We start from the raw sequence: 60,948 nt of genomic DNA on the forward strand, positions 1-60,948 counted from the left end.
CTTTCATCCCAAGGAATCCCTAAGGAGAGCCAAGAAGTAGTCTCAGCTTTATAGGAATTTAAATAAGGCAGGAGACCAAATCACTCTCTCAACTTAGCCCCTACTGCTTGGATCACAAGGCTTGAGTTACTTCTCTTTCTCCATCAGTTAAGTTCTCTCAAACTCCCAAACTCTGGCTTGTACTATTATAAGAGTAACCCCAGTTTGTTTAGAGAACAGATTGTTCCACCATAGCCCCCTCCAGCTAGAAAGTTCTCATATCCAGAGGCCCCATCCATTCCAACCCAAAGTGTTCAGGCAGCACATACTTCTATAATATACTTGTAAAGTATATAATTTGATGTTGTTTTCATATGTCTCATTGCACAGATACACTCCTCGTGGGTCCAGGATGCGTTTTCCCAGGTCCAGACTTTGGTCGTTTGAGGACAGTTTTCCCCTTGTTCCCTGTAGCCATATGGTGCTTCTATTGCAATTCAAAAGCACTTTGTCCTCAACTTCATCCACGAGATTCTGGGAGAGGCTCACTAAGGAAAAAAATACCGTGACTAGAGTCAGCACTTTGGTCTAAACTAGACTCCTAGTTCTGCTGAGGCTCATACTTAAGAAGGACTCCTTTCCAAGTCTAGGACAGTTTAAGGCTTCCAGCAAAAGAGAGAGAAGTCACAAGAGAAAGGCTTCGGGATGCTCCCCCATGAACTGCAGGGGTCAGGAAAGGCACAAGGATGCAGTTCAAGCAGAGGGCAGGCCCTGATGGATACAGAGCAAAAGAGGAACTGTAGAGTTGGGTTGATCTAAGAACCATCCTGGAAATGTGTTCAGACCACTGATTAGAAATAAGAGGGGAGCATAGGCTGCTGAAGCATCCAAGAGATGTGGAAAGGCAAAATGTTCCTCACTTGGAGGTGTCCACATTTTTTTCTCCAGGAAAACTAATTCTACTTCCCAGCTACCTACAACACTTTCACTTCAGCTTCTCTCCCTCCTCTTTCCTCCCCCTTTGCCTCACTCCAACAACTACCAAGAGAATGGAACTCTCACTGACTAAAGCTTTTCCCAGGGCCAATAACGATTGGGGGTAGGAGAAAAGCTAGTATGACTTACCAGCCCACCGGTCCAGAAGGGGATCCAGGGCAAATTCCATGTAAAGATTTTTAGTTGTGCTACACTTGCTTAAAAGAAGGGGTCAAAAAACTTTTTTTTATCAAATCCATTCTTGGGGATCCACACAAGTCAAGTCTTGTGGAGAGTTTAAGGGCTGGAAGTATGCACAGCACCTTTCTAAATCTACTGAATTGCTTTGACTGAGAACACCACCAAAACCCAGAGGAAAAGTGGAATCTACATTCTCCCTGAGCTTTACACTCTGTTACCAATTTGGATATAAGAACATCCTCTAGAAAATCCCAATGCCTCTGAAGCAGGTCAGGAATATATGTGTGTGTACTCTGGGAGAAACATGTACATCGGATACTTCACATCCTACACTCATATCTTATTTGGAATCTGTTTCCAGTGAAAATGCTGGATGTCCCAAAACAGCTGATTCCTAGGATAACCATTCATCCCAGTCTGCCTGAGATCAAGGAGGTTCCTGGACTATCAGTTTTAAAACCAGGCAAACAGGGATGAGTTGGTCATTCTCCTACCCCAAATCTGCCTTCCCTCATGCTCAACCTAAAGTTAGCTCTTCTCTTAAAGCAGCAAGACACCCAAGGCCAAGATGCACCTCTAACTAGAGCTGGTCAAGCCAAAAGCCTGTTTCTCAGACACTGCCCTACATTCCATCCTGCCCTCCTTGACAACCCTGCCTAGTGAATTAAAGCTAGCACTGAGAAGAACTTTCAAGTTGTCCTCGCTGCAGGTGGTAATGTCCCTCTCAGGTCCCTTCTCCTAGATGCTCCCGCCCACCTGGAGAAGCCTTACCTTGGGAGAGAAGGGCAGCCAATATCAGGCCAGCCAGAAACCTGCTGTGTTCCATCTTCCAACAGAATTCATTCAGTAGATAGACCCAGGTCACAGATCTATCAGCTAGGATGAGAGCTGCCCTCCGCCAGCAGACTCACTGGTACCGGAAAAAGTAGAGGGTGGGGGAGGAACTAGAATAAGCCTATTTCTCTGTTCTCTGCTATTGATGATAGGAGACTGTCAGAGTAAGGGTTAGCTGGGGGTGGGGTAGGAAGGAAGCAGGTGCAAATTTCTCTCTCTGAGCTGAAAGCTTAGGGGTGGAGTGAAAGGGAAAGCAGAGACTATAGAAAAGATTGCCTGGACTCCTAAGAAGTAAAAGGAGATTTAGGATGACCTTTCCTGAGTCACTGATGAAAAATATGAACTTCAGAGTTCCTATGAACAACATAAGTACATTTACTTGCCACCTAAAACTGCCACCTGTCAAAACTTAAGAAAAACTGTGACCCTCATCCCATACCAGCTAAGTTCCTCCCACTCCTGATCTTTCTTGGGATCTTGGCCAAGGTCTTTCTTTGGGGAACCTGGGACAACAAACTAAGGAGTTTCTTACCAGTGGAAAGGTTGCGCTTTGGAACGCACCCCACCCCCCCGGCCCAACACCGCCAGAGATTTGAATTCTGGCTCCAATACTGCTCCTCTGGGCCTGCACACTCATGTAATTTTTTAGAGTCTTATTTCCTCAGTATCAGGATAAGATGTTTTGTTTTGTTTTTTAATTTTTTCCATTACTTTTGACATTCAATGTTATTTTAGTTTCAAGTGTACAAAAAAGCGGTTAGACAGTCATATAACTTACAAAGTTATCCCTCTGATAAGTCCTGCACCCACCTGACACCATATATAGCTATTACAATATTGTCAACCATATTCCCTATGCTGCACTTTACATCCCCATGACTATTTTGTAACTACCAATTTGTACTTCTTAATCCCTTCACCTCTTTCACCCATTCTCTCAATTCTCCTCCCATCTGACAACTATCAAAATGTTCTTTATATCTAGGAGTTTGTTTCTGTTTTGTTGTGTTTATTTATTCTGCTTTTTAGACTCTACATATAAATGAAATCATGTAGCATTTGTCCTTTTCTGTCTGACTCATTTCACCCAGCACAATACCCTCTAGGCTCATCCATGTTGTAAATTTTAAGATTTTATTATTTATGGTATATAGTTAATGCCATTTTATTTAGTTTTTTCTGATTGTTTTTCTTCCATTCCTTTCTTATTCTCTTGCTCTCTTCTCTTGTATATTTATGACTTTCTGTAGTGTTGTGTTTAGATTTCTTTTCTTTATTTCTAGCATATCTTTTGCAGATTTTTGGTTTATGGTTTTCATGTGCTTCATATATACCAAACTATGTTTATAGCAGTCTATTTTCAGTTGATGGTTGTTTAAGTTTGAACACATTCTATAATCACTACCGTTTTTACTCACCCCTCCACATTTATGTTTTCATCATTATGTTTTCTTCAGTTATGTGTTTGTGTGTATCCCTTAATTTATTGTTGTAATCACACATGATCTTACTAATTTTGCCTTTTAACATTCTTACTAGCTTTAGAATTGGTCGATCCACTGTTTTTACTATGTGTTTATCTTTGTTAGTGAGATTTTTTTCTCTTGAAATATTTTTTATTCATATTTTTTATTTATTTTTTCTTCTTCTTAAAGAAGTCCCTTTAACATTTCTTATTATACTAGTTTGGTGGTGATGAACCCCTTCAGCTTTTTATTTGGGAAGCTCTCGATCCCTCCTTCAATTCTATATGATAGCCTTGCTGGGGAGAGTAATCTTGGTTGTAGATCCTTGCTTTTCATCACTTTGAGTATCTCATGCCAATCCCTTTGGCCTGAAAAGTTTCTGTTGAGAAATCTGCTGACAATCTTATGGTAGCTCCCTTTTTGGTAAGTAACTGCTTTTCTCTTCCTGCTTTTAAGATTCTCTCTTTGTCTTTAACTTTTGGCATTTTAATTATGATGTGTCTTGGTGTGGGCCTCTTTGGGTTTCTCTTGTTTAGAACTCTCTGTGCTTCCTGGACTTGAATGTCTATTTCCTTCACCAGGTTAGGAACATTTTCCACCATTATCTCTTCAAACAGGCTTTCAATTCTTTGCTTTTTCTCTCTACTCTCTCTTTTCTTCTGGTACCCCTATGATGTGAATGTTGTTACATTTTATGTTGTCTCAGAGGATCCTTCGACTACCCTCATTTTTTAAAATTCTTTTTTCTTTTTGCTGTTCCACTTGGGTGTTTTTTATTACCTTTTCTTCAAAGTTGCTGATTCTATCCTCTGCTTCATCTAATTTACTGTTGATTCCATGTATTCTTCATTCATGATAAGGATTTGAACAAAATGTTTACATAGTGCCTGAGATATTATATATGCTCAATAAAAAATAGTTATTAATAACAATATGATTGACTCGCAGGCAGAATTGAGCCTTTCAGGAGACAAATGGATTTTTTCCTCTGTAGCCTGTGGGGATTGAAACTCTTGATACTGCCATAGCTGAGCTGTAATTTACCTGAGGGCAGAGATCATATATGTCTCACCTACTTCTGTATCTCCAATACCTAGATTGTGTCTGGCACATAACAATAGTTCTGTGCATGTTTGTTGACTCGCTGACTGAGGGAGACAGGGTACCAAGATCCTGGAAACTCAGGTCAGGCCTTGGGCCTTGAAAATGTATGCCCTGTCTTGTTGGAATTGTCCTACCTATCCTCATAGACAGACACCCCTTTGATTATCTCATCTTAAAAGGACGATGAAAAATTCCTAAGTGAGGACCTGGATTGAAATGGCTTTCTTGTCAGAGCTCCAGCCCTGGGAACCTGAGAGTTCCTGCCTGAATTCATTAGTTCTAGTGACAACTAGCAACAAGCAGCAACTGGCTAAAATAACAGCAGCAAGTGGTGGCAGAGATGTTTACCTCCCTCGCTAAGAAAGCGGCCCAGGCTACCTCCTCCTACCCAGCACCCAAGGCAGTTCTCTGTGCAAGCCAGCGTCTTTAAGATGGAAATTCAATACTCTCTCCCTCTCCCATCACCTTCTACCCTTCACTTCCTAACGGAAAAGCAAGAGACATCTGCACCTGCAGCCCTGCTGAGACCCCAGCTGCCAACACTGAAGCCAAGGGGGAGGCCTGGGTTCTTGTCTTCTCGCAGGAGCCCCAGCCTGAATAATGGTAGGCGGAGCCAAGCTAGCTGCTGCTGCTGGGGCTACTCAGTGCTTTTGTAAAGAAAGGACAGAGACTGACTGACATGGAGCAGGGGAAGCATCTGGCTGGCCTCATCCTGGCTATCTCTCTTCTTCAAGGTAAGAGCCCACTAACGGGTCTGGCAGTCTGAAGAAATACTCAAGGGAAGAGGCCATCACCAGGGGTACAAAAATATTGGGATCTCTAACCTTAGCCTACCTCAGCTGTTACGTAAGAATTCAGAGAAGGAAGAGCAAAAATGAAGCCTCTTACTGTTTTCTGCTAGAGAGAAGTAGTGTCCCATGACAGAATTAGGGTCATTGCCTCTTGAGAAATCAAACATAGGAATTAAGTGCCTGGAGAGGGGACCCGGATGTCTCCATCTTAGGTCTGAATGTAGCCCAAAAGGGCACAGGCCAGGAACATGAAAAGAAAAAGTATATGATTTTTTAACTCAGAGCTGGGGTTAGGTGTAGACCTGTGAAGCATTCACTCACTCAGTTGGTCAGTTCATGAACTGCTCAACAAGTATAAGTGATAGGCTAGGAATATATAATGATAAATAAAAAACCTTCTGTCTTAAAGAACTCATAAAGTAATTGAAGAGATAAGTTTCAGTGTTTCCAGATTGAATATAAGGTACAGTATAAGATGCCTGTATGAATATTCAGTTGTAAATATCCAACAGGAAGTGGATGAACTGGGCCAGTGCCTACAGTCTGGACTAGAGATCGTTCTCCACAGAATGGAGGAAGCTAACACCATGAAAATTGTTGAAATCACAATAAGTACCACATGAGATGTGAGGAAGGGAGAGCTGAGGAAGAAACTGTGAGGATACCAACTTTTAAGGGGCAATTAGAGAAAAACTATTTTAAGAAAGAGATAAAGGAATGATTAAAAAGCCGGAATAATCAGATAAGTCCAATACCAAGGACACCAAGGAAGTAGAGAGCTTCCAGAAGGAGAAATTCACTGAGAGTATGAGATATTAAAGAGCAATCCACTTATATAAGAATATATTTAAAAGTTTAAGTTTGTGGAATTTGGTAAAATAAAGGTCATGGATCATTTATAACAACTTCATTGGGGTTGTGTGAGTAGAAGCAAAATGGAAAGGAGTAGAAAGTGAAGGCAGGCAATAAAGAGATGCAAGTGTAGACTATTCTTTTAAAAAGTTTGGATGAGAAAGGAGGAGAGTTTGAATGGTAAGTAGAGAGGGAAATAGAGTCTAAAAAGAAATTGTTTTGAGTGTGAGAGGAAGTTGAGCATATTTCTAGGCTAAAGGAGAAGATAGTGAGTAAATTGAGATCCTGGAGTTGATGTTGAAAGAATTGAGTCAAGAGTGGTGTCAAGAGCACAGAGAAGAAGGCAGCCTTACCCTCTGAGACTAGAAGAAAGTACAGATGACTTCAGCCATAGATAAGCTTGTAGATGGAAAGGAAGACGAAGGGGAAAGGATCATTATAGTATCTATGTTCTCAGTGAACTAAGAGGGAGGCAATGCCACCTGCTGAAACTGAGCTGGATGATGGTTGAGTGGGGAACTTGGAGAGGACAGTGAGAGCTCAAAATTATTTCTGAGGGGACTGGAGGAAGACGACACAGGTTGAGGGGCAGTGCTAAAGGCCTGTGTGGGGCAGAGAGCACAGAGCTGAGCAATGGAAACTTGAGCTCAGCCACCAATGAGCTGTGTGAACTTAGGCAATGTCTGCTTCCTCTGAGCTCAGTTCTCTTAGCAGTCAACCTAGGAAATTATACGAGCTCTCAAGTCCTAAAACAAAATAAGACTCAGATAAGCAAAATTAAAAGATGTCAGCAATCAGTTGGATCCTCTTTCCCATGGAATCTGAGTTAGAATGAGGGTCTTCTTTGTCCTTCTCATGGCAACCAGGTAGTCAAGAGAAGAGCTAGTTTGAAATCTGCTTAACTGCTTTTCTTGCCTTTTTTATTCATTCATTTATTTGTTCATGCATTCATTCAACAAACATAAAACTCCTATCATGTTCCAGGCACTGTGCTAAGTACTATTCATAAATAGTTCAGCCCTGTGTGAAGTTTTAAGACAGTTGATTCCTTCCAACTATTTTCATTATGCTTTGATTTGGATCCATTTTTTCCCTCCAGCCACACTACCTACCTCTGTTGTCCTTTTCCAAGTCTATATCTTCACTCAATAATTCTCTCTCCATCTGGTGAATTCCTAGTCATTCTTCAAAGCCCAGCCAATAGTCACCTTATCTGTTAAAGCTTTCCCTGTCACTCACCCTTGGGCAAAATCAATAGTTTCTATTCCCTTTCACATGTATTCATATAAGTACTAAATAATTATTTATGTTTTATTATGTTAATTACATTATTTTTCCACTTCATTGTAAACTCTTTGGCAGCAACAACTAGTTCTTCATATCACCACCCTTTTCTTTCACACTGCATAATCATATCAAGAACATAATAGTTCTCAGTAAATGTCTGAATTAAACTTAATCAAACTGAATTCCAGTGCTAGTTCTCTGTCGTACATCTACCATGCAATTCTACTACCCTGAGTTTTGAGACAGATTTGAGGTCAATTGAATAGCTGCTTCTCATAAAACATCCAGGGTTTCTATAAGAAATGGATCACCTAGGCTGAAGATTTTAGAAGTAACTCAGCTCTAAAAGGCTTTAGCTAGTGCACATCCTCTCACTGCCAGGCCTTTAGCTGTTAAAGGGGCAGAACATTCCAGACTGTCCAGGCAATACCCATATATGTACTGCAATACAGTTCTGATGCTAACTCTAGTAGCATCAGACCCCAGAGGTTAAGGGCACAGTCACCAACAAAACTGCCCTCACTTTAAATGCCAGGCACAACTTCAGGGTCTCCAGAATATCTACACTTCTGACAAACTGGCTACCAATCTGGAGGGTTCTCACAACCACCTCAGGTCTGATAATTTGCTAGAACAACTCACAGAAGTCAGGAAAGCGCTATGCTTACAATTACAGTTTTGTTATAAAAATAAAATCAGGTCTAGCCAATGAAGAGACAGATGGGGTGGAGTCTGGGAGGTTCCTGAACACAGAACTTCTATGCCTTTCCCTGTCAAATCAGAATACATCATCTTCCTGGCACGTTGATGTGTTCACCAAGCAGGAAGCTCCACTGAGTTTGGATTGGGATTTCGTTACAAGAGCGTGATTGATTGAATCAATGGTCATGTGACTGAACTTGATCTCCAGTGCCCATGCCCTCCCAGAGCTTTAAGTACCAATTTGGTGGTCACATAGTTGGTCTTGACCAGTACTGTCCTGAGTCATGTCATTAGCATAAACTCACATTTGGTCTAAAGACCCACAAGAATAACAAAGGCAATTCTAGCACTCATGAAATTCCAAAGGTTTAGAAACTCCCTCCCAGGAACCCAGGACAAAGACTAGACAAATTATTTATCATACAACACGTTGAATTCACTTTGGTGATTTAGGCTACAATCCGGGAACATAGATATAGATACAGCTACTCCTGTGGATTAGGATCTCTCTCCATCTTGGCCTCAAATGGCCATATAAATGATATCTCAAGGCATCTGAATGATTCCATTCCAGCTGATCCTCTGTCTCTCTTTTGTCTCTACAGGTATTATTGCCCAATCAGAACAAGGTAGGGAAATGGCTTCTTCCTATGCTCAAACTCTGAGGAAGTTGATGAAAATATGGCTTCCTACAACAGTACTTCTGGAATAATGAGTGATAAATAGTGAATGTCTCTATTTTCAACCAAATCAGTGGCCAGTCATGACCAGCAATTAATTGTCTGGTTCTTGGAGAAGAAACAGGACCCTAGCAGCTAGGCACTACTCAAAATGTTATCCATGAACCAACAGCATTGACATCACCTGGAAGTATGTTAGAAATGCAAAATCTTAGCCCCTCCCCAGAACTATCAAATAGAACCTGAAAGTCTAACTAAATTCCCATGCAATTCACGTGCATATTAAAGTTCGAGAAGCACTGTTGTAATGGTCTTCTTCTGATATCCTGATATTTCAGAGGAAAGATCCTTAACGGATCATGGATTTTCCTTTTTCAGGAAAACTTTCAATAACAGTGGATGAGAATCAAGAAGATGGTTCAGTACTTCTGATTTGTAAATTGGAAGATAAAAATATCAAATGGTATAAAGATAGAAAGGAAATAATTTCACTTCGAAATAAAAATACATGGAATCTGGGAAGTCGTTTGAAGAACCCTCGAGGAACATATTGGTGTTCAACAGCAAACAACAGTTCAGAAACACTCCAAGTGTATTATAGAAGTACGTAAGCCCCTTTGGTTTGCTTGTTGTGAAAATTAAGCAGTACTTGGTGCTAGGCATTTCCCATCCAGAGTGAGTGTGAAAATAGAGGCTAAACAGCGATTTAAGAGCCAGTTCTCTTCATCTTAGCTTGCCTCTTTTTGAATATAACAAGACAGTTCCCCCAGCTTCTTGGAAAAGTATAGCCAGTCCTGAAAGTCTGGTTTACTTTTGGGTAGGCCCTATGGTTTGGAGCAGTCAGCAATTTATATAAACTGAGTTAGGGTGGATAGGGGGGACAGGGGAGCTTACAAGGTGAGCAGCAGTGAGATGTAGAAGGTAACTGAACATGGAGAAAGGGATCTGATCTTCCTTCTCGTTCACATAGTTCCTGGTAATAAGACCACATGGGCTTCCTCATGACTCCTGGGAGACAGAGAAACATCGAGAAGTATTGCATTCTTAGTCCAATTCACTGGCAATTCCCTTGCCATACAACCTGCAGAAGGATAGCCTGCTGCCCTAGCTAGACAAGGGTATTACTGCTGGTAGGCAGGAGAAAAAGATCCAGAAGAATAACTTTCACACCCTGAAGAATGCTTGTCCCTTCCTTTTCCCACAGTGTGTCAGAGTTGCATTGAGCTGAGTGCAGCCACTGTGTCTGGCTTTGTCTTCGCTGAAATCATCAGCATTTTTCTTCTTGCTGTTGGGGTCTACCTCATTGCTGGACAGGATGGAGTTCGCCAATCAAGAGGTAAAAGAATGTTCTTAGATGAGATGAGACCCTCAGCTTTCTTCCTACCAAAATAGACCCAAAAGAAGAGACTAAGCTGGCATGTGTTGCTAATGTGCACAGCTGGGTGAGGCTCTCTGTAGTCAGGAGAAAAGGATACTCTGTTTTCACACAATATTTACCTGTCTCAAGATTCAAGTTCCTCTGATTTGCCTTCTGTGTTTTTTAAAACTCTATTGAAGTAAAACCTACATACAGAAAAGTGCATGAATCATAAGCATACAGCTTTAAAAAACAAACAAACAAACAAACAAAGCAAACACACCTGTGAATCCAGCGCCCGGTTTAAAAAAGAGAACATTACCAACAACCTAGAAATTCCCCTTGTGGTCACTTCCAGACTCTATCTATCCCAAAAGTGAGCACTATCCTGACTTCTAACAATATCGATTAATTATACCTGGTTTTTTTCCATTTGTAAATGGACTCATACAGTAAGTACTCTTGTGTGTGGCTTCTTTACTCAACAATATGCTTGTAAGATCCACCCATGTTGTTATATGCAGGTGTATTTCACTAATTCTTATTGCTATTTAGTACTCTATTGTGTGATTATAACTCAACTTATTGTCCCTTCTACCTTATGTATGTTATGTATGTGTGTGTTTTATTTTTTGTGCAGCTTCAGACAAGCAGACTCTGTTGTCCAATGACCAGCTCTATCAGGTATGAGGAATAAAAGGGACATTGCTACAATTAGTAGTGATTTAAAATTTTGAAATTGAAGGTGGAGCAGGTTATTTGGAAGATACTACATGGATAAGGAACTGCTTAGGATGTACCAGATGATGGCATAGTTATCCCTTTGGGTAGAATGAATGAAATAAAGAGGGGGATTGAGAGAGAAGAGGTCAGGATCTAGTGAGAAAAACTGAAGAACGCACCAAGAGAGACCCACAAACTATCCACAAAGCCTCCATCTTTTTCTCCTCTTTCTGCCCCCAGGAGCACAAAATACCCTCTAAGGCCTTCCACATAAAAGGCACTCAGTAAATATGCATCAGATTAATTCATTAAGGATGGGAGAAAATGAGTTTATGACTGTGCTGTCTTTTTTAGCCCCTCAAGGATCGGGAAGATGACCAATACAGCCACCTTCAAGGAAACAAACTGAGGAAGAACTGAGCTCAGGACTCAGAGTAGGTGTGTCCTTCCACACCATATCTAAGACGGAGCTTTTGCATTACCTGCCCTACTAACTGCTGCCAAGTCTATCTCTTTTCTCCAAACAGTTATAAAGATCATGTTGGGGCGGGGTAGGGGTTGACTGTGGAGGCCCATATCAAAAAACACGGCCAGCGATAATTTTCTCGGCCTAAGAAAATATGAAAGCTGTGTGTATCTTTAAATCCTCTCAGAATAGAGTTACTCAGTATTAATCTTAATTCTATATAAGGGCTTCTCATTATACACAGTATTAATATTTTGGACTAGATAATTCTTTGTGGTGAGGGGACTCTCCTGGGCATTGCAAGGTTTTTAGCAGCCTCCCTGGCCTCTAGCCACCAGATGCCAGCAGTACCCCTGTTTTGACAACCAAAAATATCTCCAAATATTGTGTCCCCTCAGGGGTAAAATATCCCCTAGTTAAGAACCACTGATGTATATTAACCTTTCAATCAAGCAATCAATCAATCAATCAGAAGTTCTGATTTAATTAACCTGAAGTTTCAGTCAGGGCCCAAGCCTTATTTGGTTTTCTGAAACAATTGTAACTTTTTTTTTCTTCTTCTTCTTTTTTAATGCAGGTGTTCTTTCTACTTAGTTTTCAGAAACAAAGTGATACATTTTGGAGCACTCCTAGCAGAGAAACTTTCAGGCCTAAATCTAGACTCAAAGTTCCCAGAGGTGACAAATGGAGAAGAAAGTCCACCAGAGCAAATTTGGGATTTTCTCAAAATAGAATAAAAGTAAAAAATATGTATGGTGTTTCAGGAGTGCCACCTATTGGGAGGTAATATTTCTGTAAAAGAAAAATGAAAAGATCAATAACTCCATTTGAATATTTTTTTTTACATTTTACTTTTTATTTACTTTTTGCATGTCATAATTCACATGGGTCAAATATGCACTAAAAGATCTCCCTCCACCTACATTCCCAGTTGCCCTTTCCAGAGGCAAACAATATGCTGTTCTTTATATATCCTCATAAGACATAAAATGTGTCATATATCAGAGGTATTCTAGGCATACATAAGCAAATTCTTAAGTATACATTTTTCTTCCTTCCCCTTTCTCACACAAGTGGTATCATACTATATATCTTGTACTTTTCACCTAATGAAACTTGAATATGTTATTTTATACCAGTATATAAATTGGTTCCAATCTGTTGCTCTTAACAATGCTGCAATGACTAACATTGTATGAATGTCATTTTTTAAAATAATTGTACTGAGGTATAATTTATATGCTATAAAATGCATTCATTTTAAGTGAGTTCACCTGTCCTCGGTAATTTTTAGCAAATTTACCCATTTTACAACCATCACCATAACTCACTTTTAGAACATTCCCATAACTCTCTTAAAATCCCTAATGCCGTTAGCTCCCTGTTCCCACCCTCAGCCCCAGGCAACCACTAATCTCTTCTGCCTCTTTAGATTTGCCTTTTCTGAACAGTCATGTAAATGCAATCATACAGTATGCTGCTCTACACATTATCATGCAAGTCTTCCTGTGGACACATTTTGTCATTTCTCTAGGGTTGATACCCAGGAGTATCAACAGTATTGCTGAATTGTATGGTAAATTTATAATTAACTTTTTAAGAAACTGCCTGTTTTTCAAAACATCTGTACCATTTTATATTCCTACCAGTAATGGGCGAGACTTCCTGTTTCTCTACATTCTCACTGATATTTGTTACTATTGTTATTTTATTTTAGTATAGCCATTCCAGTAGGTATAAAATGATATCTTATTATGACTTTCATTTGCATTTCCCTACTGACTAATGATATTGAACATCTTTTCACATGCTTGTGAGCCATTTTCATATCTTTAGTGAAATGTCTATACAAATCTTTTTTTTAATTGGGTTGTCTTATTACTTTTTGTTGTTTGTTGAATTGTAGAAGTTCTTACCTATTTTGAATACAAGTCCTCTAGCAAATATATGATTTACAAATATATCTACCGATCTGTGGCTTGTCTCTTCATTTTTTTAGTGGTATCTTTTGAACTGTAAAAGTTTTTTATTTTGATGAAGTTCATTTTATCCATTTTTTCTTTCATGGATTGTGCTTTTGGTGTCATACCTAAAATATCTTTGCCAAACTCAAAGTCACAAAGATGTTGCCTGTGCCTTCTTTTTATACTTTTTAAAGTTTTATAGTTTTAGTTCTAACAATAAATGAGATTGTGAATATGCTTAAGACTATTTGTAACAAATACAAATAAACGGAATTACTGGGCCATAATGTATTTTTAAATTGATTTTTTAAATTTATTTATTTAAATGTTTCAAGTATACAGTACATTGGTTAGATATTTATATAGTTTATTAAATCATTCCTTTAATTGCTCTTCCTCTCCTCTGGCTCTCCACCTAGCCATCATATTAATACTAACTGCATTCCCTCTTCCGTGCTCCCCAACCCCGTGACCAACTATCAATTACTAATTTGTACTTTTTTAACCCTTCACCCCATTCTACCAGCCCCCCTCCCCTCTGTCCATCACCAAATTGTCCACTATATTTATGAGTCTGTTTTTGATTCATTTGTTCTTTTTGTTCCTTAGATTCCACATCTAAGTGAAATCATATGGTATTTATCTTTGACTTATTTCACTTAGCATAATAACTTCTAGGTCCATCTATGCCATTGCAAATGGTAGAATTTCATTTTTTTAATGGCTGAGTAATATTCCATTGTATATATGAATCATAATTTCTTTATCCAATCGTCTGTTGATGGGCATTTAGATTGCTTCCTTATCTTGGCTATTGTAAATTGTGTTGCCATGAATATTGGAGTGCATAGATCTTTACAAATTATTGTTTTGGTTTTCTTTGGATAAATACCAAGAAGTACAATTGCTAGGTCAAAAAGTATATCCATTTTTAATTTTTCGAGAAACCTCCAGACTGTTTTCCATAGCGGCTGTACCAATTTGCAACCCCACCAACAATGTAAGAGGGTTCCCTTTTCTCCACATCCTCACCAACACTTGTTGTTTTTTGATTTATTGATGATAGCTATTCTGACAGGTGTGAAGTTATGTATCACTGTGGCTTTAATTTGCATTTCTCTGATGGTCAGCAGCCTTGAGCATCTTTTCATATATCTGTTAGCCATCTGTATTTCCTCTTTGAAGAAGTATCTGTTCAGGTCTTCCGCCCATTTTTTTAATTGGTTCGTTTGTTTTTTTGTTGTTGAGTTGTATAAGTTCTTTATATTTTTTGGATATTAACCCCTTATCAGATGTATCATTAGTGAATATTTCCTCCCAAACAGTCAGTTGTCTTTTTGTTTTGTTGATGGTTTCCTTTGCTGAACGAAACTTTTTAGTTTGATGTAGTCCTATTTCTTTATTTTTTCTTTTGTTCCCCTTGCCTGAGGAGATATGTCTGAAAAGAGATTCTGTTAGTAATATCAGAGAGTTTACTGCTTATGTTTTCTTCTGAAGTTTTTTATGGTTTGGGGTCTTACATTTAAGTCTTTAATCCATTTTGAGTCTATTCTTGTATATGGTATAAGAAGGTGGTCCAGCTGCTTCTTTTTTGCATGTATCTGTTCAATTTTCCCAACACCATTTATTGAAGAGACTGTCTTTACCCCATTGTATATTCTTACCTCCTTTGTCATATATTAAGTGAGTGTATAGGCGTGGATTTATTTCTGGCCTCTCTATTCTGTTCCATTGATCGATGTATCTGTTTTTATGCAAGTACCATGCTGTTTTGATTACTATAGGTTTGTAGTATAGTTTGATATCAGGTAGTGTGATACCTCCAACTTTGTTCTTTCTCAAGATTGCCATGGCTATTTGGGTTTTTTTATGGCTCCATATAAATTTTAAGATTATTTGTTCTAGCTCTCTGAAAAATGCCATTGGTATTTTGATAGAGATTATATTGAATCTATAGATTGCTTTGGGTAATAATGTATTTGTACTTGCAATTTTATTAAAATTGCCAAATTGTACTTTATAGAGGTAAAACCAATACATATTCCCCAAACAAAAAATAAGAGTGCCCGATACTCCATACATATTCCAACAGTGTATTATTAAACTTTTTGAACTTTGTCAATCTGTAAAAAATGGCAACTTAGCATAGTTTTAATTTGCATTTTTCTTATTAAAAATAGGATTGAATCATTTGTTTTCCCTTCTCATGAAATATAGGATCATATTCTTTGATCTTTTTCTTACTGAATTGCAAAATCCTTTACATATTTGGGAAACTGGATTCTTTGTGATATTAGTTGCAAATATTTTTCCTTTTCTTTTTTTTTTTTTACTTATAGTTGATTTGTTTATGCACATTTTACGAACATTTGAATATAATAGAATTCACTGGTCTTTTATGGCTTCTAGGTTATTCCATATTTAGAAAAGTCTTTTTCTATTTTAAGATTATTCTTTTTAAAACGTTCTCCCATGAATTCCTCTAGCATTTTTATAGTTTTGTATTACATATTTAAATCTTTGATCCATCTTGAATTAATTTTAGTGTAAAAGCCTAACACATTTACTAACTTTTAAACTGCATAGCTACCCAGTTATTCCAGAACTATTTTTTGAATGATCCATCTTGTGCTCATTGACTTTAAATAATATATTACCACTCAACTGTCACCAGATTATAAACTCCAGGAAAAAAAAGACTTGTGATTTTTTATTACTGTATTTTCAGGAACTACAAGAATGCTTGAATAAGATAGGCACTCAAAGATTGGCGCCAATCAAAAGTGCGTGTGTGTGTTTTAAAATATAGATAATAAATGGAGCCAAGATGGCGTAGAAGGTAGAGGCTGTGCATGCCTCGTATAGCAACCACACCAAAATTATAACTACAGAGCAACTGGCACACAGAGTCACCTGAGGTCTAGCTGAACAGAAACCCTACAACTGGGAACAAAAAATTGTTAACAGGTCATCTCAAAATGGTAGAGATGCTAAATGGCCTGGTCCCACAACTGTGTGAGGATCAAGAATCGGGAGGGTTATCTTGGCTGCAGAGCCACCTCCCTCACTTGAGGAGCTGCACACTGGGCACCCCAGCCCAGGCTTCCCATGCTGGGAAGAGAAGTCCCCACAACCTCTGGCTATGAACCAGCCAAGGCTGTTACTGAGTGAGATGAAGGGCTGCGATAGTTGGAGATCGTTCCTCTTAAAGGGCCTATGCCTGGCCTTACTCACTGATGGACTTGCTCACTCTGAGCTCCAGTGCTGGGGCAGCTGCTCAAGGGGCACCAGGACATACAGGAAGGTGAGAAGGTGTTGAGTTGTCAGGCTTCAGGGTGAGGGCTGGAGGGGGTGGCTTTCTCCTGGACAGAGGTACAGGCAGAAGCCATTGTTCCTTTGTTGAGCCCTCCCCCATCCCAGCCTGTAAATGCAGACACCACTGTACCAGAGTCGCCTTCCACTTGGATAACACAGATCACTCTGCCCAGGGGATTCCCTGAGACTCCAAATCTCCCAACTTGTGGGCCCACCTAAGTTGCTTCCAGTGATTTATTCCATACAAATGGGCTGTCTTGGCTCCTGCCATGAACTTTCATAAAATCTCTCAAGGTTTACAAAACCCAAAGAAGCAGCTTCTGGCCTCAGCATGCCTTGTACTTCTTGCAGAGCAACCCCAAACTCCACACCAATGGCAGTCAGCCTTGGTTTCAGACTTGGCCCCTCAAAGCACCTGTAAGCCTAGTACAAGTGGCAGCCATATATGGATTGCTTGGTGACTCTTACCAGGAGGTTCAGGAGGTGCACAAACTGTGGCTGAACTTGACCTGCAGCTGAACCTCTCCCAGGACTGTGCCACTGGGCCCCACAACAAGCCCACTACATAAAGCCACTCTATTAAGCTGGGAAACTTAGGACCCCTACCTAATACATAGAAACAGATACAGGGAGACAGGAAAAATGGGAATACAAAGAAGCATGCTCCCACACAAAAGAGCAAAACAAAGCTTCAGAAAAAAAAATTACTAAAATGGAGGCAAGCAATATACCAGATGCAGAGTCCAAAACACTGGTTATAAGGATGCCCAGGAAACATAGGGGAAGAATAGATGAACTCAGTGAGAACTTTAACAAAGAGATGAAACATTAAAAATGGAAATAGAAAACATAATAGGGAGCCAGGCGGAAATGAAGAATGCAATATCTAAGATGAAGAGTACATTAGAAGGAATCAACAGAGTGGATGAGCCAAGGATCGAATCAGCAATCTAGATAATGGGGTAGCAGAAGACATCCAATCAGAACAGCAACAACAACAAAAAATCCAAAATAATGAAGGTAGTTTAAGAAGCCTCTGGGACAACATCAAGGGTAACAATATTCACATCATAGGGGTACCGGAAGGAGAAGACAGAATGCAAGGAATTGAAAACCTATTTGAAGAAATAATGATGGAAATCTTCCTTAATCTGGTAAAGGAAGTAACCCCAGGAAGTTCAGAGAGTCCCAATCAGTTGAATCCAAAGAGGCCCACACCAAGACACATCATAATTTAAATGCAAAAGCTTAAATTCAAATTGAGAATCTTAAAAACAGCAAGAGAAAAGCACTTAGTTACCTACAAGGGAGCTCCCATTAGACTGGCGCAGATTTCTCAGAAGAAACTTTACAGGCCAGTAGGGTTTGGCACAAAATATTCAAAGTGTTGAAAACCCAGGGCCTACAAGCAAGATTACTTTACTAGCAAAGCTATCATTTAGAATTTAAGGACAGATAGACCTTCCCTGACAAGAAAAAGCTAAAAGTGTTCATCACCACCAAGCCAGTATTACAGGAAATGTTGGAGGGACTTCTTTAAGAAGAAAAAATATGTACCAAAAATCTAAAGAATGGTAATAACTATATATCTATCAATAAGTACTTCAAATGAAAAAGAATTAAATGTTCCAATCAAAAGATAGAGTGGCTGAATGAATAAGAAAACGAGACTTCTATATATGCTTACTACAAGAGACTCATTTCAGATTAAAAGACACACAAAGACTAAAAGTAATGAGATGGAAAAAGGTATTTCATGGTAGACCTACAGGATATTGCGCTGAGTGGAGTAAGTCATAGAGAGGAAGACAAATGCCATATGATTGCATTAAAAAAAAAAACAAATATAGAAACAAACTCATATATATACAGAGAACATTTTGAGGGTTACCAGATGGGATGGAGTTGGGGAGTTGGTGAAAAAGGGGTAAGGGGGAAGTGATTAAGAAGTACAAATGGATAGTTACAAAATAGTCATGGAGATAGAAGATATAACACAAGGAATATAGCCAATAATATTGTAACAACATGTATGGAGTCAGAGGGGCACTAGATTTATTGGGATGATCACTTCATGAGTTACACAGATGTCTAAATACTATGTTGTACACCTGAAACTAATGTATTGTATGCCAACTATAATCGAAAAATTAAAAAATATTTAAAAATATATAGATAACATGGAATTTACCATTTTAGCCATTTTTAAGTGTACTCTTCAGTGGCGTTAAGTACATGTACAATGTAGTATAACCATCACCACTACCCATTTCCAGAACTTTTTCATCATCCTAAACAATAACTCCCCATTTCTCCCTTCTCCCAGCCCCTGTTAACCTCTATTCTACTTTTCTGTCACTATGATTTGCTTATGCTAGGTGCCACATGTAAGTGGAATAATACAATATTTGTTCTTTTTGTCTTGGCATCTTTTACTTAGCATGTTTTCAAGGTTCATCTATGTTGTAGCATGTATTAGAATTTCAGCACTTTTATTGCTGAATAATAGTCAATTGTATGTATATACCACATGTTACTTACCCACTCATCTGTCAGACATTTTGGTTTTTTTCCACCTTTCGGCTATTATGAATAATGTTACTATGAAGATTGGTGTACAAATATCTGTTTGAGTCCCTGCTTTAAATTCTTTGGGGTATATATCTAGAAGTAGAATTACTGCATGATGTGTTACTTCTATGTTTGACTTTTTGTGGAATCTCCAAAGTTTTTCCAAAGTTCTACACTATTTTACATATCCATCATCCATGCACAAAGATTCCTATTTCTCCAAATCCTTACAAACACTTATGTTCCAGTCTTCATAATGTTTGGTTTTTTGTTGAGTTGTGGGATTTCTTTGTATAGTCTGGATATTAATCCTTTATCAGATACAGCAGTTCCCCTTTTCTGTGGTTTTCTGCAGTTTCAGTTAACTGCGGTCAACCATGGTTTGAAAATATTAAATGGAAACTTCAAGAAATCAACAATTCATAAGTTTTAAATTGTATCCTGTTCTGAATACTTTATAAAATTTCACATCATCCTTCTGCATCCTGCACCCTCTTGATCCATCCTGCCCAGATGTGAGTCATCTTCATCTCCTTGTCCAGCGAATACATACTATAGAAGCACCCCACCCATTAGTCACTTAGTATCTGTCTGTTATCAAATCAACTGTTGGTATCACCATACTTATGTTCAAGTAAGCCTTATTTTACTTAATTATGTCCTCAAAACACAAGAGTAGTGATGCTGGCAATTTGAATATGCCAAAGAGAAGCCATAAAGCGCTTCTTTTAGTGAAAAGGTGAGTACAGTACAATATATTTTGGGAGAGAGACACCACATTCACATAACTTTAATTACAGTTTATTATAATTATTCCATTTTATTATTAGTTATTATTGTTAATTTCTTACTGTGCCTAATTTATAAATTAAATATTACCATAGGTATGTATTTTAAAAAACGGTATATACAGGGTTCGGTACTAATCATTAGGAGTCTTGGCAGAGATACTTTATATCAGGAGTCCTGAATCTCAAGGCCAAAGACCAGTACCGGTTTATGGCCTGTTAGGAGCCAGGCTACACAGCAAGAAGTAAGCAGTGTGCACGCGAGCAAAGCTTCATTTGTATTTGCAGCCGCTCCCCAGCACTAGGATCACCTCCTCAGCTCTCATAAGAACACCAGTCCTTGGTACCAAAAAGGTTGGGGACCACTGCTGTATATGATTTACAAATATTTTCTCTCATTCTTAGAATTATCTTTTCATTTGCATAGTACTTTTAACTCTTGAAAAAGTATGCCACTGTCGATCCCTTTGTGTGCCTCTATGTAACCTTGTAGGATGTATGTCTCCACTTTACAGATAAGAAAACTAAAATCTAATCAAACATAGCATATTTTATAAATGATCAAACAAAACAGAAGCAAACTCAGATTCAAAGAACAAATTGAAGGTTGCCAAATGGGAGGGGATCTGGGGGACGAGCAACAAAGGTGAAGGGATTAAGAACTACAAATTGGTCATTATAAATACAACCATTGAGTTGTAAAGTACAACACAAGGAATATAGTCAATAATATTGTAATAATAATGCATGATGTCCTAGAGGTACTAGACTTATCAAAGTGATCACTTCATAAGATACATAAATGTCATCACTGTGCTGTACACCTAAAATTAATGTAACATTGTATGTCAACTATAATTGAAAATTCGAAAAATCATTTTTTAAAATTTTAAATAGCATATTTTAGTGCACTGCCTAGCAACTACTAAGAGCTCAAATTTTTCAATTATTGCTGTTAATGCTAGTGCTGTTCCTTCATGGTTTACCATCTATGAAATCACTTCAAAAGGACATAAGACCAGTAGGGAAAATAGAAAGACGCCCACAGAGGTTGTGGCAGTGCCGGGGATCACTAAGTCATATTTGCCCGCCATACACCGGTTTCCAAGGCATGCTCATATTTTACTAAGCCCCAAACAGCACATTCCCGCCTCCCCGGTTCTGCCCCACCCTCCCAACTCATCGCAAGGCCACTTCCGCCTCCCGCCAGCAAGGTAGCGCCTGCGCCCTGGGCGTGTTTGCGCGCCAGTTTTCCGCGTCGAGGGATACACCCTGTTTCCGGCGCGCAAATGAGCTTCCACAAGGCCGGCGCGTAATCATGACGTAAACTCCGGTTGCCCTGCTGAGTCGGAAGTGGGAGCCCTTCGGCCACTGAGACTGTCGTGTGTCGTCGCTGCTGGCTCTTCAGGCTCTGGTAAGAAAGGAAATAGCCCGGGGGAAGGAGAGACGATCATTAAGTCTGCAGTGTTTTGTTTTGTTTTGTTTCTCCTGGTCGAATGCGGGTCCAGGCCTCTGTACTTTAATCCCCTCCAAATTCCTTGTCCTGTACTTTCCTGACTACTGACTCTCTCCTTCGTGAATTTCAACCCTGTCAGATTTGGGAACCCCTTACGTGCCGCATCTTTCCCCTCCTTGCCATTCCCCTCCGGGAAAAGGCCTAAATACTGGCCTTGCATTAGCTCTGACTGCCTTGCTGTGGAACTTGCGTCGAGAGGGTATGTCTCTCTCCTTGCCCGGATGCCCTCATGGGAACCTAGAGGGAGAAATTATAAAGCGTAGACAATAGATAGCCGGATGCCAGAGGAGATTAAGCAGGTGGGCGTGTTTAAACATATGGCAAAGCGTTGACATTTCTTAAGGAAAGTGATCAGTTCACCACTGAAAACTCCTGGCTTTCAGCTTCATGGTCCCTCAGCAATTAGATATGGAACACTTCTAAAACTGATCACGGCGCAGGAGCTTATATTTGATTGGTATTTTCAGTTGTTTACTCTCAGACCAAGAACGTGTTTAGTCTCGCTGCCATGAACTGTTTTGGCTTCACATGGGAGCCCTCTTGAGATAAAATGAGACCCAGGAAGAAATGCCATCTGCTTTTCGACTTAATAGCCCTGTCGCTTGCTGTTGTGTTGGAAGAATCTGTTGCCACATTAGAGGAGCCTGAGAGGATCATTGGGTGGAACATACAGCAATGAAAACATTTTTAAAATTTTTTGCTTGTTTGTTTGTTTGATGTATGTATTACCAGGACAGACCTTATGGAGTATGATTTAATAGAGCCTGATTTTGACGATCTCAGTTTTACAAAGTACACCAGATATTTCTGTTTAAAAGCAATGACAAGTCTGAAGTTAAGCATTTGTGTGCTCACTTCTTTAAGAGCTGACAATGACCCTTAAGGGTTAAGGGATTGGCAGTACAGATTATAAACAAGATTGAATCAGGGGAGAGTGAGAGGATTTTGTAGGACTGGAAGTAGACAGCTATCACAGATGTAGAGTCTTGCAGCAAGTATATCAAAGTGAAACTTATTTTTAAGGAGAACTTTAAAAAATAATCCAATTCAAAAGCTTTAAAGATTGGTAGTTGTACCATCCCAAAGGTTAACAATAGGATAGTGCTGTATCTCCCTATGGCAGTTGAAAATAGCAGACTATAAATTCCCAGTGACAAAATATCAAGGTTCCATTTCATAAGACCTTTCTTTTGGAGTGGGTGTTATCTAGATAATCTTTTTACATTTGTGAGACCATTGAACAAATCTAAACTGACATCTCCACAGAGGTTCTCATCAAATGATATAGTCCTCCCTTTTCCTGTAAAACTTTTCTATAAGTGGTTACATGGTGTTAGCCCTTTTTCTATGAAAAACAGATTTGAAGTACAAATGAAAAATATGGGGTTAGTGAGCTATGCAAAAAGCGTTTTTTTCAAAAAGACAGAAAGCAGAGATGACAACAGATTTATGTCCACTCTCTATTGTACACATACTGAAATACCATCAAGCCACATGTCTGACACAGCTTGACCTTCCACCTCAATCCAAAACACATAGTAAAGTTCTTACATTAAAGTAGCCTCATGGTGCTGCTATTGATTACAAGGTCAGGAGTAATTATATGTAAGATTGAATCATTCAATAAATATTTATTTGGGATTTTGTGTTTGTGATATATAATGCCGGACACAGAAGAAAAAAATAATCAGTTATGAACCTGTACTCCAATTGCTTACAGTCTAGCAAGGTAGAAGATCTGCATTAGGAATACAATGCAGAAAGTTACAAATCTTATTTAAAACATAGATAAAATGTAGTGAGACGTCAGCTTCTTTATAAAATGTGACAGTGAAAAAGGAAATAATGCCATTTATGATGATAAATCCTCTTTATCTCTCTTGATAGTTGTAAGAGCCTATTATATGTTCTATATTCCTTTCAACTTACAGTTAACCCTTGAACAACATGGGTTTGAATTGTGCCAGCCCATTTACAGATGGAATTCTTTCCAATAACTATGTACAGTACTGTAAATGTATTTTCTCTTTCTTATGACTTTCTTAACATTTTATTTTCTCTAGCTTATTTTATCGTGGGAATTCAGTATATAATATAACAAAAATATATATTAAGCAGCTGTTTATATTATTGATAAGGGGCAGTCAACATTAGGCTATTATTAGTTAAGTTTTGGGAGAGTCAAAAGTTATAAGTGGTTTTTCCACTGCATGGGGAGTTGGCTCCCTAACTCCCATGTTCTTCAGAGGTCTACTGTACTTCCTTTCTGCATAGATGGTGCAAGTGATGCATCTCATTGGTTCTAATCTGAACTCTTTTCAGTTGTGTTTTTTTAAACCCATTTAAACTTGCTACACAATATAGGGAAATCTGTTTTGGCTTTTATAACTGAAAATATTCTTTCCAGCCTTTGTTTCTGTTTTCCTATATGTTGACTTAGGCTGGGCCTTTTCTAGATGGTGGAAAGATGGCCACTCCACATTTATATCTTAACCAGCCTAGCAACTTAATCAGGAAAAAAAGAATCCCTTTTCTGTAGATTCAGCAGAAGGCCTTGAAGCTGGTGTTTACTAAATCTGATAGGCCTTGCTAGGGTCTTGTACCCACTCCTGAGTCAGTCACTTTGGCCGTAGAATGCGGTATTTTTTTTAGGCAAGGCCAATTCATATGCCCATTCCTGGAGCTTTTGGGTGAGGTCGTCTCTTTCTAAACATGTGGACTGGGAATGAGATGGATCCCCAAGGAAAAAATGTGGGTGCCATGTTGAAAAAAAGGGTGATATTTTGATGGCAGTGGCAATATAACAAAAGCTACTACACTTTTTTGCATTCCTCTGGACTTCAGAGTACTTTAGGATAGAGGTGGTGGTCAAGTAACAATGAGGTAATTCTTGGTACCTCTATATGAATTAGGGGCAATAATTAAGTTTTAAGCTGTGGTTAAATGGGGAGAAAGTCCTCTTCAGGATTGATGTTAATTTCAACATGAAATATGTTATCTTTTTTGCATTATTAAGCTCAACTAAACTATACATAGCAAAAAATAAAATACGTAGAGCCACATCTAACAGTTCAATTCCTTGAAGCAGTAAATCCCAGTACCATGCTGAGAGATTAGATTGTCTGCCTAAGTCATTACAGCTAATTAGCCAGTAGCTCTTAAGCAGAAAACACAACAGAGGAACATGAAGCAGACTGGTGGAGATGCCTAAGAATTGTCAAAAAGTGTTACAGTCTCTCTTCCTCCCAAAAAATAAGGGTAACTTTTATGACTTGCATTAGCTTTTGTTAATATGATTCAGTAAGGAGTCTCACATCAGTAAATTAAAAGTTGACTGAATGATCTTTTGTCTCCTTCCCTTACATCCCTTCTAAGGCCTCTGTTCTTAGAGCAGTTCAACATCCTTGTAAGCAGAATATTCATACCCTTTGTCTCTTCACATGCTTTTCAGGGTTGTGTTTCTATGCTGTGGCCTTAAAATTTCAGACGGGAGAAAGCCTTTCAGGGAGCTCTGCTCATCTTGTTGTGCCACTGAGTCCCCTTGGCTCTTGAATGAGGAAATATAACCAGAAGAGTGCAAATGCAGGCTCAGTTAGCTCCACTAATACCTTTAAGATATATATCTGTTTCATATTACACATTAGGAATTTGTGTAAAAAATCAGATAAACAGTGAAAGTTAAATACAAAATTGAGCAAAGATCATTTCATTTTTAGTGGAGGAAATATCAGTAATTGTAACAGCCTAGGAGTAGAGGTAGATTGCTTTATATATATATATAAAACCCACATACCGCTAATCTGGTTCCTATCCTGATTTGTCATTCCATGTGTTAGATAAAGGCTTACATTTAGTTTATATGTAGCTGAGGAATTCCCAGCTTCAATAAATAAAGTAACAGAAGCCTGAGCAAGTGCCACCTATGCTCAGGGTAAATGAGACCTAGCTAGCCAGCATAGAGATTTGTGGGAAATCATAGTTCTTTTGGTATCATTTTAAAGTGTCACATTGTTGTTACTATTAATAGGTTAAGTTCCCCCTTTGACTTCAGTGATTCTTTCTGCTTAACCTATTTTTTAACAGTATAGCAAGTAGAAACATGTCAACAGATAAATGCATTCCAGCAGAATGTTTTGCAAGCTTTTTGGTTTTAGCTACCCCCAAATCAGGCCAACTTGTCCATTTGGTAGGTTTGTAATCATTTTTCCACAGTGTCTTGAATCTTGGAACAGGAATTATGAAGTCTTACCCAAAGCCTTTTAAAATGTGTTGTATTTGAGAAATGTGAAAAGAAACGACTATGGGTATATTACAATTATTTTGTTATCTGACCTTCTCTGTCTAATACCTGTCCTTTCTATAGCCCCTCCCCCCTAGGTCTGGATGGAGGACACTTTGAAGTGAAATGACAGACCAGGAGAATAACAACAACATCTCAAGTAACCCCTTTGCTGCTCTTTTTGGTTCCCTGGCTGACGCCAAGCAGTTTGCTGCAATCCAAAAAGAGCAGCTGAAGCAGCAATCTGGTAAGTGAAGGAGCCAGTAGCAGCAGATGAGATGACCTAGAATTGTCTTCCCAAATTAAGTATTCTTTGAGTCCTGAATTGCAATTGGAATTTAAGTTTGGGACAGAAGTTATTTTTTGTTTGTTTATTTAGGGCATAAGTCGGGAGAAGGGCTTTTGTTCATTTTTGTTTGTTTTGTTTTGGGGTCCTCTCCTCCCTGTCCTCTCTCTTGCATAAAAAGAGACCAGATAACAGGTGGTTCCTTAGTAACAGATGCCAGTCGTGATCCCAGACTGTCAAGCTGTTTTGGTTTAAAAATCACCTAATAAAAGATATTTAAATAAATCTTTTTAACATAGGAAACTGAGGTTGTAGGCAGAGGTATGGAAAACAAGTCACATGCAGCTATAGAAAGCATATGTGTGAAAGGAAGAATTATAAAAGCTTTTTGGCCTATAGACAAATGAGACTTGTTCTTAAGCCTAGTGATTCCATCTATCTCAAGTGAAATGCTTCTCCCACCCCATGGAATGGCCACTATCGTAGCTTACTGCTATTAGAACAGACTTCTAAGAAAATCTGATCCTTAGTCTTAATGTGAAAAAAATCTGAATCATATCTCACTGATCAAAAAAATAGTTTTCCTCATCTGGGACCAAAATCGAGATCAAGCTTAGCTTCTGCCTTATAAGGTGACACATAGACTAGAAGAATTAGGATGTTTCTCAAATTTGTTAGTCTTCTGAGGGTATTCAGAATCTTTGAAGCCAGAAATTGCTCCCCTTCTCCTACTTCCAAAAAGAATAATAGCATTTTTTTCTTTTTAGGAAAGAAGAAGTGTTTATATTTTCCCTTTATTTTGTTTGTTTTAAAAGTGTTCAGATGTATAGCTGAGTTGTAGCCTTGCTCTCTGATTAGGATTGAATAAAAAGGAGGTAAGGGCAAGACAGATGAATAGTAGACAGAGCAGTGGACAAAGCAAGGGAGTAATAAATATTATGCTGACTTTTTTTTTTTTATATATTTATAATCACTTGGCAGAGAGGCCGGGAGACAAACTGGCAGTGTATCTTAATGCTGACTTTTTAACATGATAAAGGAGTCATGTCTGGATCTCAGTCTCTGAAATCTCCCCTGATTTCTAAGATATAGGCACAGAATGAGAAACCTTAGGAGATCGTAGGAGAGAAAGGAGAGTGAGGAATAGCAAAAATAGGAAATGGGGAAAATAAAATTTGTGAGTATGCAATTCAGGGAAATTTTGCTAAATAGGTTCTTAGCTCCCATCACTCGTAGAGTTCAGAGGAAAACTTAATAGTATATGAGTGACAAAATGCTTGTCCTTCTGGCTATAAACAGACATAAGGCTGGCTAGAATTGGAAGCATCGTAGGCACCAGGCTGTGGGAACAAATCAGATACATGCCCTTCTGTTGCTATTTTGGTGCCTTACCATCTTAGTTTGTTTACACTGAATTTATTGTGCCACCAGGTCTAACCTGTTTTCCACTAGCAGTTAATACTCTGCCAAAACCTTTGGCCTCCTATATTGAACTTCACTTTTACTAAACTCACCACACTGAAGCAACTCTTCCAAGAGTTTTCCCTGGACTTTCAGAATAACCATTTTGTCTGTAGCAAAAAAAAACAATACAAACTCAGGTGGGGCTTTTAGTGAACAGCACTACTTTTATACTCATAAAAGTGTGAATGCCATTCTGAGAGGCAGTCTTTCAGGTTGCTTTATAAAAAAGTAAAGGGATTTAACCAATAGGAAAAGAGTAACAAAAGATGTGAACAAGCAATTTGTATACGATAATTAAATGATTAAAGAATCTGGTCTCAATAATAAGAAAAATGCCCGTTAAAACAATTAGATAGTTTTTTACCTATGAAATTTGTGAAGATTTTAAACAGGCACTTTCTCATATACTGTTGGTGGGCATTAAATTAGCGCAGTATTTCTGAGGTAATTTGTTAGTATATGTTAACTTTTAAATGTTCAAGCTCCTTAACCCAGCAGTTCTACTTCTGTGAATTTAGCCTATAGAAATACTCATGCAAGTGTACAAAAAGAGTAGGTTACTTTCAGTGCATTATTGTTTGAAATCATGAAAAATTGTTAATCCAAATGTTAGCAGTTGAGAAGTAGCTACATAAATCACAGTGTGTATTATAATGCAATACAATGCAGCTGTTGAAAGAATGAGGTGGCCTATAAATGACCTAACAGAAAGGTATTGGTGCTGATTACGTTTGAAAAGCAAGCTGAAAAGTAGATACAGAATGATCCTATTTTTTTAAAAAAACTAAAAATCATGGTAATAAACATTAGCACCAGGATAGGAAAAAAATCTGAAACACTTTGCTAAGTTAAGGGGTTGTCCATAGGGAACTGATTCAGAGGAGACTTTTTACATGATATTTTCCTGTACAATTTGGAATTATTAAAATAACTATTCTCTTAAAATCAAGAAAAAGACATTTAAAATAATTGAAGTCATATTGATTTATTAGGTAATTCTTTGTTACTACAATTCTATAGGAGAAATGATGTTGCTTATTTTTGCAATGTGGAGTATAATTAATTATGAATAGAAAGAATAAAACTCTTGATTTGTAAAATGTGGTAGGATATTTAGCCAGAGATTTTAGAATCCTGTACTTAAGATGTTGCCTGATACAGCTCAATATCAATAATAATAATAATCCACTTAAAAAGTGGGCAGATCTGAATAGACAGTTTTCCAGAGAAGACACACAGATGGCCAGCAGGTGCATGAAAAGGCAGTCAGTTATCATTAATCATCAGAGAACTGCAAATTAAAACCATGGTGAAATAGTACCTCGCACCTGCTAGAATGGCTATTATCAAAAAAGTAAGAAATAACAAGCGTCGGCAAGGATGTAGGGAAAAGGGAAACCTTGTGCACTGTTGGTGGGAATGTAAATTGGTGCAGCCACTATGGAAAATAGTATATTCTTCAAAAAATTAAAAATAAAACTACCATTTGACCCAGTAATTTCACTTCTGAGTATTCATCCAAAGAAAACAAAAACACTAACTCAGAAAGATACATGCACCCCGCCATGTTCATTGCAGTGTTATTTTCAAATGCAGAGATATGGAAACAACCTAAATGTGCATCAGCAGATGAATGGATAAAGAAAATGTGATATATACATACACTGGAATATTAGTCAGTCATAAAAATAAAATCTTGTCATTTGTGACAACATAGATGGACCTAGAAGGAATTATGCTAGATAAAATAAGTCAGAGGAAAATAAATACCATATTATCTCACTTTATATGTGAAATCTAAAAAATGTTTATAGATACAAAGAACAGGCAGGGGTTAGGATGAGTAAAATGGATGAAAGGGCATCAAAAGGTACAAATTTTCAGTTATAAAATAAGTCATGAAGATGTAATGTGTAGCATGGTGACTACATAGTTAATAATACTGTAATGCATATTTTAAAGTTGATAAGAGTAGATCTTAAAAGTTCTCAGCACAAGAAAAAAAGTGTAACTATGTATGATGACAGATGTTAACTAGACATTTTGATGATCACTGCATAATATATACAAACATCAAATCTTATGTTGTACACCTGAAACTAAGTAATGTTATGTACATCAGGTAAAAAAGATGTTACCTGACTTGAGATGTTCACTAATCAGCTGATTAACTGGTTTCACATCCAAAATTATCCTCCTTTTGATTACATTTATCATTGCTTGGTTCTGTCTTAAAAGAGAGGAGTGTAACTGTTAATGGCTTACCTTTTTTGACAGATGAACTCCCAGCTAGCCTGGATGACTCAGATAATAGTGTGTCAGAGAGTCTGGATGAATTTGATTACTCGGTGGCTGAGATTAGCCGCTCATTCCGTTCACAGCAGGAATTATGTGAGCAACTCAACATCAATCACATGATCCAAAGGATCTTCCTCATTACTCTGGACAACAGTGAGTTACAGACTTGCAGCCAGTCTATTCATTACTCTGCCCTTTCTGCTTGGGCTAGGGACTTGCTCTTAGAAACCTGTTGTATCTAATGGTTAAACAAACCCACCGTACTCCCTAGAACACAGCTTATATTTCAGTGAAGCTTTTTTTATTATTTTAAAAATTATTGGGGTGACATTGATTAATAAAATTAAATAGGTTTCAAGTGTACAATTCAACAGTATGTCGTATATAGATTGCATTGTGTGTTCACCCAAAGTTAGATTTCATTCCATAATCAACTATTTGACCCCTTTTAACCCTGTTTACCTTTTCTCTCAGTAAAGCTTTTGATGTGATCTAAAATCAGTATTTATACACAGATACAACTGTCATTCCCATTTTGATACGGGCTAGACCATATAGCTACTTGCCTTTACTACCCTACAGGGAAAATAGGAATGGTAGCCAAATCCATTCTCTTCTCAAGAGGTGACCTAAACATTTAGGTGAAAGCCTCAAGTGGTATCAGTGTTTTCCCTCTGTGCCTTATCTGTAGTTAAACCCAAAGTTAGTGCTGATGTCTGGGAATTACTCTTAAAATGTCATGATGGTAAGTTTATAACAAGCCCATGCTCTTTAAGATATAAATCTTTACGTACTGCTTTGAATGTCGAGATCATTCTCATATCACCTGAGTCTAACTTGGAGTTGAAGAGAAGTGCTGTCAGGATCATTTGTCTGTTACAAAACAGAAGTGTTATCCTTAACCTACCAGATTAAAACCATTTCCCAGGTGACCCAAGCTTGAAAAGTGGGAATGGCATCCCCAGCCGCTGTGTGTATTTAGAAGAAATGGCTGTAGACCTAGAAGATCAAGACTGGCTTGATATGAACAATGTTGAGCAGGTACCATTCTTATGTTCCTTATATATGCCTTCAGCAAAAATTAGCCATGCAGCTGAACTCTGCTCACCTTTCTCCAGCTGTGACTTTGCTTACGTCCATCTCTTATATTATTCATGGTGTTCCTCTTTTGGAATTTTCCTATCTACAATGGCCACATGTCCAAATCCACTTATCCTTTAAGACCCAGTTAAAATGCCATCTCATTTACAAAGCCTTCTCAGGTAGGAGTTATTATCTGTCCTCTGCGATCCTAGAATAATCTGTCTATGCATCTCCTATGGGAATTGTCACTTTCTGTCTCATGTAGTGGCTTTTTCATGTACATATTAGACTTAAGTTCTCAAGATCAAGGCCTGTCCCTTTCTTCTTTATATCTTTTCCAAAATTAAAACAGGCAATTTACCTTATAAGTGCCTAATTAACATTAAAAGAGTAAGTTTGTTAAGGAAGACACGACAACTTGTAGTTTAACTTTGTATGTTTAATTTATCTTTATATAAGTCTGAGTGAGCTCAGCAATCCAACAGTAGTAAATTTCACATACAAATTTACTTGCTGATTCTCTACACATATTGCTGATTCTCAACAAATATTCTTTTAATGCTTACTTTGTGGAAGGGGCTATACTAAACACTTGAGCTTCATAAGATACTGGGTCATATTTTCCCCTTCATTCTATATTCTGTGATTCTCACAGTAACCTGAGTCAGAATTACCTTTCACATCTTAATGTTCTAAGGTTAACTTAGCAATGCTTTAGCATTTTTTAAAATTTGTTTTTAATAGGCCGTCTTCGCTCGCTTATTACTTCAAGATCCAGGCAACCACTTGATTAACATGACTTCTTCTACAACGTTGAATCTCTCTGCTGATCGAGATGCGGGGGAGAGTCACATTTTTTGTTACCTTTATTCCTGCTTCCAAAGAGCCAAGGAAGAGGTAATAATAATAATTCCCATTGAGTACTATATTGTCCTCTTGAGGATGATGTTAACATGTAAGCCAGAGAGTTGGATCAGTGTCTTTTATATCAATTTATATACATTATAGTATATCTGGAACCAGATATCAGAGGCACTATTAGTTTGTCTTCTAAAATGTTAATCTCCTTTCTGTGGCTTAGGGACCACCCCTTTCTCCAATGAACCAGTGCCTCTTATTCTTTCCACAAACCTCTTTAAAAAATCACACCCTTAAAAAAAGATCTGATAGGAACAAAAAAAACTAATCAAAAACAAATTCACAAATATAGAGGACAATCTGGTGACGGCCAGAGCAGAGGTACAGGGGGCTGGGAGAAAGCGGCAAAGGGTTAAAGAAGTACAAATTAGTAGTTGAGCTAATCAGTAGTAAGGGCTCTGTGTAGAGCCAGAGGGAAGACAGAGTAATCAGGGTGATCATTTCATAAAACTATATAAATGTCTAACCAATGTACTGTATACTTGAAACTAATAATACAATTGAAAAAAAAAAAGGTCTGATGAATTCATTTCCAGTGTAAATATTAGAGTAAGCTAAGCTCGGTCACTTCCAGGATTGGAATTCTAACAGGGAGGTGATTATTTAAATGAAAGAATGAACTCTCATGAATTTTCAAGCATCAACAGGAGAGCAATATTGTTTTGGGATACAATGTCTGTTCCATTCTTTTTGCTATTGCCCACCCTCGTTCCAGGTCATAAAACTAGACTCTTTCCTCTTTTCTTTATACTGTTTCCAGATTACCAAAGTTCCAGAGAACCTGCTACCTTTTGCAGTTCAGTGCAGGAATCTCACGGTGTCCAATACACGAACAGTTCTCCTCACTCCAGAAATCTATGTTGACCAAAACATCTATGAGCAACTGGTAGATTTGATGTTGGAAGCTATCCAAGGAGCCCGTGAGTATATAAGCAAGATCTGTGGGCTTCTGCATTTTGATTTCCAAATTTAAAATTCTTGTAATTGCTTCGGAAAGCCTCAGAGCCACTGTGGTTCCAGTATAAATTAGAGAAGACCTTTGGGGTTGAATATCAGTGGAATTATCAAAAGTATCAGAAGAGTAAAGATCCAGTGTGTAAAGGCATATAAAAATTCCTGTGGCCTTTTTTTCTCTCTTATTTGCCTTTTGTTAGATTTTGAAGATGTTACTGAGTTTCTGGAAGAGGTCATTGAAGCCTTGATATTGGACGAAGAAGTGCGAACATTTCCAGAAGTCATGATTCCAGTGTTTGATATTTTATTGAGCCGAATAAAAGATCTAGAACTCTGTCAGATCCTGTTGTATGTATATCTGGATATTCTTCTCTATTTCACTAGGCAAAAGGATATGGCAAAGGTAGGTCTGAAAGGTGGTATATAAACGGTTGAGCTGGATATTTAATACTTTATGCTTCCCTATCCTGAGGGCACTATAATATTACTTATTGAATAAGAGGAAAATGAATTGGTTGTTGTATAAACTGAACTCTTTGAGGCCCTCTCACCCTACCATACTTACCTCATTCTACAGACGAATAAGTTGAACTTGTCTTCTACAGGTTTTTGTAGAATACATTCAGCCCAAGGACCCTAGCAATGGGCAGATGTACCAGAAGACCTTGCTGGGAATAATCCTGAATATCTCCTGCTTATTAAAGACTCCGGGCATAGTAGAAAATCATGGCTACTTCTTGAATCCATCTCGTTCCAGTCCCCAGGAGATCAAAGTACAAGAGGCCAATATCCATCAGGTGGAACTGTTTACTGTGTTTCCCAGCCCCCTGATCTTAGATTAAGTAGAATTATCTCAGGATACAGATGCACATAAGGCTACGTGAGCCTCTTTGGGAAAGCACGTTGATCTGGTTGGCTTTCTACCATAATTATGTAAAGAAATTACCCTCTTCTTAGCATGCGCTAAGAGCCAAGGGTAAACTTTAGTGTAGTTTAAGAATAAGCTGCTGCCATTCTTTGCCCTATCTTCCTCTTAACTCTTATTTTTCTTACCAAACTATTTCTTATAACTTTAGCTCCTAAAATCTGACTGAATTCCAGTCTATAAACCAAAACTTTTTTTTTCCTATCCCCACTTCCACCTATGTCCTCTTATTTGGGCTTCTTAGCATAAATTATAGAAGTCTGGCCAATATAAGGCAGTAAATTGTTGAATTGGGGGTAGTTTAAATCTCCCATCATCACAACTCTAAAGCTGAAGTTTGCAAATTACAGCAGTGGTCAAATCCTGCCTGCCATCTGTTTTTGTAAATAGTTTTATTGAACACAGGCATGCCCTTTCATATATATGTTGTTTATGACTTGATTTCATGCCACAAAGGTAGAGTTGAATAGTTGGACCAGAGACCAACCATATGGCCTGCAAAGCCGAAAATATTCATCATCTGGCTCTTTGCAGAAAAAGATTACTGATCCCTACTCTAAAGCTATGTAAATGCTGTCTGCAGTTTGGCAGCTCATCAGGAAATCATAAGTGCCCAGAAATTTTTTTTTAAGTCAGAACTGGGGGATAAGGTAAAGGAGAGTGAGGGAAAAGATTAAGATTAGCATATTTTTGGAAATTGTCAGCGGCTATGGTTTGGGAGTAACAAATGTTAGGATTGTGAAACTGGAATGTTCTGTGGTTATGTTTTCTGGTTAAACAGTTCATGGCTCAGTTCCATGAAAAGATCTACCAGATGCTGAAGAACTTACTCCAGCTTTCTCCAGAAACCAAACACTGTATCTTGTCCTGGCTTGGAAACTGTTTGCATGCAAATGCAGGCCGCACCAAGATTTGGGCCAATCAGATGCCAGAAATCTTCTTCCAAATGTATGCCTCGGATGCCTTCTTTCTGAATCTGGGTGCTGCTCTCCTGAAGCTATGCCAGCCATTTTGCAAACCCAGATCCTCTCGGCTCCTCACCTTTAATCCCACTTATTGTGCTCTGAAGGAGTTGAATGATGAAGAACGAAAAATAAAAAATGTACACATGAGAGGTAGGGGAGTACTGGGCTTCCCAGAATGTGTGCGTGTGTGTGTGTGTGTGTGTGTGTGTGTGTGTGTGTGTGAGAGAGAGAGAGAGAGAGTGTGACATCTAAGGCATTCATTTTCTTAATCCATTCTCACAAAGGTTCCTCTTTCTCAAAGAAGATGAGGCAGAAAGAAGAGCTTTAATAAATTTTTAAAGGACAGACTTTTAAAAATAAAACTGGTAGCTTTTAGATGTGTGCTTTAGTGAGACCTTCTCTCCGAATTTGCCAGCCTTGGGTATCATTCATTCTTTAAAAAATGAATAAAGTACAGTCCCTTTTTTTTAATTCAAAGACTCTGGAAGAAGGCAGATATATTAACAGATAATCATAATGTGTAGGGCTAAAGTATGGGAGCACAGAGGAAGGTAGTAAATTCTACAGAAGTTGGAGGTTTTCATACGTGAGTCTTGAAAGATGGGTTTATCAGGCAGAAGAGCAAAAGAATCCCCACTTTATACAGAGGAAATAACAATTATAAAGGTACAAAGCTATAGAAAGGCTTGATTCAGGAACAGTGAGAAGCTCAGTCCTAAAGCAAGGGGTAGGTCTGGGGAGGAGTAGAGGAATGAATGGCAGGAAATGAGTCTGGGGAAGAAGAAGATTTGGGACCAGATAAGAAAAAGTTTGAACAATACAGAGAAGTGAAAAGAAAATCATTCATAATTCTACTAACAATGAATCATGCTTAATTTTGGTGTACATATTTCCTCCCAGTTTTATAACTCTTATAAAAATAATACACGTTCAAAAGCAGATCTTAAATACAGACGCACAAAATAGATACAAATGATCCATTGTAACCTTGTAACCTACAGTGTTATGTATCATTCCTTTTCATTTTTGGTGATTTCATGATCTTGCTAAAGAAATTTAACTGCATTTCTATAGACAGTGGGAAGCCAAAATATATTTTTAGACAAGGAAATAGTAATGTGATAAGATTTGTTTTTAAGAACATTTACTTTAAAAATATATATATCACTGATGGCAGTATGGAAGTTGAACTACAGTAACGGGACACTGGTAACCAAGATAGATATCTGTAGCAAATCACTTATTGTTCCTTTCAACTTCTTTGAGGTTTGGACAAAGAAACCTGTTTGATCCCAGCTGTGCAGGAACCAAAGTTTCCCCAGAACTACAACCTCGTAACAGAGAACCTTGTCCTGACAGAGTATACCTTGTACTTGGGATTTCACAGGTAACTCTTGATGTCTCTAGGAAAGAACTGTTTAGTTGGGTTGATAACTGGGAAGTTGAAAGTGAGTCTATATATATACTCTCTTTCTGCTGAAGGCTCACATTAGGATACAACAGGAAAGGGCATTATATACATTTGTGTTTACATGAATTGGCTTTGTCCAGATACCTTGAATTTATTTTTAATTTTTGACCTGTTAAACTTTTTAAAGTTAAAGACACACTAGTACTTTTCTCTACACTTGCAAATTTTTAAATCACTGTCTTTCTCTTGTCATCTATGAAAGTGGAATTGTTTTAACATTTCACTTTCTGCTCTTGAATTTTCATTACTTAAGACTCCTGGTGAAAAAAGACCAAGCTGGAAGTAAAAAAAAAGACCAAGCTGTACTCTATGGTGTAGAAACAAAATTGGCAAAATTAAAGAAATATTTATAAGGGATTCCAATAAGATCAGTAAAACTTCAGAGATAAAGAGAATTCTAGAAGTGTGAAAATTTGAGAATTAGAGTGTCTGTCCTCCAAAAATGGTGTGGTTCTAGCTAGTTATATGTCATTCTATGATTTTTTTCCCCCTTCTGATTTAGCCGATTGTGACTATAAGTATAAATAATGGGAGAAAACAGCTATTCCCTCATAGCTATAGTCTATAGGAAGTGGTATGGAGGATAGCAATTTTTAATACTTTCTCAGGATACTTAAATTGACACAGAGCACTTTTTAAAACTTAGCAAGTATCTGAGAAAATGAAATTATTTCTTCATTACATAGTTTTTCTGTCATTGACATTTTAAATAAGATAATAGATAACAATTCAGCATGTGTTTAACCTGTTCAACTGCCTGCATTCAAACACAGGAATAAATGTGATCTAGTTTACCAATATAGGCTGGTTAACCCCAGACATTATCTACAGGGCCAAAGATGATTTTGGACTGTATACATAGAGATAACATTGAATTATGGGTCTTCCTTTCATTAGAGAACATTTGGCTGATCCTTTGTGAAAAGTAATGTAATATTAAACAACAGAGCTGGAAGCTGCTGCTCTCAGGCTGCATTCCAGGCTACTCATTTACATGTGGTCATTACTAATCTAGAGTCCTTTTTCACCAGCTTAGTTCTTTTCTAACCATGGGAAGATTGTCCATATAACCACATCTAAGTGCAGTCATTGCACTTATTTATTGTCAAACTATAAACTGGGCGTCTTGTACTTTACCTACTAGTTATTTATTTGACATAATAATAGCCCATTTGACACCTTGCTCAACCAAGTTACTGTTATTTGGATTGTATATTTCAGCCGAAGGCTGTTATCTATTTGTAATTAGCTTCGATTATGTTGAATATTTGGTAACATTTTCCCAGTGGTAGGCCCCCTACCTCTGTCTTGTCAGTAACTTTTGTGAGTGCCTTCTGTGTCATCACAATTGCAGCTCCCTACAGCCTAGAATACTAGAATAAATAAATGAAAATTTGTATTTCTGGAATGGTCTATATTTGACTGCCCCTTTATGAGCCTCCTGACCCAGTCTCTTCTGCTTTGTTGGGGGCAGGTTGCATGATCAGATGGTAAAAATCAACCAAAATCTGCATCGGCTGCAGGTTGCTTGGCGGGATGCTCAGCAGAGTTCTAGTCCTGCTGCTGACAACCTCCGTGAACAGTTTGAACGACTGATGACCATCTATCTTTCTACCAAGACTGCTATGACTGAGCCACAGATGCTACAAAACTGCCTAAATTTGCAGGTGTCCATGGCCGTTCTACTAGTTCAACTGGCCATAGGCAATGAGGGCTCACAGCCGATAGAGCTAACTTTCCCTCTGCCAGATGGCTACAGTTCTTTGGCTTATGTACCAGGTAAGGAGGCTCTCCCTTGGGAACTTCTTATTTATAGCCATCCAAGTTTAACTGGGTCACTTTGGAAGTTTAATCCTCAAAATACCCTTCTTTAGTTATCATTCAACTATTTTTAAAGAAGCTACTCAAACTTTTGGATAATATCTACTGGTGAAAGTATTGGGGAACTGACAGCTTTTTCCTCAGCCTTGTGTCTTCACTGCTATGCATATCAAAAAATAGTCTTCAAAGGACTAAGGGAAGTCAGGCTTTTAACTGGCATTAAGGAAACTATTTTTAACTGGCAAAGTAACTATGGTAACTTTTTTTAACAGATGTTAGTTTCTATCATTAATATTGTTTGTTGTTCAAGTTAGAAATTTATCTAAATCTCCCTGTGCTAGTCGTAATCACCTCCTGTTAACCCAGAAGGGAGATTGTATAGATAGATATATGTTGGTGAGAGGTTGGCAGATATTGTCCATCAAAATCAGATTATATGTTCTTGATCACTGTATTGGTCATCTATTGCAGAGTAATAAATTAACCCAAAACACAGCAACTTTAAAATAACCAACATTATCTCACACAGTTTTTGTGGCTTCAGGAATCCAGAAGTGGCTTAGCTGCATGGTTCTGACTTTGGATCTCTCATGAATTTGCAGCCAAGCTATCAACCAGGGCCATAGGAATCTGAAGACCCGAGAAGGGCTGGAGGATCTGCTTACAGGTGTTGTCATGTGGTTGTTGGCAGACCTCAGTTGCTTGCCAGCCTCTTTTCCAGGCTACATGGTCTCTCCTTAGTACTGCTCAGTATAGCAGCTGGCTTCTCCCAGATCAAGTGACCAAAATGGAAGCCGTTGGCTTTTATAACCTAATCATGGAAATAACATACCATCACTTCTGTATGCCTCAGGGTGGTGTATCTTCTATCCTGAAAGAGGACTTGAGTATTAGGAGGCAAGGACCATTCTGGAGACTAAATACAGTGTAGAATTTGTATGTACAGAGAATCAGATGTTTGGCTAATTCCAATGAATATCTTCTTTTTCAGAATTTTTTGCAGATAACCTAGGCGATTTCCTCATCTTTCTCCGCCGCTTTGCCGATGACATCTTGGAGACATCAGCAGATTCCCTGGAAAATGTTCTTTACTTTATCACCATTTTCACTGGAAGCATAGAAAGGTGAAGTGCTAAAAGTTTGACCCTGTCACTGTTTAGAGCTTCAAAACGTTTAAAAGACTTCTAAACCAAGAAATAAACAAATCTGAGTCATAGGGGTTGCCTTCATCAGTTGTGTTAACATTACTGAATCACCTGACCACCCTATTAGGTAGCCAGAACTCCCACTGTTGAGAAACATGATAAGCAAAGGACTTTGCCCACAGAGAATTTGAACTTGCATGTAAGGTACCTGATGGGAATCCCACTGCTAGTCCCTGGTTAAAATAATTACCTTAATGCCAGAAACCTTACCAGTGGCAGCCAGGTGCTAATCATCTTCTAATAATTATATGATAAAGTTTGCTCTTGAAATCCTGAGTCGGGTGAGCAAGCAGTAAACTTAGGTAAATGCTTTCTGATCTCAGGAATTCTCATTCATAACTTCTAGTCCACTTACCCAAAGGAAGATACTCACTGACCTGTAGAGTTGCTTCTCTTGATTTTTTTGGTGCTTAGGCCAAAGGAAACAAACTGTGTACATAAGTGAAGATTTGCTACACAAAGGTAAAAATCCATGATCTCTGGAACCATGTCAGTGAGAAGTAGATAGAAGCCAGTCCTTCACTGAGCTGAGCAGCTCTAAGGAGAATCATAAGTCAACAAATACTTATTAGGCACACACAATATGCATTATAAGAAATGTAGAATAATTATATTCTGGCCTTTGCCTTCAGAAAGCTTGAAAAGGCAAGTTTATCCCAGATGAAATAGAATAGTAAGCAGTAAATAATGCATTATCCTAGAGCAGTAAGCAGAATGGCTAAACACTAAATAGAAACCTAAGCATTCACCCTAATGCTTGGTAAGCTATGACCTCAAAAGTTAAATAGTAGCCCCTGCATTATCCCTCAGAAATTGAAAGACTTAAAACTGCAGAATCCTGTTCTTTTCTGCAATGGTGGTATAGGATGTTTGGCTCCTCCTGTGGAGAGAATAGCTATACGAATTTGGTAGTTAAATTTCTGCCTGCTCAGCTTGTTTTCTGCACTATTTGCAGGATGAAGAATCCTCACCTCAGAGCCAAACTGGCTGAGGTGTTGGAAGCAGTGATGCCCCACCTGGATCAGACCCCAAATCCCTTGGTATCCAGTGTGTTCCATCGGAAGCGTGTGTTCTGCAACTTTCCCTATGCACCCCACCTTGCAGAAGCACTAATCAAGGTCTTCGTGGACATTGAATTTACAGGTAAAGCAATCTAGAACTGAGAAGCTGATACTTGCAAAGTTTCATAGCTTGATCAGTATTGGAATGTCAGAAAAATGTTATCAGCCATCATTTATTGAATTCCTACTATGTGCCAGCCTTGATGCTAATAAGTGCTTTTTTTACATTGTCTCATTTGTCACCATCCAGAAAGTTTTACCATATTATCTTTATTTTATATATGAGAACATAGATCCTCAAAAAGATGTACTCTCCTCAACTTTATTATATTACTTGATTAAATTGTACTAAACAAATCAGGCTGTCCAATTAAAATCTGGGTCTTTATTTTTCTCTGCCTCAAAATTCAAAATAGTGGATAATGGGACAGGGTGGTGGTTGCGATAGTCTTTTATCCAGACTAACTCTCTTAACAATCTAATTGTTAGATTAAGAATAAAGCAGGCAATATTCCTTTTCTCTCTTGGCCTTTTGAGATCTAACCTTGAGATGCTTTGTTTGAGTAAACCGTACCCCATCTCAACCAATAAACAAGATATATTAAGCAGTTACTTATGACCCCTTTTAAAGGCTATGTCCTACTATCCAGTGATAAATACTAACATTTAAAGAGACATTTAACATTTTATTGACTGCCTTTCCATATTTGGATTTTGGCTTTGTCAGTTGCTTACCTCTGCGCCTTAGTTTCCTCTTTTGTAAAATGGGTTGAAGTGATGTGTAAGTGAGATAGTACATGCAAATCTTCATAATGTATAAGAAGTTGCACAATAAAATGCTGTAGTTATCTCATTTATGTGACTATTAAATCAGCCAAAGGGTTGTAATAGTAGAGGTTGTATTGTAATTCCTGTCTTATTTCTAAGGAAGTGGAAATTGCAAAAGGTTAATAGACTTGCATTGTGTGGAGCCCGAAGGAAAACCTGGGTCTTCTGACACCATATCCCATGCTCTTCCTATAGTGCTCTAATGGTACCTTTGGTATGTCAAAAGCAGTATAAGCCTTAGAGTTTTAGCTTCTGACCTGATTTTTCAGAGTAATCAAGAACCAGTTGGCAACCCAGTTGGCATATTATCTATGAAGAATGTGGGGATTACTTAGTATCCCATTCTGCACATGGCTGTCACTGCCACAATGGCCAGCTCAAAGGCTTCATTCAGAGTCTGATAAGCACTGTACATTTGATGTGGAAGCATTTGTTTCCCTTGGCTTTTATTGTACAGCTTGGTCCTTGTCTTTTTCTGTGTAAGGTATTCTTTACATCTGTCTCCCTCTTGTTCTGTCAGTAAAGAAATAAGCAAACCCTTGGCTATAACTCTATGCCTTTATAAACACCCAAGGCAGATTTTGTCAATAGCCTTGACACATTCAGAATAAAGAAAAATAGCTACACATAGACATAAGCTCTTACTCGTTCTCTAATAATGTCACTTTTGCTGGTTTTTTGCTCCTACCTTACTCCAGGAGACCCCCATCAATTTGAACAGAAGTTTAATTATCGCCGTCCCATGTATCCCATCCTAAGGTATATGTGGGGAACAGATACCTATCGAGAAAGCATTAAGGTAAGAGAGTTTTTGTAAAACTAAAACCGAGTTGTCTGAGTTTTGCTTCAGATAAGCCCCCGTAAGTTGTGGTTCAGTACTAAAACGGTTTTCCCTTGGGCTGGGACTTAACAGGATTTGGCTGACTATGCCTCTAAGAATTTGGAAGCCATGAATCCCCCACTTTTTCTCCGCTTTCTTAACCTGCTAATGAATGATGCCATCTTCCTTTTGGATGAAGCCATACAGGTAAAAACAAAACAACCAAACAAAAAGATTTAACTGTTCCTATACCATCGAATTATGACCAATGCATACTTTTTACCTCTTAATCATAATAGAGCAATTCTTATGCTTCTAGTACCAGTCTTAGACACCAAAAATTTGCTATAGTGTATTGCCAACCTTACCATTACAGAGCTTGATAGTTATTGTTCTATTAGAGACCAAGATCAAGGCCCATTGAAGACTCAAGAGCTAGAATGATACTTTGGCAGAGAGTGGAAAAGAAAGCATGATAAGGCCAAACCAAGGTACACTGGCAGAACTAATTAGGCCAGCACTGCAGAAGAAATCAGGATCTTGTGGTTGGTCAGTGACTCTTTCCATCCCAACATATCAGTAACAGTGGCTCACTAAGACAATTTCTTATTCCTCTCTCCTAAGAGATTCTGATTTTTATAAAAAATAATCTCTAGTTTGGATTATTTTTTCAAGTTGTCAATACTCTTTATCTATCCAGTGACTCCCAGATCTCTAGCTATATTTGAAACATGAGTTTCACAAAGTATACAGCTGGGTGCCTCTTAGATCCTTTAGTATATCAGATCCTTAACCATCCCTATGGAGCTGCCTGTTGCTCCTATAAAAAATTCCCTTATCTACAACATATAAAATAGGGCGGTAATCCAAAGGGAGATGAAACAGATAGATCATGAGGGTGGCCTTTTGGACAGCCATGCGCTCCTCATATTGATTAACGATCTCCCAGCAACTTGTAGTTAATTTGCGAGAAAAGTTTCCTCTTTTTCATAATCTATTACTTTAAGATTTTAAATAGATTTTCCTAGAAAACAAGAACAAGTCCTTAATAAATAGACCCTTCGAAGCAAGAGCTATGTAACACAAAGAATGACCCAGATGACATTTTTATGGGACTGTAAGTTTAACACATTTGCTACAACAGCAAGGGAGAGGGTTTTAAATAAGGTTCTTCCGGATATCCTGCATATTTGATGAAGCTTTGTTTTTTGATAAGCAGTTTTGGGGGTTGTTTTGTTTTGTTTCCAAATTTCAGGAAGGATTCAAATTTTTTGTCACTGTAGACTTTTTTGTTTTTGCCTGGATTTCATATATTATACTATTTATCGTCTTTTCTATTTCACAGACTTCAATATTTTTAGGGGAATTACCAATAAAATCTACCCAGGCTGAAGCAAATCTATACGGAGCCACATTTTTTTTCTTTTCTTTTTTCTCCATAATTTTTTTTTAAAGCTTCAGCCCTATGCTCCATAGTCCCTTATTTTCCCAGCTTAGTGGACTAGATTTTAAATAGGACTTCTTAAATATCATCTTCTCTTCAACCACACTTTCTTCTTTGATACATTCTACTTATGGTTTCTGTAGTATTTGAGCAAGATAAAGATTCAACAGATTGAGAAGGACCGAGGTGAATGGGATAGTCTGACTCCAGAAGCCCGCCGAGAGAAGGAAGCGGGCCTACAGATGTTTGGACAGCTAGCACGTTTCCATAACATCATGTCCAATGAAACAATTGGTACCCTTGCCTTTCTGACATCAGGTAAGGAAACAAAGCAGTGCTTTCCCAAAACATGTAGTGGTCAAGTTCTACATCATTTGAGGTATCAACTCAGCTGAAACTAAGACTTCAGACTCTGGTGACAATATCCTTCACAGTCTGAGTGGGAAATGAATCATTAGAGAAGCTTCAGGAAGAATGATGATGCTCATTGTTGGCATGGAAATGAAGAAATGGCCACCTTACACAGCTACCAGAAAGTATAAGTTGGTATCATTTTTCTTAAGGACAAGTTAGCAATATAAATATTTCTGGGGAGATTGGGGGAATTATTAAGCAGAAAAATATTTTTAACTCTTGTTAAATGCAGTAGATCAAACAGAGATATTTATTTCCATTCCCTTAGGGCAGCACTGTCCAATTAGCCACTTGCTACATGTGGCTATCAAGCATTTAAAATGTAGCTAGTCTGAATTAAAGTGTGTTATAAGTAAGTACACACTGCAGGACTAGTATTTTAAAAAGAATTATTTCTCATTAATAATTTTTTATGTTGATTACACATGAAATAACCAAGGATCACCACACATTTGAGAAATCCTCTACTGTGAAACACAGATAATAAATGAAAAATTAAAGCTTTATAATCTCGGAGTGTTAAGAAGATACAGCATGTCAGTAGAAGTGTCAGAAGATAAATTCAAAGAACTCTTCAATGCAAGTAGAACAGAAAGAGAAATTAGAAGAGAAAGGATAAGAAAATAACAGATCAATTTGGAAGTCTCAAAAGAGAAAATTAGAAGGGAGGAAATTATCAAGGAAATAACACTAAAAAATCACCAAAGATTAAAACCCTGTAAATTGGAAAGAGCCACCAAGTGTCCAGTGCAGGGAATTTTTAAGGTATATCATTGTGACATTTCAGAAAATCAGGGTAAAGAGATGATCCTAAAAGGTCTCAGAGGAAAAGTCATGTACAATGATTTAAGTATCAGAATATCTTTGAATTTTACGATGACATTTGAAGTTGGAATACATTCCTGATGGGAAATATTTTTTTCAGCTTAGAATACTATAGCCAACCAAACTATCAATTCTGTTAGAGGGTAGAATATAAGAACATTTTCAGACATGAAAGTATCAAATTTATTTTCAGTTTAATCTCTCTTGAGCAGCTACAAAGAGATACGCTCCATCATAATGAGGGAATAAACCCAAAAGAGGAAGGTGGAATCCCATGAGAGAGATGCAAAGGAAGTTCCCAGAATTCTGGTAGAAGGAGCTTGTGTGTGACCACCATACAGCAGACCTATAAAGCAAGGAGTCCAGATTAGAGTGATAGATGGAAGCTTCCAGAAAGAACATTTCCAAAAGTGCAAAACTGCTAGAAATGATCTTATGAGAATTTTACATTTCTGGTGGAGAGTTTAGAAAGATTTAGTGATAGGTTCTCTGAAAATAAGCAAACAAACTCACAAAATTATGTTAAAATATATACAGTTGACCCTTGAACAACATGGGGGTTAAGGGTACCCCCTCTTGCCGTCAGAAACCCACATATAACTTTTGACTCCCCAAAACTTAACTACTAAATGGCCCCCTGTTGACTGCAAGCCTTACTGATAATGTAAACAGTTGATTAACACATATTTTGTATGTAATACATGTTATATGTTGTATTCTTATAATAAAGTAAGCTAGAGAAAAGAAAATGTTATTAAGTAAATCGTGAAGAAGAGAACATTTACAGTATTTATTGAAAAAAATCTGCATATAAGTGGATCCACACAGTTCAAACCTGTGTTCAAGGGCCAAGTGTATTAGCAAAATGTTACCAGTGTTTATTTCTTGGTGGTAGTTTTTGTATTTTATTTTGTTTGCTTTTGCTAGTCTATAATTTCTAATATTACTGCAATAAAAATTTATTATTTATATCAGTTTTAAAAAAAGTAGTCCCAAGAGGTCTCCAAGTAAAATTCTAAGACATAAGTAAATGATTGCTTATAAATTGAGTTTTCATTGATTTTGGCTTTTTTTCCAGAGATTAAATCGCTCTTCGTGCATCCTTTTCTGGCTGAGCGCATCATTTCAATGCTGAACTACTTCCTGCAGCACCTGGTTGGCCCCAAAATGGGGGCCTTAAAAGTCAAGGACTTCAGTGAATTTGACTTCAAACCCCAACAGCTCGTATCAGATATATGCACTATCTACTTAAATCTTGGGTATCCGAGATTTAAATTGGGCAAGCCAGAGGGGATGTTAATGTTTTAATTTGGGGTTTTGATAATGGAATGACTGGTTGGTAATTATGTGGAAATAGAAAAGAAATCATTCATTTCTAGTTGATCGATGAAAGAATCCTCTATAGTTTTAAGTAATGAGATTTTGTATGATCTGTGGGGCATTGTTTAGAATTTCCAACATTCTGCCTTGATCTGTGCAAAGGTATTCTGCTGGTTGTTTGGAAAATCAGTATTCTTTTAAGGCCACAGAACTTGATAGATTTCTTTCCTAAAAGTTAGAAGAAATCTTTCTATATCAAGAGAATATTCACGGCATATAAGTGAAGGGGAACCTCATTTCTCAGTCAGCTTGTTATCTCCCTCATTGACCTACCCTCTGATACTCTGTTTATTTCTGATGCTGATTCTTCCAGGGATGAGGAGAATTTCTGTGCCACGGTGCCCAAGGATGGGCGTTCCTATTCCCCAACTCTCTTTGCACAGACAGTCAGAGTCCTAAAGAAAATAAATAAGCCTGGAAATATGATTGTGGCTTTCAGCAACTTAGCAGAGAGAATCAAGGTGAGAAGGAGGATAATTTGTTTATTAACATGTTCAATAAAAATCACATTGTCTATTCAGCTATTCTGCTTTTTACCCTATTTCACGGGCAGTGGAGAAGCATTGCCTTGAGAAAATATAAACATGATTCTTCCTGGTCAGTCAATAACTAGAACTACCGTATTCGTAATACTACTGTTTTCAGCATGAGGGTAGGAACAGAAAATTGATTTAAGAAGCTTCTACTAAGAAGAGAAGAATGTACAGATTTTGTTGTCTATTTTCATGAAAACTTTTCTGCAGTGTTACCATTGGATTTTAAAATCTATGACGTTAATACAGAAGAACTTTTTAGAATAAAATTCAAGATGAGTGGTTTTTAGTCATTGTTTTTTAGTGATTTTTCTCTGTTCTCTGTAGTTTAGTAGTTGGTTTATATGGGAATAGCCATATATTTTAAAGATTAGGACGTGGTTCCATAGGGTAGCGGTTAGCACATCTGCTTTTCACGCAGAAGGTCCTGAGTTCATGCCCCAGTGGAGCCACAATCCATGGTTATGGTCATGCAACCCTGAACAAGCCTGATGTCTAATCTCAGAAGCTAAGCAGGGTCGGGCCTGGTTAGTACTTGCATGGGAGACCACCTAGGAAGACCAGATGCTGTAGGCATAAATAATAATAAAATAAAATAAAGGTTAAAATATTATATTTTTAGCTAATTCTTTTGGCTGGAGTGTGACAGAGCTCTATTAGTTATGAAGAAGGGAAAATCATGGCACAGAGTCTAATAGAAAACCTTCCTTGTTAATATCAATCTTCCCTTCATTGAGTTATTTATTGAATTGGGCTTTATCTTTGCATAGAGCTTAGCCATGTGGGGCCCTGAGGAACTAGAGTCATGAAGTAATCAAACGTTAAAGCCACTTTTAAATTCCTATACCTGTTTGTATCTAAAACCGGAAACTGCTTTTCATACACAGACTGCATGAGTGACTCTGTAATTATTCAAATAATAACCCTTTATCCCCTCCCCTTTTGAATTATGACAATTACAACAGGATTGTTGCCAGAAAGATGTATGTGATGTGTTTCTTTTCTTGTTAACACTTGAACCCATTTTTAGTCATAACTGCTAGCCACTGAGCCAAATTGAAGTTTCAGAGTTGGGGGCTGAATGCTAAATTTGCTCCTGTAATATCCATCTTGGCTTGTTTAGAAAATAAAGCTGAGACTTGTCACCATCACTATAAATAGTTATTACTGACCCTTAAAGGCAGGGGACCCCCAGCCCCTGGGCTTCAGACCGGTATCGGTCCGTGGCCTGTTAGGAACCGGGCCACACAGCAGGAGTAAGTAGCGGGTGAGTGAGTGAAGCTTCATCTGTGTTTGCAGCTGCTCCCCAGCGCTGGCATCACCACCTCAGCTCCACCTCAGATCATCAGGCGTTAGATTCTCATGGCATACCAGTCCTCGGTGCCAAAAGGGTTGGGGACTGCTGCTTTAAGATATGGTCGTTGAGCAGTTTGAATTCAGCTGCTCTCTGAATTCACCTCAACTACCAGGTGTTTGTGCTCAGTCTCTAGCAGACCTCCAACAACAGGAAGAGGAGACCTATGCAGATGCCTGTGATGAGTTTCTGGATCCCATCATGAGCACACTGATGTCTGATCCTGTGGTGCTGCCATCTTCCAGAGTCACTGTGGATAGATCCACCATTGCCAGACATTTGCTCAGGTATGCCAGCCCAAAAAAGCAGCCTGAAGAGTACAGATGTGTGATCGTTTGCTGTCATTTTCTCTCTCAGATTTCTAATACAGTACAGTACACAGTAGGTACCCCATATTGTTGATTAATGTATTGGGGTGGCATTGGTAGAGTTGTATCACTTGATTGTTAAGGATTTAAAATATCCAAAACAAGACACTCTGTTGAGAAACGCTGATTCTAACCTTATCTCCTTCTTTAAGGAAATAATTTCTGTCAACATATGTTATAAAATATGTCAACCTGGAGTATCAGTTGACTTGAAAATTGTCTTAATTTTATTTTAGTTATAAAAATATAAAAGACAGGTTTTTTAAAATTCAGGTTTCATACTATATTCATCAAATGGGTTAATCCACATTCTACTACTGCTGTTGTACTCAGCCATGGTGTCCAGAATCTTCCCCAGCATGCCTGCTTTAAGTGCAGCATTATGTAGAAATAGGTACAAAGAGACTCTACCTATTTAAAATTAAGTTATGTAAGTTGACCCAAATTCAAAGAAATACTATTTTTAAAATATTAGGGAAAAAAGGATTTTCTACTTCATGATATTTGATATTAAACATTCACTACATGCATGATGCTGTGCTAGGTGGTATGTCTTTTTCAAAGTGTCAGTGAAAAATTATATTTTATTGTGGCCTCAGAATTTAAAAAAAGGAAATATATTAGCCCTTAAAGTATGTTGTAAACCTTGACTGTCAGGAAACCATAATCTTCATTTACTTGTATAGTAATCAGCTTACCGAATAGTGTCAATTTATAAGGCTTTATCCTTTAACAGTTAATTTATTTCTATTTTGAGAGTTTGTCACCGAAACTACAGGCAGCTCTTATTTTTTTTTTTTTTTTTTTTTTTAATACAGACAGCTCTTCATGCTGGCATGAGTGTACAGGGTCTCTGCCTGAGGAAAATCGAATCACTTATCATCTGAACAACAATGTTGAGATAAAGTTTGTTAAGAAGCAAAAAGACAAAGTAGCTAAATAATCTGCAAAAAAAAAAAAAAATCTGAATCATTCTCTCTCATCTCATTCTCTCTAACCTCAAGTCAGCACTTGATTCAAAGTTATAATGCACTCTAGTTTCATTCTCAAAGTGAGATTCTCCAAGTGTTCTGTTTTTGCTTAAGATGTTATAACTTATGGAAATAACCCATTTTTCTTTCTCTTTTTGTCCTAGTGACCAAACAGATCCCTTTAACCGTAGTCCCCTCACCATGGACCAGATCCGGCCAAACACAGAACTAAAAGAAAAAATCCAACAGTGGCTCGCAGAGAGGAAACAACAAAAGGAGCAACTTGAATAAATACTGTGACCTAAGCAAACCAAAAACTAACCCCAGAGTGTAGATAAACAATTGTTTGTGATTTCTCTCTGGTTCTGTTCCTTTTTGTCTTTCTTTACTAAATTAGAAAACTGCTCTTGCTCAAATTATGATAATTAAGTTTCCTAAGAACTTTACAATTATAGTTATAGCATCACCAAGTTTAGAAATCACTAATTTTTATCCTTTGTTTGCTCTTTTCCTATTCTTCTTCCTTTTCCTACCTTACATTATATTAACTTCAAATACTAAAACTTCCTGCCACCTTACTATTTCTCTTCAGTAACTACTCAAACATCTTTGGTGAGCACTGCTTGTAAGTCTATGATGTCACCTATTTCAGTGACAGCTGATATCATAAAGTCCTGTGTTATCAAGGTATTTATCAGTCTGCATGACCTGGACTTCAGCTCTTTTCCTTGTTGCAGTTCTGCAGTGTTACAGAACAACCTTTTACATAAAAGCAGATACCTTGATGTTTGAGTAGACTTTGAATATGATGATAGTTGAAATGAAAAAAAGGAATTTTACACAATTGTGTTGATAGTTCTTAATTTTGTATTATCTCATAACTCAAAAGATACCTTGGAGGACACTCCCATGGGGTTGTCATTACTGCAGAAAACTTAGTTCTGCAATATTTTTAGGGGGATTAACAAGACAAACTTGCAGTTTTGACACTTTATTCAAAAAATTCTGAGGTGAAAGAATAAAGGAGGTTGTTGGACCCTTTTTAGCTTATGGAAATCTGTTGCTTGAGTTGAAAAATTGGGCAACAAATATTGTGAGCAGGAAAAAAATGCTATTTTAAAACATTACTATCAACAGTATATATGTGTGTCTGTATACGTATACACACACACACTATGTGCTTTTTTCATATTGGTCTAGTGTAAACTGCCACTTTATCTCTTTCATGGTAAGATGTATACAGTGTGTGACCACTAACACACTTATTCTAGACAAAATTCTGAGACTATAAAATATATATAGTTAATGTTTGGGCTTTTAACCTTAATTCTAAGAGCTGCTTCTAACTCACTCTTACGTCATCAATTAACAAAGTAGGAATTTGAGCACAACCTTGTCCACAAACCATTTTAAATACCCACTTAGTAGTTAGTAGGTGGCTAGACCCCACTTTTACAAGTTGAGCTTGGGTTCCCTACTCATTTGTTCAGCTTAACATGCTGTTCCACTAAGCCCAAAGATATAAGTGATAAGAAAAGTGGTATGATCTAGAAACGGGGGTCATTGCTTCATTAAGAGGACATTATCATTAACCATGACATCTTTTAAATAAGATGGCAGTTTTGTGATACTCCAAGGTTCTGTAAACATTCCTTGATGTGTTTTTGATGGTATCATCTGGAAAGTCACAAATTGGAGGGCATCCCACACTAGATACAAAGTAGATGTTGCCTATTGTTGTGCATGTAAATGAAAAAAGAAGTCTGTGAATCTTACAGATGCCAGAGAATAAGATATTAAGTCAGTGTGCTCCCTGAGCCTTTAAGGCATAGGTTGGGAGAATTTTTTATTTTCTTAAAATGAGCTTCATGACATATTTTTTATTCTCCTTTACTTCTCTGAGAATGAACTGTTTATAAACTAAGCTTCTACCTTTTTGGATTTATCTTCCAAACCCAATCTAATAGGATGTTTTCATTTTTAAAAGAAGTGAGGAAAAGACCAGAGTTTTATAGGAGAAAATTAGAGGAGAAATGGCCACGAAACCTCAGAAGGCAAGCTGTTCCCAGCAGCTTTCTAGTTAATAACCTCTATGCTGCCTCTTGTATCTGTGTCTGTATTCTACTTCTGTATTTAGTCTTCAGATTGTAAGCCTTTTCTGGTAAGCTTTTTTTCTTTTAAACCCTTTTCCTGGAACTTTTTATGAATGGCTATGGCACCATTATTGCTGCTGAATATATCTTTAAACTCATCACGAAGGCAAGTGTGTGGCTTAAGGCCACTATTGGTAAGAAACCAAGTGTCCTCTGTGCCTTTTTTCTTTGTTTGAAGTAATTTAAAAACATCCCAAAAATGAGACTAAAAATTTATCATCTTCATAAAACACAATGTGTATATGCACTTAGAAGCTTATAAAGAGGTATTTTGTCATCTTGAACTCAGAAGCAGCCCTAAATCTATTAGGGCAGACTTCCTGACATTTAGTTTTATGTGTTGGCTTTGCTGGAATATGATAGGAAAATGAAGACTCTAATCAGCTCTAATATTGCTAAGAGGGTAATACTAAACTTGGAAAATTAGGTTTTATCAAGCAATCTGGGTTTGTTTTTTTAATATGGTTTTTTAATGGATATTCAGTAAAAACTGAAAGAAATTTTAAAGGTTTTTTAATAGTGCAAGTGCAGGTGCCAGTTGCTGCTTGGTATCACACTCTACAAAAGCTTCATTACTTTATGTGATACTGGTTGCTAAGCAGCCACTGCACAGAGCAGAAGTCTACTGGGTACCTTTACCAACTAGAGGCTGATGCTGCCCTGTTGATGGAAATAATGCACATGCTCTAACTGCTAAACAGGAAAACACCCTAGAAACAAAGAAAATGAAGAACAACAAAAAGTTTGAATGAAATAAAACTTGATCAACATAGCTGTATTTTGAAACATTCCAGGAAAGTAATTTCTTGTCAAACTCGCCTGGGGGTATTTGTTAAAAGCCTGTATTTAATAAATGAACACCTGACTTACCTTTGTTATCACTTTATTACAGTATTAAAGGCTACTAGCAATTTTCAGAAATCCCTCTGGAAACTTAGAAGACTCTGACCTTCACTTTTGTTAAAGGTAGTTTCAAATTGTGACCTGGCTGACCTAACCTGCCTTACCACATCAGATAATTTCTGGACCCCGGAGTTACCTTCAGAAGATGAGTCTTGGGCATGTTTTATCAGTTAACTTTTGGCTTCAGTTTCATCTGGCCTAAACCCCAGATCTTTCATTTTAATCATTTACTGTCACATTCCCTTTCTTGCCCCTTGTTGCTGTACCTCTGCCATGTAAGACCTCAGCCTAAATTAACCAAACCATCCCCTCTGCTTTAATATTCAAGCTACAGACTACTACTGGAGAAAAATGACACAATCTTTAGAGTGATGCGGCCACAAACTTGTGGTTTCTAACGTTGCCCAATAACCCTTCTGCGTGTCCCTAACAGCTATTCCAGCTATTTGAAGAAACTCCAATTCTTTCCCACCCTCCCACTTATCCTTTACACTCAGATGATCTACTGCACTGGAAAGGTAACAGAATTTCCACTTTCAAAATTCTCTCATCATCCCATCTGTGGAAAAGGCCCCACCATTCCAGGGCTGCTCCAATTCCTCCAGCCTTCTTTCCTGCCTCATCAGAGATTTTGTCAATCCCCTTCTCTATCTTCAATCTCCCTTGAGTTCCACATTTCTATTTGGTTTTCTGACTTGTTTTCCTTTATAGCCATATTCATTCATTCCTCAGGCTTCTATTTTTTGAAACTGGTCTAGCTAATGCTTCCATAGTTCCAAATTGACTTTCTCATCCTTAATTGACTTATCTTGAGAAAAATGCTGCTCTCGGCTACTAGTTTTTCTTTCCCCCTAACCATTACATCAGTCAGTTTTACTTCTGCTCAGGCTTCCCCAGGGTACATTAATTCTGTTTTTCTCATCAAATGCCACTTTCCTAACATCTTTTTTTTAGTCATGTTAAATTATAAAGTTTCAACTCTGAGGTATATAGCTGTTGTTTTACATCAACTCAGAGATCTCCTTCTCTAGGAAATCTTCCCAGATCACCATGTCTAATCTGAGAATGATGTCCCTTCTGTTCAGATTGCAACCTCTTCAGATCCCCCCAACTCTGCCGCTAACTGTGGCTTTTTGTCAAAACCCGTGTTAAATGGGGACACTAATATACAGGTTTTCTTTAAATTCCAAAATGTCTGGCATACTGGAAGCCCTCAATAAATGTGACTTTGTTCTTCATATCTGCAATAGTTCCTTGTGGCTGGTTAGGGAATTAGGGGAATTGGATTCCAATCCTGATAGAGGATGCTGGGAAAACCGGGACTACAAAAAATCAGCCAAAGAAAGGCTGAGTCGGGTTCCCCAACTTTCACATGTTTGTCCTAGGACCCTCTCTGCCTTTGTAAAATGATCGTGTTGGTCCAGTAAAAGCTCAGCGGTGCATTCCAGCCCTAACTCCCCACGTTCTCAGAAAGGGCCAAAGCATTTTCGGCAAAAACTGAGGTCGGCGTCACCGAAAGCAAGGAAGGCTCAGGGCGCATGCGCTTTTCCTCCATTCGCGGCTGCCCCAAGAAATGCCTGTTTCTCTGTGCAATCCTATTGTTCTCCATGTGTATTGTGCTCCATCTTTTCGTATCCACTTTTTCCTCTGTGACTAAAGAAGCAAAATTAACTAGCTAAATTCCGGAAGAGACAGTAGGACGCCTAAATATCTTGGACCGGCACGGAAAGAGGAGGTCCGACCTTGGAAGTGGAACGAGGTCCTTCGATGGGTCCTTCCGGGGGGTGACATTCAATCGGCCGTTGGAGGCTACGGACTTCCCTTCGTAGAACTATGGCCCAGTTTGTCCGTAACCTCGCGGAGAAGGCCCCGGCGCTGGTAAACGGTGAGCTCGCGGCGTCAGACTGCCGAGCAAGGTAGAGGGTAGGACGGGATGCCTAGAGCCTGAGAGGAAGACGCGGGCCGTGGGACCCTGCGGTGTCTGCGAGAGCCGGGGCGGGAACGACTTGAAGGTGGGGAGAGCAGGAGGCAGGTTTTCGGCTTCTCTAGCTTTCTACTTCCCTGGCCTGCAGTAAGAGTTCTCTATAGACCCTAGAAGTTCTGAATTCTAACTACCACAGTGAAGGGAGGTAGTATGCGGTAAGCCTGACATTGCCCAGCGGCTGCCGCCATTACACTCCCCCTTAGATCTCTAAGAACGGGAATGTGGAGCACAAGGCTCTGCTGGAAGAGCTAGGGAAGCGGGTGGGAGGATGCAGCGATATGTGAAAGGACATAAATTAGGCCTCATCGGGTTGTCTGGTTCTCAGTGGAGTATTTGAAAGTCTACAGAAAATTTTAAGGTAGGATGAGTTTTTGAATGTTGAGTTTGCTCTCTGTCCTGGCTAGATTCTGAGGGAATTTTTAGGTGAGTTGGGCTTCAGGGAACAGTATCCCTCCCTGTTCCAGTAAATACAGAAAGGGACGTGTGTAAACAGTAATCTGTTATTACGGCTTAGTATTAATGGGGTTTTAACGTTTGAAAAAGCTGAAGCTTTACTGGTAGACTGCTGTATTTCAGGAACAACCCTGAATAGTCAGCCCTGAGTAGTGGTATGCTCTGTGAGTAAATATTTCAGTTGTCTGCTGGGTAGCAAGCTGTTCATTTTATTCCAGAGGTGAGATAAGTTAAATTGATGGAAGCTTCTTCACTAGATGTACGATATTCTAGTAAGTGATTGAAGTGCAAAATTCTTAAGTAGCTTTCGCTCAAATTTGATTATGAAATGCGAATGGAAAGAACTTTTTAAATACCTGTAATATTTTTGAAACTTTTGCAGTATTGGTATTTTCTTATTTATTTTCTCCAGCTGCAGCCAGACAATGTGTTATCGAAGGCCTTACAGTGGTAGATCCTATAAATATTCCATTTTCCCCTCCTACAAAACCCCACAGTCTACTAGTTTAGACATTTTACCAAAGAACTTAAGTTTGCAACTTTACTAAGATCATAAGTGGCTGTATCTGTTACAACAAAAATTTACAATTTTTCAGAAATAAAAAGAGAAGGAATAGTAGCTTCATTCTAAGTTGCAAGTAGGTTTTTTTCTTACCACGGCTTTCACATATTTTAGGTGGCATGTGTTGGGGAATTGTAAACTAATTTTAATAATGAAATCCCAAAAATAGAAGTAATACAAAAGTAACTTTATTACAAAGTAGACAAATTTTTCCCTTTATTATTAAGATTAATTGAAAGATAATGGTTTTGTTTTCTTCCAAAAGCACTCAGAAAGGAGAACTCAACTGGGGCCAGAATATTAAAGTGGAATTATATTTTGCTTGATAACATAACTCAGTGTATTAAATGTGAATGTTAAATATCTAACAAAATTCACTATCTCTTAATTCCCCTGGTGGACAAAGAATCTTACAGATAAGTGTTTTATCATCAAACTTCTTCAGAAAGTTCATAGAGTATGATTTTTTTTTTTTTTTTTTTTGTATTTACTAAACTTGAGACTTTATTTGGATTTCACCAGTTTTTCTACTTTTTGTTCCAGGAACCAAATCAGGGTGCCACATTGCATTGAGTTGTCAGTCTCCTTAGTCTCTGGTTTGTGACAGTTTCCCAATCTTTCCTTATCTTTCATGACCCTGACAGTCTTAAGGTATCTATGTAGGTACCTGAGTGTCCTATAAAGATGTTTCCCAATCTAGCTTTGTGTGGTGTTTTTCTCATGATTAATCTGGCAGTATGGGTTTTGAGAAAGAATACCACAAAGTAAAGTGCTCCAGTCACACACATATCAGATCGTACATGATACCCATATAATGTCGCTGGTGAAATTAGTTTTCATCACTTGGTTAAGATAATGTTTGCTAGGTTTCTCCACTGTAGAGTCACTCACTGTTTTTCCCTTTCCTAACTCTTCTTTAGAAGCAAATAACTAAGTCTAACCCACAATGTATGGAATAGGGAGTGAGGGGAGAAGGGTAGATGCAGCCAGCAACAGAGGTTCCATCTCCTGTAGGAAGGAGTGTCTACATACATTTAAATGGAATTCTTCTATAAGAAAGATTTACCTCTTCCCCATTTATTTATTCAGTCATTTATTGTATGGACTCATGTACATTTATTTCATACTCCATACCTCCAATAGTATGTTATTGATTTTGTTGCTCAATTTGTTGCATTCTTGGTGAGAACTCTCAAGTTTTGCACCTGTGTCCCTCTGGCATACCCCCTTACTTCCTGGCACTACAAGATGCTTCAGACTCTTATTTTCCCTGCCCTAGCCTTAGAGTCAGCCATTTCTCCAAAATAAGAAGCAAATAACTATGATCCATGCTGGATCATATGGTAGAGCAATTCTTAGTATTTTGAGGAACCTCCATACTGTTTTCCATAGTGGCTGCACTAATTTGCATTCCCACCAGCAATGTATGAGGGTTCCTATTTCTCCACATCCTCTCCAGCATTTGTTATTACTTGTCCTGTTGATTATAGCTATTCTAACAAGTGTGAGATGGTATCTCATTGTGGTTTTGATTTGCATTTCCCTAATAGCTAGCTATGTTGAACATCTTTTCATATATTTGTTGGCCATTTGTATGTCTTAGGGAGATACTTTTTGATAGTCCAGTCTTCAGGCTTTCGCAATTCGATTTAGCACTATTTCTTAGAGCTTTATGTCTGCTTAAAGATTGACCCATGGCCCTAAGCACAGAGGATAATGGAGATCATAATTCTAAGAGTAGTGAAACTAATAATAGGAAAAGTACCAAGAGCCTTGGATCCATCTTTGAACAGTGGACACTGTATGAATGTTCACGCATTTGTGTTTTTATTACTTTTGTAATTTTTTTTTAATAAAATGCCTTTCTCTTGCTGAAATCACTACCATAGTCTCACATCTATAGTAGTTGTTGAAAATCTTTTTTTTCTTTTTTTTCCTGAAATGGTAAATACTTTGAGGAATTTCAGCTTAGTAATAGATTCAAGTTTTGGCTACCCTTAACAATACGTGTAGGTTTTATTTTTATTATTTAAGGTGTTTTGAAGGATGATCAACTGTGCTTTTGTTAAAGAAATATTTAATCCAGTACACATTGATGAGGACACTAAAAGTGGATACTTAGCTGATATAATTCCATCTGGATTTGTGGCCAATATTGTGACAAAATTTAATCTTATTCTTAAGTATACCATTCTACATAGCTCCTTCCCTCCCTTTCTGTACCTCTTCTTTCAAATTTTCTGGTCTCTCTACCAAGAAAATATAGTTACACTGCTACTGTTTTCTTGGTTTTGAATCTTAGGTTTTGAAATATAGTTACACTGCTACTGTTTTCTTGGTTTTGAAAGTCACTTATAGTGACTTTCCAGTTAACTAGATTTGCCAGTCATAAATGAAGTAACAGTTCTGGCTGCTTACTGGTAAAGTTCTGGCATAATTTAATGTGCTTATAGCTTCCTGGGTGATAGAACTGCCCTGTGACACAGGTGTTCTTCATCTTTAAAAGCCTCTTGTTACCAGGGAGCAGCTTTGACTTTTCACACCGGGTGCACATTTAGTACAAGTGGTGAATGAATGTGATGCATGAATAAATATTTGTGTCCATCCCACACATCTGCTTCTTTCGGTCTCTAGTGAGTTCATCCTGGTGTTTTGTTTTGTTTTGTTTTCCAGCTGCTGTGACTTACTCAAAGCCACGATTGGCCACATTTTGGCACTATGCCAAGGTTGAACTGGTTCCTCCAACCCCTGCTGAGATCCCTACAGCTATTCAGAGCTTGAGAAAAATAGTCAATAGCGCTCAAACTGGTAGCTTCAAACAGCTCACAGTTAAGGTAACTATGGGCTAAATGAAAACGTATGTACATAACAGAAAATGTCTTCCCTTGGGATTTTTCTGATCATTTTGATTAATGTATGTGTTTTCCAGTGAGGCTGAAACCAACATAATGAGAAATAATCTCTTTCTTGACTGCCAAGAAAGATATTTACCTCTCTAATTTTGTTATCTGGGTTGTAATAATTGGGCTATTATATATCCTAGTTTCCTATTAATCTTATAACAAAGAAGTGAGCATTTTTATTGAGCAACTTTTTTTTCCCATCCTATTTTGGTTAGTATATTAAAATAGGATGGCTTACTTGCTGATTCTGTACTTTTTTTTTTCCATCTGTAGTAACTATTCCCAATTTGGTCCAAAGATCTCTTAGAATATATCATAGGCAGCTAACACTCATATGAAAGATAAAAATACCAAAACCTAGCAAGCATATAATATTGAATTGTGTGAAGATAAAATTTAGAGTTTAAGAATTGGAACTTGTATTTTATGTTTGCTTTGTGGTCCAAGCATAGAATAAAAAACCCTAAATAACTAAATTATTGTTTAATTATTTAGTGCCTATATCTTGGACAGTATGGTTATTTTTCAGGAAACTTCCAATATTTCTGGTCTAATTTGAAGGGGAAAATTCACTTCCAGGTACTAAAAGGAAAAGGCTCAATTTTGTTGTAGAAAGGTATATTTTTTTACCATATTTGCGCTTTTGTGTAACTTGTCTGGAACTACGTGTGTACTTTTTCTCTTCAGGGCAATGGAACGTTGATCTGTGAAACTGAGTAATAACTGAATACTTGGAAAGGGTTAATTAAGCCAGATAATAAATTAATAAAAATGATGTCTAAAGGAGAAGCCAGAGCCCTTTGTCTTTTGATTATTTTGGCCAGACAGAAATATCTATTCAGAGACTTGCCTTCCCATAGCATAGCCATCCATTCATATGAATGCCCGTCTTAATGTGTTAGCTATTTCCAGGATGTGGGTTGTTGTTAGGGCTCATAAAATGTCTCATAAACTAATAATGAAAGTGTTAAGTCAGTTCAGATCTTTAAAGAATGCTTTGAAAGAATTTATAAGCTCTGGATTACTTACCTTACATAATTGAAAGTTCAAGGGTTCTCAGCAGTTGAACAAAGTTAACATCAGTAATTCTTGACTTTGACTAAAACTGCCCTCTAATTTGAATAGCATCTTCATATTCTGTCACTTAATCCTGGAAAAGAACAGTTTTAAATATGTAAGGAAAAAATGTACATTAAAGTTTATGCTTTTTTTCAGGAAGCTCTGCTGAATGGTTTGGTGGCCACCGAGGTGTGGATGTGGTTTTATGTTGGCGAGATCATAGGGAAGCGTGGCATCATTGGCTATAATGTTTGAAGATCAATCTTTAACATCTGTTTCTTTTTGGTTTATTATTTGCATGTTCTTGGATCATGTATGAGCAGACTGGTATTTGAATAAAATAAGAAATGTCAAAATCAATGTTTTCTATATAAAACACTGGATGAAATGTTACGGTTTCTCTTGAAATTAAGTTAGATTGTCTTTTGCTTTAATGTTAATATAACTCTAAATGCATGTCTTTGCTTAGCCAGAAATTGGAAAGAGTGTATGTGAATATACCAACCTGGTACATATATTTATGAAGATAACATTTTAATTTGAAGGTTGAAAATATATTTTATTTCTGCAAAAGGCCTTGAGAAAACTAGAACTTGCTAGGAGAAATAGTAATACCATGTACCAAAGTCAAATCATGTCAGTAATATAAAGAATAAAATTTGGATGGTTTCTCTTTGCTAAAATTAGAGAAAGACCTTTTTGGTGATAACACCTATGTCTAAATATTGGGATATTTGTTGGTGTTCTAAGTATGTATCTTTGTAACATCTTTAATTCCAGGACAGAGTGAATAAGAGCTGTGACCTACATTTTTAATCTAATTTTTATATTTGTATTATTAGTCTATCTGGTTTTATGATTTTTAGAACCTATCTTTACAAAAATAAAATGCCCTGTGGCTATTTATACAGGGTTATAACTCAGTATCATCCAGGGGTCTAAAAAGTATATTATGTCCTGAAATAAATAGAAGTGTTTGGTTATCAGTAGTTTTCTTGAGCCATTTTATTGAGGAGTAGGAGAGACTTAATTATTCATTGGCTTTTCTGGGCATCTTACCGTCTATGAATGGCTCATCGGTACTTGTTGAATCCTTTGTAACTCTCTCGTAGCCATTGCAAAACATGCAGTACCAGCTGATGATAACCAGAAGATGATTGCATATTGGAAAAGCATCATGGCTCACAATATAGTATTAATAGTATTAATCCTTTAATCATATTGAACTTTTATACAATCAGTCCCAGATTTACTCACTGCATTTAGAGCACTGCTGCTTTAGCTTTAAAAAGGGCACAGCTTTTCTAAGTGAGATACAAGAAAGTCTCTGTAGAGACTGCTACTCTTCTGAAATATGAAGTAATTCCTAATACTGCCTCTGCATAAACAGTTGGTCAAAACTGAAACTACCTCCTTTCAAAAAGCATTCAGTAACTTAAAAAATGCATAGCAGAAGACTGAAAAAGATATTACTGCAGTAATGGTGATCTTTATGAGTTTCTCTATTTCATGCAGTGAGTATTAAAATTAACCAAAAACTTGTTATGATCTGTAATGTGATTTTAACCACATGGTCACCCCAGAAAGTTCTCAAAATAAACATTTACTACTCACTTCACTACTACCTCCTCCTCCTCTGCCATACAGTACATCTCTGATATATGTATGGTGGCTAATAGTGCATGTACAAAAT

At 37.7% G+C, this 60,948-nt stretch overlaps 4 protein-coding genes across 6 annotated transcripts in view; 3 read left to right on the plus strand and 1 right to left on the minus strand.

The window, feature by feature from the left end:
• The window catches only part of CD3D (CD3 delta subunit of T-cell receptor complex), a 3,785-nt gene extending 1,661 nt beyond the window's left edge, over nt 1-2,124 (minus strand). The window contains exons 1-2 of the mRNA XM_039888050.1: nt 1,927-2,124; nt 309-527 (exon numbers count right to left, since the gene is read on the minus strand). Of these exons, the coding sequence (XP_039743984.1) occupies nt 309-527; nt 1,927-1,981 (274 nt within the window). The 5' untranslated portion in view covers nt 1,982-2,124. The remainder of the gene's footprint in view (nt 1-308; nt 528-1,926) is intronic.
• A 3,052-nt stretch (nt 2,125-5,176) lies between these two features.
• On the plus strand, nt 5,177-13,478 carry CD3G (CD3 gamma subunit of T-cell receptor complex). Of its 2 annotated transcripts, none has more exons than XM_039888054.1 (7): nt 5,177-5,293; nt 8,797-8,820; nt 9,250-9,474; nt 10,076-10,207; nt 10,869-10,912; nt 11,306-11,389; nt 11,995-13,478. In XM_039888054.1, exons 1-6 carry the CDS (start codon nt 5,239-5,241, stop codon nt 11,369-11,371), a joined length of 546 nt encoding a protein of 181 aa, XP_039743988.1. In that variant the 5' UTR covers nt 5,177-5,238; the 3' UTR covers nt 11,372-11,389; nt 11,995-13,478. The 2 variants fall into 2 exon arrangements, with proteins under 2 accessions (XP_039743988.1, XP_039743989.1); XM_039888055.1 differs by having other exon boundaries at nt 11,306-11,385.
• Nucleotides 13,479-21,332: 7,854 nt separating this feature from the next.
• Nucleotides 21,333-52,260, plus strand: UBE4A (ubiquitination factor E4A). 2 transcript variants are annotated; one of them, XM_039888051.1, is made up of 20 exons: nt 21,333-21,469; nt 25,935-26,097; nt 29,878-30,051; nt 30,827-30,939; nt 31,726-31,878; nt 32,660-32,819; nt 33,054-33,256; nt 33,459-33,650; nt 34,560-34,893; nt 36,010-36,130; nt 37,689-37,993; nt 39,027-39,159; nt 40,196-40,383; nt 41,828-41,928; nt 42,043-42,156; nt 43,537-43,711; nt 45,711-45,891; nt 46,326-46,473; nt 48,029-48,186; nt 49,403-52,260. In XM_039888051.1, exons 2-20 carry the CDS (start codon nt 25,977-25,979, stop codon nt 49,527-49,529), a joined length of 3,201 nt encoding a protein of 1,066 aa, XP_039743985.1. In that variant the 5' UTR covers nt 21,333-21,469; nt 25,935-25,976; the 3' UTR covers nt 49,530-52,260. The 2 variants fall into 2 exon arrangements, with proteins under 2 accessions (XP_039743985.1, XP_039743986.1); XM_039888052.1 differs by lacking the exon at nt 49,403-52,260 and adding an exon at nt 49,086-49,296.
• A 1,702-nt stretch (nt 52,261-53,962) lies between these two features.
• On the plus strand, nt 53,963-60,244 carry ATP5MG (ATP synthase membrane subunit g). Its single transcript, XM_039888056.1, has 3 exons — nt 53,963-54,179; nt 57,967-58,127; nt 59,412-60,244. The coding sequence occupies exons 1-3, from the start codon at nt 54,128-54,130 to the stop codon at nt 59,508-59,510; spliced, it is 312 nt and encodes a 103-aa protein (XP_039743990.1). The 5' UTR covers nt 53,963-54,127; the 3' UTR covers nt 59,511-60,244.
• Nucleotides 60,245-60,948: the final 704 nt, after the last annotated feature.

The sequence above is a fragment of the Pteropus medius genome, unplaced genomic scaffold (assembly GCF_902729225.1).
Source record: "Pteropus medius unplaced genomic scaffold, Ma_sr-lr_union100, whole genome shotgun sequence".
Classification (NCBI taxonomy): Eukaryota; Metazoa; Chordata; class Mammalia; order Chiroptera; family Pteropodidae; genus Pteropus; species Pteropus medius.

What these genes read in the sequence shown, in the direction of transcription:
- CD3G (XM_039888054.1), top strand. Translation starts at nt 5,239, where the DNA reads ATGGAGCAGGGGAAGCATCTGGCTGGCCTCATCCTGGCTATCTCTCTT. An exon ending in ACTCCAAGTGTATTATAGAA is followed by an intron (nt 9,475 to 10,075) that starts GTACGTAAGCCC and finishes CTTTTCCCACAG; the next exon opens with TGTGTCAGAGTTGCATTGAG. An exon ending in CCAATGACCAGCTCTATCAG is followed by an intron (nt 10,913 to 11,305) that starts GTATGAGGAATA and finishes TGTCTTTTTTAG; the next exon opens with CCCCTCAAGGATCGGGAAGA.
- UBE4A (XM_039888051.1), top strand. Translation starts at nt 25,977, where the DNA reads ATGACAGACCAGGAGAATAACAACAACATCTCAAGTAACCCCTTTGCT. An exon ending in ATATGAACAATGTTGAGCAG is followed by an intron (nt 30,940 to 31,725) that starts GTACCATTCTTA and finishes TGTTTTTAATAG; the next exon opens with GCCGTCTTCGCTCGCTTATT. An exon ending in ACTTAGCAGAGAGAATCAAG is followed by an intron (nt 46,474 to 48,028) that starts GTGAGAAGGAGG and finishes GTTTGTGCTCAG; the next exon opens with TCTCTAGCAGACCTCCAACA.
- ATP5MG (XM_039888056.1), top strand. Translation starts at nt 54,128, where the DNA reads ATGGCCCAGTTTGTCCGTAACCTCGCGGAGAAGGCCCCGGCGCTGGTA. An exon ending in GGCCCCGGCGCTGGTAAACG is followed by an intron (nt 54,180 to 57,966) that starts GTGAGCTCGCGG and finishes TTTGTTTTCCAG; the next exon opens with CTGCTGTGACTTACTCAAAG. An exon ending in TCAAACAGCTCACAGTTAAG is followed by an intron (nt 58,128 to 59,411) that starts GTAACTATGGGC and finishes GCTTTTTTTCAG; the next exon opens with GAAGCTCTGCTGAATGGTTT.